The sequence below is a fragment of the Scomber scombrus genome, chromosome 6, assembly GCF_963691925.1.
Source record: "Scomber scombrus chromosome 6, fScoSco1.1, whole genome shotgun sequence".
Classification (NCBI taxonomy): Eukaryota; Metazoa; Chordata; class Actinopteri; order Scombriformes; family Scombridae; genus Scomber; species Scomber scombrus.
This window is the reverse complement of record NC_084975.1, coordinates 12,798,832-12,867,055: the sequence shown is the minus strand read 5'-3', so window position 1 is coordinate 12,867,055 and position 68,224 is coordinate 12,798,832. Positions and strand designations below refer to the sequence as shown.

The 68,224-nt window shown below is 40.0% G+C and overlaps 1 protein-coding gene across 5 annotated transcripts; it reads left to right on the top strand.

Moving 5' to 3' along the window:
• The first annotated feature begins 19,571 nt into the window (after window positions 1-19,571).
• Window positions 19,572-66,673, top strand: trim44 (tripartite motif containing 44). Of its 5 annotated transcripts, none has more exons than XM_062421391.1 (6): window positions 19,572-19,740; window positions 20,869-21,548; window positions 23,073-23,150; window positions 33,527-33,817; window positions 40,044-40,066; window positions 65,260-66,673. In XM_062421391.1, exons 2-6 carry the CDS (start codon window positions 20,910-20,912, stop codon window positions 65,342-65,344), a joined length of 1,116 nt encoding a protein of 371 aa, XP_062277375.1. In that variant the 5' UTR covers window positions 19,572-19,740; window positions 20,869-20,909; the 3' UTR covers window positions 65,345-66,673. The 5 variants fall into 5 exon arrangements, with proteins under 5 accessions (XP_062277375.1, XP_062277373.1, XP_062277372.1 ...); XM_062421389.1 differs by having other exon boundaries at window positions 19,573-19,740; window positions 20,890-21,548; XM_062421388.1 differs by lacking the exon at window positions 19,572-19,740 and adding an exon at window positions 19,878-20,235 and having other exon boundaries at window positions 20,890-21,548.
• The last annotated feature ends 1,551 nt before the right edge of the window (window positions 66,674-68,224 follow it).

Sequence of the window (68,224 nt, the reverse complement as noted above, 5' to 3'; positions counted from 1 at the left end):
TGTGTATTTGAAATTTGAGATTGAATAGTATAATAATATAATATTAAAAAGTTACAGAAAAAAGTAGAAAAACACAAGGTGAAGGTGTCTGTCTGTATGTGTGCTCATGTAAAACTTGGGACAGTGACAGAAGTCTCCTGTCTTAAACAAGAGACTTCCCTAAATTCTGGTGGCCAATGTCTTTAGCCAATAAACTGGCATTCTTGAGTGGGGAATTGGTTTTTGTGGGACTCTGTCACAGTAAATCATACACAGGGGACAGACTAATACATCTCTCCAGCTGTTGTCCATGCTTTCAGTGTTGCCAATGCTTGCAGATAAAAGAAAAGATGACATTCGACTTGTCCTTTTCCCACACAGAAGTCCTTAGTTTGTTTTTTCACTGTCATGACTACTAATGAGTCAGATCTTTGATGTAGTTTATGTTGACAGCAATACATCTGATAACACAGACAGCAAAGGAAATTCATATGACAATTTTGCTATATTACTCATTATATAATTTGATATTATTAGATGTGGAACAGTAATATAGCTTACAGTATGCAGACATAGTGATTTACATACAGTTTAATCCATTAAACTGTTTTTGAAACAAGAACTGTTTAACCTCAATTTGCATTCCCTCTATTTTCCCTTAATACGATTTGCTTCATGCCAGTCATAGCACACATAAAAATAAATCCTGATTAATTTCGCCACTTAATTCCATCCTATTTGTTATGCTTCATCCCTCAAGCTCTGTCTCCAAAATGTCAGACCATAGCCTGCAGAAAATCATAATATTTGTTTAATTTCATGTAAAACATTTTAAAACACAAAGAGAATATGTCAACTACTGCTATATTTCGGAAGGTAAAAGACCATTTTACAGGTAAACTGTATATTCTGTGATGCCATGAATGAAAAAATTGTATTGAATGTTTGCTTGCTCTCCACAAACAAACACTATTATACAAAAGACTTAACCCTGGATGCAAGTAAAAGAACCACATGAAAGGGTATTTACAGATTTAGCCATTGTACCACGTCTTAAAATTCTGTTTATTTATTTAATCTGGGATAACCCAGGCATGACATTAGCTGCCTTGTAAGGACCTTGTTGTGTTCCAGTGTTTTGAGTTGCTTTTCCCCTCCTTACTTCAACTGAAATGTTGCACAGCATTTGATTGACATGCTTGATGGGTTTTGATATTCCTCTGGGTGATGCCTGTTGATGCTTCAGCACAGCCATGGGACCTGTTTCAAGTACATACTGTTTCACTCATTTGCATCTGGGTTCATCTCTATGTAAATGTGAATTAGTATGCTTATGGAAATGACTGTTTTTCTTTTTTTTCTCTTTTCTTTTGCTGGAAAGAATAATTGATCGCATTCACAGGGAGATAATCTATCGTCTTGCTGTTGAATGCGTCTCTCTCATGGCCACTGCACCTGGTTGAGATTGTGGCCATAATTAAGATATTTCTATGCAAATGTTGAGAGGTTATGAATCAGCCCCAATGCCAGACAAAGAGTTGATTGGTCCAAATTAGCTGGCTGGACTTATGCCTGAGGGGAAGATTTTTCTAATTCTGAGAAGGAGTGTGGAGATGCTGCACTGCTTGACACATCTTTTATATTTAGCTTCCAAAGTAACATTTACAAAAGCTTACTAATACTCAACAACCAAGATATATATGTTGCTTTTTGAGTACTTCTTTGTCAATGCAGTTTGAGGTTTTGTGTTTTTTGTGTCTGTTTGTTGCAACAATGTCGTTATGGCTTTGTCTTCTCCATGCCCGAAGTACAGAGAGAATCGATACACAAAAGGGCAAGAGGATGTGTGATACTTGATGACAAAATACCTACAACCTGCTGAAACAGCACATTCCTTCCTGTTGGCTGACCACTAGCTCTCTGAATGTTAGTGTTGGCTGGAGGCTGTACTCGATCGTAGACCTGCGCTTGGTCCCTCGCAGTAGTCGTTTTGAATTATAGCATCCATTGGCTGTGCCGGTGCTCAGTAATTTGGTCATTTCTATGTAAATTGCGCTTTGTGCCACCATAGTAGGCTGTTGTACTGCACAAATGCTCCGGCTTGCCTCTTTCCATAATGGTACACTGTTACACTGAAATGATTAAAGCTAACTGGGAGAAAATGTCATGACAGTCAATCAGTTAAGTAGATAGGTCGACAGTAGTATAGGTAGAAGAGGGCACTCAAGCATGCAGCGATGAGAGCAAGGCATAACAGGCAGTCATTTTGGGTTGTGTCCAGGTGCTGGCTTCTCTCTTTAGGCGGGGGGGAACAGCTCACTGGAGACAAACATTAGGGGCTTATGGCTGACTCTGCAGTATCATAGTCATTTGAACAAGATTGGACATGCCTTAGTGAAGGTGAGGTGGAACTAACTTGTACACGGTACAGAAAAATGGGGCAATGTATAAAAACTGAGACAATTATATACATATAACTTCATGAAGCTTATATGATAGCTTATATGATATTATGGCTATTCTACCTCAGGGTTTTATAAATTTAGGCTGTACAAACCTTGGCAGCATTGCAAGCCAGACAATCTCAGTCCTCATAGTCCAAGACATTATTATTCCTCTGCCCTTGACAACAATATCACTTGAAGGCATTGCTACCTTGAATTATCCTTTAAACATCACATTTCCTGTGTATACAGACAAGCTGTTCTCAGATAAATCTCTTATTTTTAATTTAACACAAAAAGTATTCAGTCCTCTGCATGACCTGTGCAACAGTCTACAATAAAAAAAAAAACCTTCAGTAATGTTGCTTATTGCTTGCAACCCGATAAACTCAAAACCTCACAGGAACAGCCATGATTTTAACTATTTATGTAACATGGTTTTGTAGTAGTTAACATGTTATAAATAGAGAGCCGACAGACAGAATAGAGTTGAAATACTGTTGTATTTGACCACTTGTAGCGCTATGGAGCAAAGGTCGTTTAGTCTGTGCACAGGTATGATGATGAGCATCTGAGCAATGAAATACACATTCCTGGCGCTGATTTAATACTGCTCAACTAATCAACAGTTAGTGGGTAGTAATACACACCATGGATGCACAGCAACTAGGGATGGGAAAAGAGAACCGTTTCCAGTTTAGAACCGATTCCAAATTGTCCAATCCATCACGATCGTATGTCTCCGAGCTTATCAGTTCTTCTTATCGATGCCCAGGTGTGTGGTGTTGACAGAACAGAAAAGGCTGAATCTCTGATCTGTGTGGGCAGTGCAGCTTCAGGACTGTCTACAGTGTGAACATGTTATCTTCAGCCATCTTGTAGTTCATCCTCAAAAACGGCAGTGGTTTCAAGGATGTTTTCATTTAATGACTACATAATACAAGTTTATTGTGAACTTTCTACACCATCACTCAGAAACTAACGTTAGCAGCGAGCAGCAAAATCCAGCAGTAACAAACCATAGTGGCTGACCAACACACACCGCAGCATTGAACAACTTAAACCAACTCTGAGATGAAGAAAAATAACTTGGTGCTCAGTCTGTCTCACCTCAACAACCCTGAGTAGTGGACAGAGATGTCTTTCACAGAGCTAACGGTGAAGCAGAGAGGCTGCTCTCCACTGCTGGATATATAACGTATATATATATATATATATATATATATATATAACGTTAACGTTGATTAAAGCGAAGCACTCCGCCTACACATCCTCATTTTGTTATTCTCATAGAGGCAGGAGACTGTAAAATGCTTTCAAATTAATGACTTCATTAATTAATGCAGTTAACTTTTGGCTAAGGACCATTTATCTTATCTACAGTTATGTTCCCTATGTTGATCCGCATGTAAGGTCATTGATAAACAGTGAAGATAATAAAACAGTTGTTTTGTCTCTGAAAACCTGTGTACGACAGCTTTTTTCCACCCAAAAGATTAATCAGGAATTGATAAAGGAATCGATAGAAAATGGGACCGATAGCAGAGTTGATAATGGTATTGGTATCATTAAAATCTTAGCAATTCCCATCTTTAATGACACAGTGAAGCTGGTAAACAATGCATGGTTTTACATTCCAAAATTTGGCAATTCAGATGTTTCTTGATATATCTATGATCACTGGAAGAACATGGTATCATCTTTACCACTTCTACATGAATAAAATGGCTGATAACAACAGGGACTGTGAGAATCAGGAATTAGCCATGATATTTATAGCAGGAAAAAGAGGACAGAAACATAGAAAAGGGGTAATTAAAAAAACAGACATACTGTGTTTCCCTTGTCTCGCAATATAAATTTAATTATATGGTATTATGAACACTTTAAAGCTATTGCCTCCAAAGACATTCCTTTCCTTTCATACCTGTAACCTGACTCATCTCAAATAACAAGTCTGAGACAACCAGGCCTCCCACGCCAGCAGCCACAGCAATTATGCTTTGACATGGCTGCAGGGCGAGGCTTAGTGTCGAGCACTTCATGACACCCCTAACCAAAGGGGAAACAATACAGGGTGTAGTGGTTCACTTCCTTCCACATTGAGACGCGATTCAATCAGCAAACCTTTATGTTTTAACCTTATACTTTGCATAACACACATCCCTTTGGCACCAGAACTGAAATGTTGCATGTGTAAGGTTTCAATATCCTCTCAGTGTATGAAAGGGGAATTGATAGACAAGACGGGGTAACAGGAAATTCAGAGAGCCATATCATTTTGTGAATCAGCAAGGTTGAATTCAACAAAACAAAAAGCTTTGATATAGTGATGTGGCCCCTGCCTTTGTCTTAGTTTTATAAGGTCTCCTCTCTCTCTCTCTCTCTCTCTCTCTCTCTCTCTCTCTCTCTCTCTCTCTCTCTCTCTCTCTCTCTCTCTCTATCTTTTCTCTCATCCATTTCCCTTGATTCCCCTCGACTCTTTTCCATTCTATTTCTTCACATCTATTTGCCCTGTGCAAATATTGCCATTGTGAGATCCTGTGGGCATTGATTGATTGTGGGTGGGGGCTAATCATCCGGGCTAGTTACAAAGACATCTTCCACAAAATCAATGCCACTGAAAGAGAAACTAAATCTTTTTAGGGTCCCACAATCCTTTGTAATATAGCAATGTCTACCACAAGGGGAATATCTAGTATTTTGCTCTCATTTAGTCTCCTTTCATTTTTTTCCACTTCTTTTACTTCATTTTTTTTAACCAGCTCATTTAATACATATCATTTATCCTATAAAAAAGAATATCATCAGACACTTGGGGTTTGAAATATATCATTGAGATCAGCTACTGTGTATAAGTCAATTTTAATGGCAAAATGTATGGCCTCCCATCAGGAAATGGAAAAGTATAGAGATTGGCAGTGTGATGCACTAAGACAGAAAACAGACATCTCCAGCAAGGGCAAAGTGAGTGCGGAGCAGTGATTTATTCATGTGTGTGTGTTGATTTAAGTGATTCTCCTGTCATGTGAAAGCAACAAGCATGTCACCTTTATGGCTTCATTTGAAACCCTTAAAGGAGCAGTGTGTAGAATTAAGTAGCATCCAGTGGAACACACTTTGTAAAAATGGAATAAAATATTCATAAATATGATTAAATAAATGTATAATCATCTGGAAATAAGAATCTATGTGTTTTAGCTACCTTGAGGCCTTTGAATCTATATAAGGAGCTGGTTCTCAGCGTTTTTTTTTTTTTTTTAAAGTTTCATGGCCACCATACGTTCTCCTACATGCTTGAAGGTAGAGGTGCAATCAGTTGGTTGCAATCTGCAACCTCACCACTGGTTTCTACTGAATGTTACACACTGCACCTTTAACATACTAAGACAAAATATGATCAACAAATACACAGAAAAACACCAATTTGATAATTTGCATGAATAATTAAAGCCTGTTTTAAATTATTGCAAATTTAATATTTTTGGAATGTGGACTGTTGTTCCGACACAACAAGCAATTTGAAGATGTCACCTTGAGCTCGGGTAATTCAACTGTTCACTAAACCCTTCCATTGAACTGTGATTATGCAATCATAGTTTAGCAACCATAAGCACTACTAACCTTTGGATCTCTCAACGTATATATGAGACTGTAATATCAATGCTACTCTGCATCTAAATAATTTGGGGGATAGTTTCTTCTTTTTAGTCTACAAAATTAAACACAAGAGAAAACGTGTCAAGAATGGATTAAACAGTGTGTTAATCTGCCCAAACATAAGCTGCAATTCTTTGCATGTCTGGCTGACAAGCCAATAATATTAACCAAACATTACCTCCAATGGTATCGTTAACTAACTGCATTCATTTGTTTAGCTTTAATGTAAAAAGGCCAGTTCATGACTAGTACATTCGCTGTGTGGAATTTATTTTAGCGTTATCAACCAACTCATGGCTCTAACATTAGGTAAATTAGCTTGCTGCAGCTGATACAATCTGACAGCTGTGGTTGTCATTTGTGACAGTAAAAGGTTGTCAGTTAGAAATGAGAGGCTTACATTTGTCCACCTGAAATCAAGTATTTCATGTTCAATAGTTTCAGAAATTGCAAATTTGTAGGCATACAGTACAATAGGCCTTGGTGAACAGTCAATTGTGAATGGCGCATTCTAATTTTTTCTGACATTTTATAGTAGACTGCCCAATTACTCAAAAAAATAATCAACAGATTAATTCATGGTGGAAACAATAGTTGCAGCTCTACTCTTAACATACATGTGCACAACATATATTGTAGCAGGACACTGAAAGAGAGCCAAGGGCCAGACCCGGTACACGGATTCAAACAAACCTTTGTTCTCAGTGACAGACAAACAAATGGAGTTCACTGTAGTGATTCTGCCAGGACAAGGATGGGCAGATGTGTGACTTTGAGCGTGCAGGCTTAAAGAATGTGATCTTGCTGTGCAGGAACGACAGAGTCAGGCCAGGCCGTGACCTCGCCATGTTCTGCTTTTATAACCCTCAGCCTTTTACAAAACAGCCCTCTCTCTGCCATCTCCAAAATTCTCTGCAATTTCTTTCTATTTGAAGTTGCCACCAGGCAGACAAGCATGTTTTTCATGCTCATGTCCCATCTAGTAAAAACAATAGGTGAGTGGCTTGTATTCCATGCTTATTTCATGATACAAAGATATATTACCCACACCTAAGATAGTTGACCACCAGAACTAATCCATCAGCCTTGTTGGCTGTCAACATGTTGCCATTCATAGCAATAAGGATGCCTGAACACCCTCCCCTCCTTTCCTCTCCCTGCCTGTTCCCTCTTTACCCCTCCCAGGTGTTCCCATAACTCACCGGGCCTCAAATCCCATGCCGGCATTCCTGAACTTCAGAGGCACATCGGCAGATGAGAGTCTGGATTTATGGTTTGCTGATGGACGGTGGAGGGGGAGTGGAGCAGGGGTGGGAAGGTGATAGGGTCCACTTCAAAGAGGAGGAAGCTTTTGTTGTTGTTCTCTCCTACGCTCACTGGTTGTACACATATGCACAGCTCTCGTTCCCCCTCTGTTCTTCTGACAGCTGGAGCCCTCAATCATTGATTTGCAGCATAGCTTTGATTTCATTTTTTTAACCTACTGTATATGACTGGACATAGCTGGCAGTTTGCATCTTGCCATATTTAAAGTTCCTTTACTTTAACATATTGAAAGACACACAAAACTAGTACAGACAAGATTAAGCCTTTCATTTTTCAAGATATCAAAGGTGACCCCTTAAAGATTGCCTACAAGCTTTTTTTTATTGCACCTACATAAAATATCCCCTTCCTATTAAATGCCACCCCCTTCTGAGTTATTAGATTTGTTTGTGTGACTTTGCATATAACATCATAGGTCACAGATAAATGTATGAGTGTGCGGACATGTGCATCTATCGATATTTGTCTATGTGTGAGTGTGCATTTCCATGCGTGTGTAAGCGCACCCTCGGTTCCCATCCAGCTAGTGTTATATTGCAGAGGCCCACCTTGTGTGAGGTTGATGGATGTGTGGAGTGGTGTCGTTTCTCTGAGCCGGATGTGTAATGAACCCTGCTTTGCTCCTGTAGCATTTGGGCTGATTGATTACAAACAAAAGCCATTTAACATGCAGGGGTGCCGCCTCTTAACAATGCAACATAGCTTCACAGATGAGATTACACATACAGCATGAGAAAAGATGGCCTGCTTTTGTCCACAGTGTGCTGCTTGTTAAATTAAAGCTGTGCTGTTATCAAGCTTTCTTTCCACCCATATGGGGGTAACCACCCAAGACAAGGATAAAGAAGCATGATGATTCATATACAATTTTCACATCTTCTTATTGCTCGAAATTCACGACTCGCTTTTATGGAAGAGAACATATAGAACTGTACTTGTTGCTACAGCTTTAAATATACAAACCATCTCTCTTTTATTTCCTTTTCTCATTCCCCCCTCTATTCTATTTCAATCCTACTACAACACCCTCTAAGATTTTCCATCTTTGAGTTTCCCAACTCTGGACATTGTCGAGGTGGAAAGCTGATGTAACTTGTGGCTGTTATTCCCAGTAACCAGGGTGATCTGAAAGTTCCCCACTGCTTAATCAGACCACTGTTTGTTCACTCTCCCTTTTCTCATGCTGTGGCCTGCCAACTTAAACCAGACTGGCATTAATGAAAAGTAAAAACTGCATCTTTATCTTCTTTATCTGCAAGTTTTTGGAGGAACTTTGGAAACAGAAATTCCAGCATTTCTGCAGACACTTGACACCCTCACATTGTTTCTCATCTCTGCCCATTGCAGGGAGATTCTCTAACCTGCCTCATTTCAGTCACAGCAGGAGAGCAGCAAAAGCCTGATGCTAGATGTGTGTGCGTGTTGCGAGTGTCGTTCTGGCCCTAACGTGACACAGTGAGGGTATAAATAGAGCAGGCCCACAGATCACTGTGCCAGACAGAATGTGGCATCTGCTGTGCTGGGAGTGCAAAGTGTTTGAGAGCCTCTAAACTCCTCTCCATTTCTCTTCCCTCCCCTCTCCCTCTCTCATCTTTCTTCCTCCTCGATACTCCTGTTTGACGATTCCCTTCCTCCCTCTCTCCTTCTCTTTACCTTTGTCATCTTTCTCATTCCTCCTCCTACTATTCCCCTTTCTCCCTTTCTCTCTATTTCTTTCCTTCAGTCTCTCCTTCCCATCTGTGTCATTTTTTCTTTTGCCCCCCGCCCCCTCTCGCATACTGCCACACATCTGCTGCCATGTGTTGAGTGTTGTGGAGCAGTCCCATTTTCAATTTAGGCTACATAAGATCCTATTTCTAAACACACGGCTGGAACCAGAGAGGGGGGAAAGATAGACAGAAAAGAGGAAAGGTTGGCAAAAAAAAGCTCATAGGTGGCCCTGCAGTCGTTAACATCAAAGCACTGATTTCATATTTACCATTTCCTCTACTGCGATGCTACACATGTCCCATGTAAAAACAATTTAATCCCATGGGATTACATGGTGTACTTGCAAGGCAATCTTGAGTGGGACGGGCAACTCTGTGAGCACAGGAGATAAAAGCAAAGTAATTGTGATTCTCTGCAGGTTATTTCCCACCCAGCGCCGATTATCAATCCTACTGATTTAGTGATTTGTTTCCCCGCTCTCGGTAAAGCCATTACAAAGTAACAGTAACCTTTCTGCCCCAACTTTGTCACATGGTACAACATACTATAGGATATTATGCAAAAATACATATCTACAACACACAGCTCTTTTATATTGTGCACCCACATTCCCCCTATGTAAAAACAGCAACAAACAACAGCAGTAAGAGTGACTTTCTTCTGTCTTCATTGAATTTACTGCATTGATTCATCTACTGTACCATTTTTATTTTTTTTTACCCAGAAGCACACCACTTAATCTCATAATCTGCTCTCCCTGTGACTAGTGTTTTATTCCCTCAAAGACAGGGGAATAACAGTAAACAAAACACACACACACACGCACATACACACACACACACACAGGCACAGCTGCAGTGACCGGTGACATCCAAATGAATAAGAAGCTTAACTGTCATTAGAATTCCATTTTTAAAATGATTTATCCTTTTTTCTACATCCTTCCCCATTTTCTTTTTTATTCTATACCCTTCTCCTCAGCCGTCACTGCGCCCTGTGACAGGTAGTCTTCTATGTCTTTTTGCTGACTCAGCACTATGTCCACCCTCTGGCAGGCCAATAATTGTTTTAAGAGTTGATATTGGACACTGGCAGGCAGTGTGGAGACTTGCAGCAAGTGAGTGAGTTGGAGGGAGGGGCCGCCATCAGGAAGAAGGGGGACTGTCCAACCGTCAATCAGAGAACAGCGGCAGGTCATCTTTTCATCCTTTTGTTTGCTCCCAGGCAGTGTTCTCGTCTGTGAGACGAAATTCAATCTTCATCCTTTCACTCACTTTTTTCTTCCCCGATCCACATTACGCCGCTCTTTCCCCAAATCTATTCTCTGCTTAAATCCTTCTCTTCCATTTTTCTCTCTCTTATTCTGTCTCTCTCTCTCTCTCTCTCTCTCTCTCTCTCTCTTTCTTCTTCTTTCTCACTACTCTGTCAGTCACATCAGCAACACATACAAAAGACTCCTCCATTTTGTTGGCCTCCGGCATAGTTGTTTGAGTGAACATTGTGTGAATCTCTTTCTCCTTTAAATCTATAATTACGTCAGCAGTAGTGCCAGATGCCGTCTCACACCCTCACCCCCCCCTCCTCCTCCTCCCTCTGTTAGGGAAAGGAATTAGGTTTGTTGCCATCTTTTGACTGGCTGGTGCAGCGTTATCTTGAAATCAATGCTAGAGTCTGATAAAATGAGTTAGAATGTCAGCTTCAACATAAAAAGATAATGAGAGGTTGTGATGTGAAAGCATTTTCTTTAAACACCAGTTGTCAAGTCTCTTTGGGGAATGTGTTTTCTCTTTGTTTTCCAAACAGCAAGTGTGTGGAAACTCTTAAATCATCATCAGCACACTCAAAATGTTGAAAGCTTGATTGGTTTGGCAGCCAAAGAGAGTATTTCTTGCCTAGTTGGAACAGGCCAGTTTTAAACTATTCAAACGTGTCTCTTTATTTCTCTCACATGCTCTGCCTATCTCACTAAACACACTCACCTTAGAGCTCTCTCTCTCTCTCTTTGAGCGTTTCGTAAACCAGTACAATCAAGCCTGAGGCCCAAAGGACACCATCCGGGGATTTGGAAGGTTTGAAAGCTTTTGGCACGAGTATTCATCCTGAGAACTTTCCAGGACCACATCAGTGCCAGGATGCCATACGTCAGGGGGCACAGAGGAGCATTGTGACCCAGCGCCCACATTTAGGGGCCTGCAGAGAGGGGCCACAGAGGAAAACACTGAATGTCATTGTTATAATGCGGCAATGATCTGCTCTGTGTCCTCCACTATGATGTCATGGCAGACACTGGTCCAGCTGTGGCCAAGCATGCATGACTGTTAAAAAGGCCGTTAGTCTCAGCACTGTGTGTGAATGTTGATCGGAGTATTCTAGCATGCAAACTATATTTCATGGAAATAACACTTTGCACATGTGTTTTATTCACATTTACATTACTTTTTTTCAGTTTAGGATGCTGGTGACCTAATAAACGTGGTGTGCTCTCTACCCTGCAGAGTATGACTCAGTGGCAAGTACGGACTTGTTTGCCACTGATGAAGCACAGATGTAGCCGTAAAATGAGCATGTCGTGAGTTATGTCAAGACATGACAACCTTAGACAAGCCTCCCACTGTGTTTGACTCATTTTTTCTATCAGTTTTTGAACAACAGATTTTACCCAGATTATGACAAGGGCCTTTCGTGAACAGGGGACCTTTGTAAACTAAGGAGAAAAAAATGAAAAGTTCACTTAATTATGTTGTTCAGTAAACCTCTTGCTACTAACCAACTTTGCACAGCTTTATACTAATGACGAAAAATTTAGGTGCAAAATGTTTTTACCCCACCTCTGCATCATGGCATTTAGTTGATAGGCAGTTCATATTTGACAGTTCATATTTTAGGGATCGCTATGCACAGTTCTGTAAAAGCAATTTCATTGGCAAGTCAGAAGTGCACCACATCTCTGGTGTCAAGATCCACAATGCTTTCCCTGCTTACATTACAAGCACCTGTTGCTATTTTTGTGACAGTTGGTGGAGGCCAAATTGTACATCATTATGAACAGAAAGCCTGACCAGACATAATAACCAGCAGAATTGCAGTCCAGAAACTTAAAAAGAGACATCAATTGACTGTAGCAGTTTATTTGTGCTACCATATATTAATATTTAGATTGCTGCGCTGTATATTCACACTTGCGACTCCTTGACAAGAACACTTTCCTATTACATGCTGCTCTGTACTCACAGTCCATTCCCAAATTTTTTCTTTTGGGCATAAATCCAGCAGTAAGCTCAAGGATGGCCACTATTAAAAGATAAAAGCTACATTCCACACAAGTATTATCTTTTAGAGCTTTCGGACTAAATTCACCTCTCCCACTGATAACTGGAGAGGTCCAACCCTAATGTCAGCCCTTAGGACACATTTAACAATTGGGAGAGTAAAATTAAAACACCGGGAAAAAATAATGTAACAATGTTATGTAACATACCTCACTAGCAAGCACTCCAGTTGTTGTTCTATGATAACACTTCTAAAAATGATTTCAAGTAAACAGTCTAATAAAAAAGATTTGAGCTTTTTGCATTTATGCTGAGCACACAGGTGATGGTGGAAGTCTGTGAGGGTTTAGTATTTTGGGACATGGATATGTTTCACATTTTTACATTTTAGTATATTTCAAAGAAAAAATGAAAAATGAAATTATTAAATATGAATCAAAAAAGACACATGAGCTCTCTGGGCAGGGAAGAAAAAGTCCACATGTGGCCTGCAGAGGTGTAACACATTGCCATCACATCTGGAAACTGGATAGTATGTGGTGTTGCAGGATAAAGCTGGCTTTGCCAATTGTGTGAGCCAAGAGAAATCAAATATACTGTAAGATGTAGTCAGTTAATACTGTCCAGCATGATGTGAGATGAGTTATTTGACATGATTAGAAGAACTATATTTTTCTTTGCAAGACTGAAATAATAGAAAGCCAAGTTCTGTTTATCACTTTGATCCATATTGATGTTTGGTAGAAAGATTTTTTTCTTCTATTTATGTTATTGTGCGATTTAATCCCATATTAGAAGGGCTTTTCTTGTATAAATCATTAAAAAAAAGAAACTAATCCAGTCATTCATATGTTGTCTGCCTCTCTCCACCTCCATTGCTGAAGCTAAGCTATATGCTCAAAACAGATGAAAAATGTAATCCATCTATACTGCCTGAAATTCTTCTCCCATGTGTAACCAATGAATGAAAAGATTACTGATGTATGATACATTCCAATTTGCTTCAGGAATACACGTCTAAGCTTAATTGCTTCCACACATTGAACTGTGTTGTGAGAATTCAAAGTCATCATATTAGCTGAGCTGGATGTTTGATTCTGAACAACGTTATTACCGTCATCCCCTAACACCCTATTTCTGCAGCACTGAGCAAAAGTGGACCATGAACGCCGCAGGAAACTGCTGGTTGCACATCGTAGCCCTCCGACTAGTGGTGTAAGACAGTTACCCTGGTCACAGAGTGTGTGTAAGAGGCTGATAAGAGTAATGTTTGGATCAAACAGGAGAGGCAGGGTTGGGGGATGGTGAGGGGATATATGCCAAGGAAGATTGTGCTCCACTGGTTCATCTCATCTCCACTGCTATGTGATTTTGGTCTCACTTCATGCCTGCCCGACAATCTAATGTCATACTTCAGTGTAGAGCTGCAACTAAAGATTTGTATTATTATCAATTCATTATTTTCTTGATTAATTGATGAGTCATTTGGTAAATAAAATGTCAGGAGATGGCAAAAAATCATCACTGTGTCCCAAATCTCAAGGTGGCATCCTCAGATATCTTCTTCTATCCAGACCACTTCTCCAACCCATAGAAAATATTGACATTTGAGAAGCTAGAATGAGATATTTTTATTTTTTACCCAAAACAATAAATTGATTGCAATTAATTACAGAATAATTTGCATTGACTCTCTGTCAATTGACTAATCAGCTAACTATTGCACCTCTACTTCAATGTTTAGGGAAATCATTTCTGCTAGGAGTTTCACTTGATTGAGGCCTGGAAAAGGTTTTAATATGGCTAACTAATAATCAGTGTGCAAAACACACAACTTTCAGGTCCAGATGCTGGGTCCATAAAAAATTTGGACATTTTCTAAAAGTAAAATATGTGTTTTTAGAAGGTGAGCTTTTACAGTGTGGCAAGTCCTTAGAGGGCAAATATTAAGGTGACATAATAGACAAAATTAATACTTTCCCTTGTTGGTCATCTTCTAAAATATTTCAATAACCTGCTTAATGTTGTTATAATTCTGTGAGTTCATATTCAGATAGAATATTTTATTCAATAGGATCTGAAGACGCACTGGATGGGCAAATAGAGGGATCATTTGAGTGGAAGAACTCACTGAGTGATCACAATTAGTGAGTAGTAAGTATTTTGATTTTTAATGTAAACAAACCCAAAGAGTCAGAATTTAATAGTTTGGTTCAGATAATCCAGTGATTTACCCTAACTTCTGTTTTCTGTCCATTTTTCTTCTAGTAATCTAGTCCAAGTTAGAAGCTGGGCTTATAAAGACAGACGTGAGGGAGCACTCTTGTGGGATCATTGATTAAATGACTTATTGATGAAAGGCCGCTGCCCCAAAGCTAGGTATTGATTCTGTGTTTCTAGGGAATAGAGGAAAGAGCTATAAAGTGAATTTGTAACTCATAATGGCCTTATAGAGGTTAAAAGAAAAAGATTGTGAATAATGTGGTACCATCTGCAAAGAGTCGTATTGAGCCATAATATCATAGTTTAGTAATGCATTTATGCCTCATTATTTTTGTATTGTTATAAAAAACTTTGACTTTATCCACTTCTTAACCCCAGACCCATAATCCAATCTGCAGGCCCTCTGAGAAGCAAGAACCAGCAAAAATCCCAACCATTCAGAGGGGGAAAATGTGCAGTCACATTAAAGGTCTAAATTTCAATAATGCTAAATGTGTGAAAGCGCACACACACACACACTTCTAAGTGTACACTCATATTTCAGAACTTAACTCAGATTCACCTTACCGCCATCGTGGGAGGTGGTATTCTCCTCAGCCTCCAATCTCTCTCACTAAGTTCATGGGGGAGCTCTCAAAGTATGTTTTTCTCCTATTCGCTGAGAGAGAGAGAGAGAGAGAGAGAGAGAGAGAGAGAGAGAGAGAGAGAGAGAGAGAGAGAGAGGAGGGAGAGACAGAGAGAGATTAGTCTAGTTATCCCTTTGGCAGAAGACAGTAATGAGTTGGTGCTTTGTGTGATACATAGGATAAAGCATTCTGGATGTATTAATGAGAGAGTCCATTCAACGGAATGTGAAATAAAGGCTACAGTATAATAATTTTGAAATGTATGACTGTAGTTCTGAGACAGACATTGACAGTTTACAATATGTGTGAGAAAAGAAATACAAACAGGTGGAAAATTAAAGGACTCGACTAGAGGGATGAACACCACTCTTCCAAAAGATATTCTCTCATTTGTTGTTTTGATGATGGTGGGAGAGCAGTGTCTAACATGTCAGGCTAAAATCTCCCATAGGCGTTCAGTTGGGTGGAGATCTGGTGATTGTGAAGGCATTTTATTTGCATTATTTTCATTCTCATCAAACTGTTCAGTGACCCTTCGTGGCCTTTGGATGGGGACATTGTCATCCTGGAAGAGCTCCCATCAGGAAATAAATGTTTCATCACAGTATAAAGGTGATCACTCAGAACAACTTTGTATTGATTTGCAGTGATCCTTCCCTCTAAGGGGACAACTGGACCCAAACCCTGCCAGCAAAATGCCACCCACAGCATAACAGAGCCACCAGATCCCCTAACTGTTGGGGTCAAACATTCAGACCTGTACCAAATTTTCCTTCATCTGTAGGATCTTTAGGAATTTAAAGAAAATAGAAACTTTAAAAAAACATGTATGCATGTATGTAATCAGATCACAAACAACTGTACTCCTGTACATGTTACCCTGATAGTGCCTGATCACCCATTAACGTTTGCTGCATGATTAAAGAATCAGCTATGAGCCTGTAATCAAACAAGTGGGCTGAGATGCACAGTGGGACAAATTGCAATCCTGTGACCCTGAATAGAAATTAAAGAAGGGGAGAAGTGGGCAATTTAGATAATTTTGTGAAGTTTCCATTACATATTCATTTAATTATGGATGCAAACTTACTGAGTTTTTATTATATCTGCCTGGAAATCAAGCAAATGTATGCAGAAAAAATAACCTATTTTGATTAGCATTATATACAGTATGTAACACAGTTTTCTTGCAGATTTAAGTACTGTAGTGCTGTGGGTATTGTTCATTTATGTTATGTACATATTTATATTCTTGGGAGAATATTGTAATATCTTGATTTTACAGTATCTCTCTGTTCTTTATTTGCACTCTCCCTGCACAAATCGTTCTTCTATCACCTGTATCTCACTATTCATTGCCCCATATCTGTCTTGACATCTGTCCTTCTCCTACCATGCCCTACATACAGACACACACACAGAAAACAAACATTACCAGGAAACTGCTGCACCATATGGAGCCTATCTCACTCAGTAGGATTACTATTTTACCCATTTTTCTTAATTTTAGTGCATGTTCCCAATTTGAAGGGATTAGAGGTTTTATTCAGCAAAATTTAGTTATCCTACTTTGATGCGATGCAGTTCAGGAATCCACAAACAACCTTGCAACACAGCATGTTGATTCTGTTTTATGATTCACAGCTATGACAGGCTATGGGAGTTGTGGAAAAGTCAGGAGAATCCTGAGAATGACGCACAGGGCAAATGAGGAGACAGACTGAAATATTAACAGATAAAGTGTAAAAAGAGAGAGAGAGAGGTGAGAGAGAGAGAGAGAGAGAGAGAGAGAGAGAGAGAGAGAGAGAGAGAGAGAGAGAGAGAGAGAGAGAGAGAGAGAGAGAGAGAGAGAGAGAGAGAGAGAGAGAGATGGCGCTGTGTTAAAGGACATTGCATCTCAAGACAAACAACTGACCTCAAGCCAATAAAACAATGTTAAAACTGAGGCATTAGGTAAGTGTTTTCTGTCTACTCTGCTTGTCTGCCAAAGCTCCCCCCGTCACTCTTGGCTAGCATTTCTGAGAGCTTGATGTTTGTGTTGCCAGCTTCCATGCACAGGCTTTTCTGAGCTGTAGAAACACAATTTAGGTAAACATATTTAGCTCCTATTGCGTATCACATTTTGTTTCTCTGCAATCCCCGGGTAGAGAAGGAAAAAGTCAATGTTCCTATCAGTAGCCACATATTTTATTTATATTGGGTGCTTATTTAAATGAACTGCAAGTCAATGAGCCTTTTAATTGTTTTGAATTAAACGCAGTGTTCAAGATGATGCTGCCTTTCTCTGCACAGCAGAGTTTAATGCAGTGAAAGATTGTGACATAAGTCAGGTGACAGTTCAACTTCACACTTACAATGCAGTGTGGTACAACAGCATATGATGGTTAGATGTGAACTTGCTGTGATGTGTGTGGTAAAACAGTGTGTGTTCTCAATTACAACTACAACTCTAATCACAATCATACATCGGTTACAATAAAATGTGCTCTGGAAACAGTTTTAGTCAGTACATTAGTATGGCTTAAGCAAGTCTGATGCCAAGGCAAATTTGACTTTGCCAGTGAAATATGTTTTCATTGAGTCATCCTTTCCGTCTTATGATAAATATTGTCTTTTGGCAATCTTTCTATAATAGCAATTCTCTTCAAAACAGCTCATAAACTTTGGCAAAAGCGGCACCATCATCCATATCGAGTGGATGCTCAAGGCTTCCTTGGAATGTGGTTTATGGTTATTTATAGTGTGCCACTCAAATCAGAGTAACAGTCAACAATTATTTGCCAAATACTGCTGGTATGAAGCCCAGCTCAATAGCCTCTTTAGATCTCTCTACAGAGAACAGCTTGTTTTTCCTCATCTCTTTGTCTCCCTCTCCAGACCTCTAATCCTGTTCCATTGTCTCTCAGTGCTGGTTTATGGAGGGTAAGGACATGAACAGAAGTGGAAAGCAGAATTAGAAACGTAATTAGAAATTTCCATTAGTATCAGTGTTAAAATACACATTTTGTTTACTCTTCCAGCAGAAGCTTTCCTAACTTTCTTGTAATTTCTTAAGTCCAATGATATGCTCTAGTTTCAACACATTTTAAATTCTCATAAGGAAAATACGATTGCACTGTGTGATATAAGCACACGCTTTTGCTCACTCACTTTGCCTCATCCTCCATGGAAACCATCTCATTTTTACATATGAGGCCTTTGCACCCTATGATTATAATTACATTTAGAGATAAAAAATAAACAAGACTGATTTGGGGGAAAAAACACCTGACCATCTGACAACATCTTATTTTGAATGCCTGCCAATCAGAGCTTTTTAAAAAAGTCTTTTGGGAAAAGTCTCAAATCAAATTGAGCCCAATTAAGTCCAATTCACTGCTCTTAAGAAAATTCCTGTTCACAGCACCAATATCTCAGGTCTCTGAAAGCTGTTCATGCTTTTGAATTGCACTAAATTAGTTATATTAAAGCTGTTTAAAACATGTGCAATTGGTAAGATCAAGTTCCCTCAATATGTTGTATTTTGAATTTGTGCTACAAAAAGAAACAACAGGAGTGCACAGTTTTGCACATTTGATATCTGACACTTTAGCAGATATGACCAGGTGAATTCAGAATAAAATGCATTAGGTGAAACCATGAGTGTACATCTCTTACAACACAACACAAAGCAAGGTTTCAGGCACATTGTATGAATTTTCAGTGGAATATATTTACAATATTTACAGGTTTGAGGTCCATATGGCAAGTAACCATGGGGGGGTTTTGTATTTTGAAGAGAGAAAAAGACAGGAAGGAAAAGAGAGGTAGTAGACTAGGTACAATATGAAATACCATCGTTAAAAATATATATATTAAATCTACGTATCTGTCCACTGGACATAATATAATTGATGATGTCTGACACAACATGAAGAAACTGCAGTTTTTTTGGAAATGCCACAAGAAACATTATTATGTGGCATTCAGGTGGTGTCGGAATAATCGGAAAAATGAGTTAACTGGGGACATTCACGTGAACGCCCCCTCAAGTCGGAACAACGACTCGGAAAGTTGGCGAAAACGGGGAAACATTTGGTACACGACTTGCTGTCATAAGTCATATACGCAGAAAAATGAACGAACGAACGTAAATGTTTGGTTGATGGCGATACACTTTGAACTAGCTAATCACGTGTCGCATAGCATATACATTTAAGCTTAAACATGTCCACTTAGAGTGACCTACTAGTCATAACAGTTATTTATTAGCATTTACGCTGATAACAAGACAAGTTAAGCAATAGAATATTGATTTTCGGGTGCAGTAACAACTGTCTTGCTCATGGATGCTACGAACAACACATCTCCTTTTGTAGCGTCAATGTTGTTTCCACAATACGACATAAACGTTTATGAACACACCAAAATCGGGAGAACGACTTCCCAACTTGGAAAGGAGACCATCCGAGGAGCACTTGAACGCATCATTACCGTGAATAAATCACTCTGAGTAGTTGTAGGGTAAGTAAATAGTTACACAATTATAACACTGTGCCTCTGCAATTGAAAGCAAGTAGGCAATGACATAAGATTTAGTTAAACATTACGGCTGTTGAATCCCTTCCTTCCTCATGGCTCAGGTTTTTGACATCTACTCTGTCTTTGTTATTGTTGTCAAACGGGTTTTCTCTCTTCAACCTCTGCGTATCTGCGTCGCTTGTGTACACACACACACACACGGAAAACTACACGCAGGAAGTCGAGAAAAAAGCATACAACAGCAGATGAAAATAAGGAAGTAAATGCTGTCGGATCTTAGCTGGAGTCTCCTCTTCTCCTGTAAAGTGAAAGTGGATCAGTCGACAGCTCAGTAATCGATTCAAAAGCACCACGACTGTGCTAAGGAAGTTAGCCGTTAAGCTAATACCTCCACTGACTCCATATTATCTTAAATCACTGCCTAGACAGAAAACAAAAACAAAACAAAACAGAGGGGCAAGAGGAAGACAAAGACGAGTAAGTACACACTGCAGTCAGTTACACACTGTTAAGCCCCATAGGATGAGGAAGAAAATGTCTGTGTTTGTGAGTCAGATAGAGAGAAATAGCAGTACAGGGGTGGTAAAAGGGGATGAGAGGGAGTTTTCTCTGCATTACAGCACTTTTTTTCTAACTGGTTGTTTGTGTGTCAGCCGTGGGGAAAAAGTACAAAAACAAAGCTCTGTGCACAGGCATGCAGCGGCTCTCCCTTCCAGTCTTTCGGCTTCACTCCCGCAGAGTGGGCTGAAAGTAGGGCGGGAGGGTAAAAAGACATTGTGTGTCAGAGGGAGGTGAGAGAACATGCTGAGGGTACGGGTGTACACACACTCTCTGCTTGAGAGTCATTAAAACAAAGCGAGACTGTTCAGTGACTGCAGATGGGGTCTTTATCGCCCCTGCAGAATGATGCGTCTTTGTGTAATAGAGTTGCTCCAGATGTTGTTTGCTGTGGACTTTGGCGCCATCCATACATCATCAGTTGTGGGAATATTATATCAGAGGGTATTAGTCCTGAGGATCTTGGACTTTCCCCTGTGCAAACATGAGAACCTTTCACAGAAGGTCACATCTATTAATAACCTGTCCTCTACTTTGTGTGTCTCCTAATAGACGTACTCTTCTGGTCCCCAGAATTATTTTCAGCAGCCACCATGGACTACAAAGGGGAACCCCAGGAAGGAGGCATGGTGCTGAAACAGGAGGACCTGCCGCAGATGGATGGATCATGTGATGCGTGTGAGCCCGATGAAGCCCAACCGGCCACACAAGTGTGCCACACCTGCAGCTTCGCCTTCTGCCCTCTCCATGCTGACAAACACGCCAGCAGCACACATCACCCGCTTACACCATATAACCATGAGGGGACACAAGCTAATGGTATTGGCTCAAACAGAGATCCCAGAGTCCCAGCTGGAGCCGAGGATGAGAATGAGGTGGAGAGGGGAGCTGGAATTGGTGTGAACCAGGCCATAGCAGCACTTGCAGTGGCTGACGCAGATGAGAGCGGTGATGCCGAGGAAAGAGAGGGAGCCAAGAATGGTTTGCCACTGGAGGCTGAGTTGGGTGATGGAGCTGAGGGTGCAGAGGCAGGGGAGGAGGCTATGGCTGCTGGACAGGCTGGGAAGAGGGACACTGTGACAGTAGAGAGACTGCGCTGCAAGGAGCATGGACAGGAAGGCTCACTCTACTGTAAACCAGACGAGAAGATAATCTGCGTGGTGTGTGCCGTACAGGGTGAGCACCGTGGGCACGAAATTATCACTCTGCATGAGGCCTACGTCTGGCAGAAGGTGAATCACACACTCAGAACATGACAGGTTCATAGCATACAACTCACTCTGTGGTTCATTGTTTGTCCGATACTGTATTTACATACTCTACTATATCTACAGCTGGGTAATGTATAACATAATGTATTCACAGTGGTGCCTATCTGGTTTGCATTTCTAATTCACTATTAAGTAGTATGCCAATAGCTGTAGGCCCTCTAGTCTTTAAGTCAACTCACCAGGGCTCTGTAAGCACTCTGTAATATTTTAAATCTAACAGTGTCTCATGATCACCCACATAACATCATTAATAGATTGATTATATACAGCCATGTAAATAATTCCTATGAAAACTGTGAGTTGGAAATTAAATGTTATGAATATATCCCTCTGTCCATTTGGCTGCTGGCACAAATTATGGTTTTTGCTTCTGGCAATTTTAGTAGGTCCAGTGAGTCACCAGTTGTTCAGTGCAGCATTACATTTGGTCCATTAAGATGAGCTAATGTTGTGTTGGATTCTGAGAATAACACAATCCGTTCAGCAGGTTCAGCTCTGTAGAGCACAGTGTTTGTGATGATTGCAGTCCCATTTAAAGCCAGATGTTATCAGCACACTGAAAACACCCAGGCTGTGCTATAACACAGATGACCAATTAACAGGGATGTGACAAGATCAGAAACCAGGATTTAATTTTGGATTAGTATTTTGAACAGTCAAGAGTTTTATTTGTGAAGAGCAAGATGCTCATTTAAAGTCAATACATTTAGCTATAGTAGTGATGACCCTCAACATGTGCCGACTGTTGTAGAAACAGTGCGTTGTCCTTTGCCCTGAGGTTATACATCTGAACAACAAAAGTAGACAACATGGGGCTATACGCCATGACACACTTCACAGACTTACTCTTACATCAGGGCAGTATATGGATTGACGAGAGACAAAGGGGGTCACACACACACACACACACACACAGCCCACGGCCACATTACTTACTCTAAAACCAACTCTAGCTTTTATCCTACTTCCGTTGCCAGCTTATTAATGTGAATTAATCCTTTATCTCTGTGAGCAGTGATATGATTTCCTTTAGCACGTAGCATTTGTCTGATAGACAGAATTGTCAACTTGTTACAATTTAACTAGGTGGAGTGTGCGGATTTAAAGGTCTGGACTCAGAAAATGTCACATGTCAGTCTTCAAATGTCAACCTATGGCCTGTCCACAGTGTACCTTGCTTGTCCCTCATTGCAGTGATAATGTGTAAACATATTCTTAAAGTATCATAAAAATGTTTTGACATTATTAATGCTGAGATAATGGTTTGATCAAAAATATTGTAATATTTATACATTATATGTTTATAAATAAATAATAGTAAATAGTAGTAATATTTATACATCTGCCCTTGCCTTCATTGTATGGGCATATATACTAATAAGGGAGTTTTGTGCACCTCTGCCCAAATAATCTCGGTGTATGTGCTTTATTTTTATAATCTGATATACTCTCTGTTTACTGTTTGTTTGTCTGCTCCACCTGTAGAACAGGCAGGGTTATGATCTGCTGGGCTGTACACAACAGATGGCTGAGAAGATCAAGACCAAGTGGACCAACCCTGAGGTGAGTCCAAATTCCTGCATGTAGAACACTGAGTCGAAGCCAAAAGTGAGTCATAAGGGCAATTTTGGGAAGTCTCTAAAAGATTTGCTCTTGCACTATTCTCATTTAGTAATGAGCTCCAACAAACTCTTATCAAATGAAATGAGAATTTCACTGCAGTAATAAAAGGTGGATTTGACCTCCTTGCATGCACTGTCTTCATATTGCATTGCTATTCATTATAGTTGTACTGAATTTGCTGATGTTGTTTTTCTGAGACATATCTCAGTGAATCCTGATAGACAAAGCTGAACAAGTATAGTGAATACAATGGCTTTATAGAACACATAACATAAATATAGGTAGCTGTTATCGCTGTGCACTTACTCCAAATATAATTATTGTTTATGAACAGTTATAATCAAACTAGTTGCTTTAAGGTTTGTTGCTATGGATTCAAGGTTTGTCTGCAATTATGACATTTTTTTGAAATTGTTTGAATTTGAGTCATATCTGTGTAAATAATTAAGCCAGGCAATCTCAAATCAGCCTGACAAATTAACATTGCAGTGCTGCAGAATCCCATTCTGTATTTTAAATCAGTTTTATGTCAGTTAGCCCAGAATGCTTACAATTTCATTTGAAGACTTATTTGCCATGACTTTAATACCCTAGTTTATGCCTAGGTATTATTGCATGTTTTGAGTTGTGTAGGTTTTGTAAGGTTTAACAAAAACCCTTGGCTGAACCTGGTTTCAAATGATATAGAGCAAAAAAAGAGCCATTACTAATTTCTAATTCAGTTGTTAAAGCTGTAAGCACTGCAGCAGTATAGACACTGCAGAGGTTGAGACACAGAAGTCTACAGTGAGATGAAGAGGGATTAGAAGGAGATTATGTCATAAAGGCATTGGGTAGTAAACATGAGAGCCTATTTCAATCCATATATTTATCATACCGCCCCATTCACAAGATCACAAATCGTTCCTTTTTCTGCAGTTTAATTCTACTTCAGGCTTAAGAGTGATGGCATCATTGCGTGATTACTGAGTCGTATCGTTTTCAGGCTCCAGCTGATGTCACTTTTTTGACTCAGCACTTCTAAACTAAGTCAGAGGTTGTGTTTTCAAGGTGACTATGATTTAGGCATTATCATCATGTATAAAATGGAAAGCAATTCTAAGCACTGAATTCCCTCTAGCGAATTCCCTTGTTGACAAAAAAACCCTTGTATTCAATCCAGTTATTGTAAGGAGTTTCAAATATTTCTTGCACTTTGCATATAAATAAATGAGAAGGTGTTGAATAAACTTTTTTGTTTTAATACAGTCTTATACAGCACTAGTCAGATACACCGTTATCAATGACCATAAAGATGAATCAACACTAACATTTATAACATCAGTGTTTATTACATGATTGTTATATTTTTATTTCAACCTGTAAATGTATCAACACATTCCTCTATACTGATATCAGTGCGGTTGACCTCAGTTTTGTACTGATAGCAGTTGAGCCGTAGCATCTAATTAGTTTTGCCTTGTGCAAAAGCAGGGTCTATGGTAGTTAAGATCCTTTCAAGCAACGAGCAGTTGCCGCAGCAGCCTCTATTGTTTCTAATATAAATGTAATAACAGCAGCAAAGCGAGAGACAAGACTGCCACCCTCCTGACTGCACCCTCCAAATTGCTGCTGCCATCAGAGGTGTTGATGGTTCAGTGTTTTCAACTTGTCATCACAACTCACCGTGTGACCATGGCAACCATGGAAATTATAACGAGGAAACGGTATGGAAGCTAATGCTGTTGGTGCCTGAGTTCCAAGAATTATATACCTCACCAGCATCAGACATATCTGTAAAAATAAGTCTTGGAGAAACATCAGCGTGAAAGTTTGATTGGGCCAGTCGGGGCTAAAAGGCTAAATTTACTGTATGATGTTAGTTTCTATATTAATCATATAGCTAACACTTTCCTCTTTTTTAAGGTTCACCATGCTATATTTGGCTATGTCATAAGATTTCAGTACTGAGATAGTACCAACCTGTAGTGTATGGCCTGCCCATTCAAAATACCGACATTGCCCAGGTGGCAGGTGCTGCAGCAACCACTCACTATTTAAAAGCACCTTTACTGAGGAGTGACATTGCTTTGTTTGTGCCACTCAGATTGTCCCAGTCACTCATAGTTTGTGAAATAAGGGTCACAATCTGAAATGATGATCACAACCTTATTTCAAACCTTTTTGTTAACCTTCACCGGGTGCTCATTGCATCCTGTCACCTTTCTCTCGATATCAACCTAAACAAAAGCTGCTGAGGCTGAATATTCATGACTAGCCAACCTTGAAAACAGTGGCTATATTTCCATTACAGATGCCATAGTGGGGACATGTTCTGCCGGTGAAAATAAAACCTGACCACGGACTGTTACGAGTTGCACTGTGAGACATCTAACAGTAAACGGCAGGAGCACGGATGTACAGTTACAGTTGGTCTCAGCCATTATTTACCATTGACAGCAACTGCATCCCCTCTCTCAGCCACCCCTGCAGCCCCAGATATGCCTTATGCTCTGCCTATATATCTGTGTCTGAACCCATCACAGAGCAGAGGCTCTTAGCATTGCCCAGTACCTGCAGAGGTATGACCTAAGCATAGTGGCATAATGTAGAAGGTTAATTTGACTAGCTTGTGAGATGCAACATTTTAGTTGGCAGCTGGCACCCTGGCCGAGTTCATGTCTATTATCATACTGAAATATCAACACTGCCCTAAGGACTTCCTGGACATTAAGTCTTCTGCTATTACACCGAAGAGGGGCGGCGTGCTCGGTGAAAAACCACTTACCTGCTCACTCACAGTGCACTGTGTTAGAGACCATTACACTGTGTGGATTTGTCGGCGTGTCCTCTCTGCACTCTCAAATGTCAGCGTCTCTTATTATGCATGACAGGCAACCATCAGAGTGACTGCTCCTGGTGAGGAAGGTTCTGTGTGTGTGTGTGTGTGTGTGTGTGTGTGTGTGTGTGTGTGTGTGTGTGTGTGTGTGTGTGTGTGTGTGTGTGTGTGTGTGTGTGTGTGTGTGTGTGTGTGTGTGTTGTGTGTGTGTGTGTGTGTGTGTGTGTGTGTGTGTGCGCAATAAAGAGAGGGACTGAGGCAAAGACTCAAAAAGATATACAGAAGTTGGAGCAGGTTAAATTGTATGGTGTTGAGGTCCTTAAGGACTTGAGATGGGAAGAGATGTGAGAGGCTGTCAGTGAGGTGGTGAGGAGTGGATGCAAACATTTTAACCCTTAACTGGTGTTTGCTTATTAAATATACAGTAGCTTGTGTAATTATGTACTTTGCCCCAGGTGGGGGGATTTGAATCTCTCAAAACTCATATCTCCATCATCCACAGGGGAATGGAACATAATGCAAAAAAACAATGATGAGTCTTCATACATATTAATGAGCGACCACAGGCGTAACATTACATGAGGGGCCTGGATGACTGTCTGTCATTCATCAAGTCAGCTAGTGTTACCTATCATCAGAGAGAGCTGGAAACGATATGTGAATCATGTAATGGCTTAAGACCAGGACAGCAGGTAGTCAGCATATTTACCCCACTCATGTTTTATTTACTCACTTTCCGCCGCGCAGGGTGTCGTCCAGGCACTCATGCTGCCTGTGGAGCCGCTCTCTGCAGCGACAGAGAGAGGAGTCCGATATCTGGGAGCAGCAGCATGGCAACACCAGCCTAGGCACAAGTGTCGGTTTGTGTGTGTGTGTGTGTGTGTGTGTGTGTGTGTGTGGGCTGTGTGGGCTGTGCAGTGGCTACATCCATTTTCCCTGCCTCATAAAATCTACAAGAGCAGCAGACACATTAAAGCTGTCTTAGGGAGCTGAGGCTGAGGAACAGACGGGAGAGGCATGAAAAGACTTGGCTACTGTTGTTAGGTTTATCCATCCTGCTTTTTTTCTTGTCCTCCTCTACCTCATCCCTTTTCGTCTTCATCTCCTGTCCCATTCTCGCATTGCTCTTTAAGTCTGTCATTCCCGTTCTATCTTTGCTCACAGCATTTTAATTGAATTACTCTGTATCATTCCCCAGAAAGTTGTTTGGCTGACATTGCTTCACTCAAAACCAATAAAAAGGTGCTGGATATTGAAACCCTGCTGTTATAAAACCAAAGGCCTTCTGTCTCATTTTTCCTTTCCCAATTTTAACTTCTTGTACTTGCCCACTTTATATTACTTTTGAAGAGCTGGTGTTGTCCCAGATTAACTTTCTGTGTATTGCTGTGTTGCGTTGGAGACTAAATTGGAAAATCTAATTTCTCTAAGAGATAAAATAGAGCGTGAGCGAGAGAGACTAGTGTTCACTTGGAATAGGGCCACTATTGCTGAGGGCAAGGACAGTTCAAATCCATTTACTCCTAATGTTCTATTAATGCTTTTTAGGCCTTTTTAAAAAGCATCACGCAAAGCAGACCTCTAAATAAGCAGCTGGTGTGGCTCTGATTTGACAGTGAGTACATTGAAGAAAGTTATCCAATTGAACTCTTTGAGGTCCCAAAAGGTCCCCCTTCTCTCTTCTGTATCATTATCGCATTAATGAAGGTATGGAACATTCAAATTGGGGGAAATATTCAAATCCAAAAAAGTCATCATTTTGTCTGCACCATTATATCAACTAGTCTTAGGCATCATATTCTCCAGTTATTCAGAGTAACACAGTTGGTGTCTGCTTTGGGAGTTCACTAGAAATTAAGATGTGTTTTCCCACAAAAGAGGTTAAGATTAAAAGCTAAGATTACTTTGATATTTTGTGGTGAGGCATTTTCTGTTTACTTTAGTTTTGTTCCACCGAAGCGTGTCCTGATGTCTCACCAAAGCAATGCGACACATTATTTTTGTAGTTTTTTTCTACACTGATCTATTTTCCCTCCCAAGGGCTTTGGTTATTGTTCTCCGGCATTTTCATTAGCACTAATGAGTAGCACAACCTTTTTTGTAGCCAGTCACAAAGAACACTAGTGTGTGAAGTAAATTCTGTCTGAGTATCTTGCTATACTGTCATCATGTGAGGTGTTGGTGGAATGTCTAAGATGTTTTCCAGTTTTAGTAAACCACAGATCCTGGGTCTCTGTTTCTGAAGAAACATTTTCAGTCACAAGCAGCCTTCTTCCCCTGAATTTCAACGTTCAGTTCACCTTTCACAACACCCATAAACTGCACATAAAGTAATAAAAATCAAGGTGAACTTCAAATTGACCACTTTTGTAATAAGGCATGACTGGGTCTGGACTGACTTAGACCTTTTTAGTTTTTCATTTGCTTGCATTACCATCGAGCTACCTGAATTTCTCAGATAAGCAACATTCTAATACAATGCATGTTATAAAAACATGACTTGAAATGATTTTGGCTCTCTTAATCTTCTTACCTAATGTCCTAACTTTGCCTGAAAAAGAAATTTGCTTTCTTAATCTGCTAGCCTGATGTCCTACCTCTGCCTGCTCTATCTCTCTCACCCCCCCTCCTTACTCCATCTCTGCCCTTGTAAGCAGTGTGCTGCTGTCTCTCCTGAGGCCTCATTTTGTGGCCTCAGCTTGCAGCAATGCAAATGAAGATTATCACGCATGAATGCTTCTCTCCCTTGCTAGCAGGACAAATTCTCAGAGAAACTCTGTCACTGAGTAAAAGGTCTAAGGGCAGAGGGCTCCGGCTCAACAAACACAAAGGGCACTGATCTGGGTTCATGGCTCCCATCTGCCACTGAGGCCACGGGGACAAGGACCTTTATGGAGGTCCTGGAGATTAGGAGAGGTTGTGCAGGAATGTGTCAGATTGATGATAGATAAGATAGACTATAAGTTTTCTGTTAAAATGCTGTCTGCCACATTCATGTCGTAGCTTTTCTCACTTATTTATTCTCACTGCTTTCTTTTCTTTGCATTTATATTCTCTGAAACTTGTTGTGACCACAAAAGGACAAAATATGCAGATATATATTTCCTTTTAATGATTCAATTAATGTAGTGAATAATTTATTTGTAAACTGTAAACTCATACCACATACACACAAGTGTAATGTTTGCTGACATTGGTTACAAAATTACTTTTTATTGTTTATTAATTCTACTTTTCAGTAGTAAAATCATTTCTTGCTTCAGTAGCTGCAGTACAAAGTCTTGCTTTAAGTAATTGATAGACTAGCCATCTAAAAGAAATGGCTGAAATGTAATATTTCATCAGTATTCATGATGATAGATGAATGATTAAACTATGCCTGGCCTGGAATTAGCAATTGAAGAAATTACTTCTAGTGTTAGCTAAATAATTTAATGAATATTATTCTACAGATATATTCAATTTAGCTAATGGATATGCATTCACAAACTATAGGTTTTTTGGCAGAATTTTACAATATACCAGTTAAGTTTATAGATATGTTTGAAAGGATATTTTAGATTTAAAGGAGGCTAGACTTGAATATTGAATTTGTTGATATACTTAATCAGAGCAAAGGCAGAGCAAGACATTGAAGATCGTCTCAGCACGATATGAAGTAATGAAAGCCTTGTCATTTTAATGTATTTTTGAAAGGGAGCTATTATGCTCTTCCTTATTTTCAGTCCTAATGTTTCAATGTTGGATGTTCATTTTAAATATGGCCAAAGTGTCATATAATGAGGTAAACATGGAGAATTAATCTCTGCAAGCAAAAAGCACTGTCATCATGACTGGCTGTTTCTGCTTGTACTATTCCTCTCTGCATTATTTCCAATTGATCTGCTGAACAAAGAGCTGCAAATATGTCCATATCATTATGTATAGTATGGCAGCGAGCGGTTGTGCAGGGGCTCTTAGCTCTGTTTTGTGCTTTTTTTGTATGCGTTTCGTTGCGTTTGACGTGATCATCCTGGCAAGCTCTGCCAAGCAAAACTTGTGTATAGCCGTCGGGAGTTAATTACTATCGGTCTACAAAGCAGGCTACTTTCAACAGACGCACAACATACCAGCTGATATCTCCAGATCACCAATGGATTGTTGTCGGCTCCAACAAGCGCCATAGACGACGTCATAGGGAGAGAAAAAAGAAGTGTGGGTGCCGAGCAGGACTGCTAACCAGGTTGAGGAAGCAGCCACACAAAACTCTTCCTGAGCCTCTTTCTGGCCAATGTCAGATCCATCGCACACAAGTTGAATGAACTGGAGCTGCGGATAGCTACTGACAACTCTGTACCTGTGTGATGATTATGACTGAAACCTGGCTTCATCCTATGATGCCTGGAGGTGCCGTGCAGTTACCGGGACGCACTACCCACCGACAGGACTGAAAGAGAGACTCTGGTAAGAGCAAAGGAGGCAGTTTGTGCATATACATAAACAAGGACCGGTGATCACAGAGCTGAATTATAGACAGTCACTTCTCTCCATATCTTGAAGCTCTGACAGTTATCTGCCGCCTGTTCTACGGTTCAAGAGAGCTAACAGTAGTAACTGTCACTGCTGCTTACATACCTCCAGACTCTAACATTAGCCTAGTCCTCACCCACCTTCACAGTACCATAAGCAAACAGGAGAGGGCTCATCCTGACGGGGTATACATAATAGCTGGTGATTTCAATCAGGCAAGCTTAAAGTCTGTTCCTCCCAATTTCACCCAATATGTGAAATGTGCCACCAGCAAGAAGAATATAATAGGTATATTGCAACATCAAGCATGCATACAGCAGTGCCACAGCCACATGTAAGCCAGTCTGGCCATCTGTCACTGCATGTCATACCAGCCTATACCCCTGTCAGGAGGACATTCAAGCCCATCACAAAACACATCAACACTTGGCCTGAGGATGCCCTCTCAGCCACAGGAATGCTTCATGTGCCCCTCCACCTGCGCATGGATTAAGAACTTCCTTACCAAAAGACCACAATCAGTGAAGCTTGGCTCCAAGCTTTCCTCCACCCTCACACAGAACTGGGTCACCTAAAGGCTGTGTGCTGAGTCCACTCCTGTACACATTGTATACTTATGATTGTACCCCTCTCCCATCCCTCCAACACCCTCATCAAGTTTGCAGATGACACCACTGCGGCCCGGGCTCATCACTGATGGGGACAAGATTGACTACAGAAAGGAGATCAGCAGCGACTACATTTTCAGAGAATTCTCAGGAAAAATCATCTAGAACTGAAGCTGCTGGTGACCTTCTATCTCTCCTCGTTTGAGAGCGTACTCACATACTGCATTATGGCTCGGCTGCAGACAGGAAGGCTCTGCAGAGGGTCATAAACACAGAGGATTATTGGCTGCTCAGTTTCTTTTCATGGGCTTTAAGAACTCTAAACAAACAATAATCCTGTGCCATACTCTTGACCGCTGCTTTTATTCATTCTATTTAATTCTTATTTATTTTATTTCAGTGCAATACCCTCCGCATTATGCTATTATAGCTGCATCTCATCTTTTTATACTATGTCATCTTTTTTAGCTGTGTGTGTGTCATGTTTTTATCTGGTTGTCATGTTTTTATTTGTCTGGAGTGGCACCTGTAATCTCATTATATGTAAAATATAATGATAATAAAGCAGTAAAGTAGCTACTGTTGGGTTTGCATCAGCAGCAACTTAACACGACTCTTATACAGCTTTCCCTCTGGATGCATGGAGTTTGCCTCCAGGGGATTTTCTTCAGGCTTCCAGAAACCTGGCTTAGCTGGCTGCAAAAAGGGCCAGTGTAAGATAAATAAGGAGTTGTTTTAACTGAATCATGCAAAGCTCCTCTAGTGGAGTCCCAGAATAAAAAATAAAGAGTTGGAAATGAGTATAATAGATCCCCTTCAAGTGCTCACCGCTTGTGTTTAAAATTGAGTCTTCTGTAAGATTTATTCAGCATATATTGCAATCTTGTAGGATTTATTGTGTTTGAGCAGTTCCTGCTATTGCACTGTGTGATGAAATAGAAGAACTTCATTCCTAAGCAAGTGTTTAAGGACAAGTAATGAAACACTTGCTTGTGCATCACAATTGTATTCTTTTGTTTCTTATCCATCAGATATGAATTCAGGGCATTGATTTTGGTGAAGCAAAATGAGAAAATAACTCTTTGTGTTCCAATTAAATGTTAGCCAACACTGTGTCTGATTCAGAATGAATGACGTGCATGTTTTTCTCGACTCATACAAAGAAACTAAATTAAAAATGTTTCGTCTTGTGCTTGGTTTAATGGGCAATTTGGAGACTCTGATTGCCTGTGCAGAAATTGCAAATACATGATAAAACTTTGGACCCCTGGGGGTCGTGTCTCTGTCAACCTCGGTAAAGAAAAATGGTTCCTTGTTTCAGTGGAGAGAGCGGGAATGAGGGGCAATAAGATAAAATAGATAGAAATTTTAAAAAATAAGTTCTGCTCAAGGGGAGAGGAGAGACTCAGCAACGGATGCAAATAGATTTAAGCAATTATAACATATTCAGGAGCAGAGATCATGACAAGGGACTTTGGGTTTTACCTTCTGACAGCAGCTGTTTTGGAGGTGGGACCATCTCAGTGGGAAGGATTTTAGGGAGGCGTCTGTTTATTGAGATGTTTTAACGTAATGAATCATAGCTAAAGAGATCATCTGTAGGGAAACAGGGAAATGGATTAAAAAGGTATCTCATTGAGCAGTTCAGTTGCTTTGAAAGCCAAACAGATGGCTTGTTGTGATAGAAGGAGCCACTGAGGTCTATATCTACAGATGGGATGCATGGAGTTTGCCTCCAGGGGATCTTCTTCATGCTATCAATTAGCTACTGCATGAGAAAGCGGGCTCAGTAAATTAATATTCACATGTCGAAGTAAAAGATTTTGTTCTTTCTAGTCCAAGTTTATTTCCAACATATTCTTAGAAGTGCATTATCTTTGTAGTAAGATTACAGTCAGGAGACACTGCAAGCTGCAAAGATCTTTATTCCATGTCCGTACAATGGCAAAAGATATATATGAGCAATTTGATCATTTATGATTAATGAATGCTGCATATCTCTTTGTTATTGTGTAGTTTATTAAACTAACATGTTAAAGTATGCATAGTCAGTTGAGTGTCATAGGGAATTAAGGAAGCTTCCGGGATGTTCAATTTGTGGTTCTTCTGCAATTTTATTATCAACTAATCTCTATTTTTACTCATATTACTTACTTGGTACTTACTTGCATTTTTGTGTTCAATGTCTGTCCCTAGTTTTCAGTTTTATGAGTTAATCTCGGTGATTAATACCTACACTGAAGTATATCATTCAGGTTAATTTGAAATGATAGCTCAGTACCGCTTTCCATCTTGGTGACTGTTTGACTTCCTCCACTGAAAATGTCTCATCCATTCATTCTCCCTCTCTGTCTTTTTTACTTCATTTATACATATCTTAGATGTCTACAGAGGAGTTGGAGGAATACGTGAATGTCCAGTTTGATGAGCTCCGCAGATTGGTGCGTCTGGAGGAGAAGAGGACCCTTCACCTGGTAGACCTCAAAGAGGCGTTTCTGACAGCATCAGCTGCTGAGAAAATCGCAGAGATCACTGTCCAAACTGAGCGCTTGCAAGAAGAGATGGCCAACATTACACACCAGCTTTGCCTGCTGGAGCAGGTTGAGTCACAGGCGGTTGGTCCTGCGGCCGCTGCAGAGGTCCTTGCAGCTGGAGCAGCCCACAGAGTGCCGGTGAGAGGACAGTTCCCTCCTTCTTAAATATCTTTATGTTGCTTCTTTACTGCTTACACAATCAGCATGGTATGTTTCAGTCACTGCAGGAGAAAGGTTTATAATTTTACAGAATCCCACTGTGACTGACTTTGTGCATGCCGTCATTTATATAGTGTGATGTTTGTTTTAAGCTTGGAGGTTTTAGCCATACAGTTTCAGATCCATATCTTTACACAGTTTGCTTTACATACAGTCTCAAACACCTCCTAAGTCGGACATAGTTAAAATGTCAAATATTTGCTCAAGTATGTCCTTCTGGATGTAAGGTGATTCCTCTGAGAAAGAAGGGAATAGGATATTTCCATCTCAGTTACAGCCTCTGGAAAGCTATGTAAACCTTCACATTTTTACCTATGTGCATTTTTTGACCAATTATTATTGTATTCACTGGAATCTGAGGTTGAAAATGATTTGAAACTGAGCTGCAAGTCACTTAAATACTAGTCTTAACTAACTATACAAACTTGGCTACAGAAATGAAAGAAATACACATTTATTTCCCTCCTCTATGAAAATTGCTTCAGATCCAGAGGCCATTATTTTGAGTGAAGTTGAACACAATATTACATCACAAGGTCTGTTGACTGCACGTTGAAAGAAGTGATTGATTCATTTAAACTTTTAACACAGTGGTCTGGTGCTATAACTAAGGGCAGCCTTGTAAAAACAGGTGCTGTTGGTCTTGTCAATAAACAATTACAAACAATTGGCCAGCAAGCACAAAGGCAATGGCTGTGCCACCTGCTGCAAGGTCATTATGGTAAAATGAATATAGTAAACAGGTGCCACCGCACACAGCTTTCCAACTAAAGTAGAGACCGGTATATACATTACGTTCATGTAGAGAAATTGAATTTTCCTCTCATACTGATAGAGGTAGTATCAATAAATAAATCCTGAGTGTTGGCTGACGAAGCATAAGTGTAACTGTGTTTGTCCTCAGATTGGTACCTTATTCCCTCTCTTTCTACATATCAGCCCCTCAGTCACAGTTAGTTTCTCATGCCAAAGTGCTTTTCACACCAGTGTGCAGTTACAGTCTACAATTCATACATAACGTACTTGTACATTAACACAACCAAGCCATGTTAACACTTCACCCTCTCCCTCATCTCTCATTTAAAAAATGTAAAAGGAGGCTTGTACCGCTCTTAGGCCCCAAATTAAAACATCCCTTTGGTCTACTTGTCACTTGGTTTACTGAAGTCACCTCAGCACAGCCAGGCAAGGACTCTTGAGTGTTCCCTGGTGATGGTGTGCAGGGCTGGGGAGGCTGCAGTAATGGCTGTATCTGATGTGCAAATTGCTTTTCTAGCTTAAAAATGAATCCATGTTGGGCCAAGTTCATTAAGGGCCTAATTGAATGCTGATGGTTGCCCTGTTTGTTCTCGTCTGTTAGTTATTGCTGAGGTGAGTAATGTGCAGTGTTATTTGGAGATGTGCAGCCACAGGAGAGGGTTGTGTGGGTGTAGAGTGGCAACAATTCACTTATCCAAGCAAACATATATCTTATGTTGCTACAAACTATTCAAAGTGAGTCAGGTTTAGTTGTAAGGTATGTGTAAAACAGTGAGATTTGAGCTGAATCCATGGTCACCAAAACTATTATTGGAAGGAAGAGTAGCATCAAGTAAGTCACCAACTCTTGCAGTAATTTGTTTTGTGTGTAGCACCTCCCGGGTCCAGAGAAGAGCTGAATTATACATGAATTCTCCTGCCAACTCACTGCTCTATCACAGTGAATCTATCTGCCTTTTAGTGGTTGTATCTATCTACAGATGGTACATTGAGCTACAATCATTCACTTGCCTCTTTATGCAGTTCAGCTGAACTGCAGTAGTGTAGTCTGTATCTATGGCAACACAGCTGGAACTAAGAATTGTGTTTATAATTAATGAATCTACTGATAATTGTTCAGATTTTTTACTTAATTGTTAAATTGTCAGAAATGAGTATGAAATTGCCAGAGCTGACAGTGATATTTTGTCTTGCCACCAGTTAAAAAACATTTGAGCATTCACTGACTATGTATGAAAAGAAGGAAAGCAATCAAGACTCATTTTGAGAAGACTAATCGATTCGTCTTTTGTTTGAGCACCACAGCCAACTACCAACAATAGCTGCTGCAGTGCTAACAGTAGTCTATAGTCATGTAGGAAATGTATTGTGATGTGGTAAATTAGTGCTCAGGATATGAAAACCACGAATGAAATCATGATATAAGCCGATTTAACACAGCAAAAAACACAAATAGACTACACTGAACCAAAGCCATTTCCCCCATCAGCTTGGTTTGAGTGAAAATACATAATTGAATATCAAGTTCAAGTTCAATTTTATTATGATCCCAGAGGGCAGATGTTTGGCAGGCTGCGAGCAGCACAGCAAGAGACAGCACAAAGAACAATAAAACATTTAAAGAAGACATAATCAAACACACAGTAGGTTGTAGTCCAGGGTCAAGTAAAGTGCATTATAGTATGGTATTACTGTAGCGAGTGTCTTTAATAAGCTAATAGCTGATAGAACAAATGAGTACTTGTGTCTGTTTGTTTTATCGGTACCTTGAAACTGGTACCTGAGGGGAGAGTTTGGAACTGTGATTTGACCCGTTTTGCTGTTTTGGCATTTATTTCTCATCCTGCAAAGCAAAAAATCTAATCCTGTTTGCCAGAGAGCTACAGTTACAGCCTCCAGCACTTTTGGAAGTAAAGCCTTGATTCCAACTTTTTTAAAAGAGAGACTAGCAGCTTTGGAGCCAAGTCAGAAAAGTGATTGCTGCTTTGTAAGCATAGCGAGCTCACATACTGCAGCCATGTAACAGCAAGCCTGTGCAATGTAACGACTGAAATATACAATATTTCTCACGTGCTTATAATCCATCCAGAGTAAAAAAAACAAAACAACAAAAAACACACAATTGAGGTGAGTCTTCCTGCTTAAGGTCAAATATATATATATATTTTTTTATGCAGGCACAGGTGGACACACATACACACACGAGAAAAAAGAAGGTTAGGAAGGAAGAAAAAGGTATTCTGAAAATTGACCAATCAGTGGAAGCCAGAGGCAGAATATTTTAATAGATTTTGTCTCAGCTCAGCACATTTATTACCAACATTTTTAGTCTCCACATTTTCATTAAAAAAGTGCCGGTAGGTGCTGACTTGTACAGCCACATATTGTGTTTACTTAAACATTCAATGATGACTGTACAGTTATTAAAAAACACTGATATGGCACCAGGCCAAACTAGCAAAAGCACAAAAATGTGTCATCCAAAAATTCATGCAAATTCAGAGTAAGAATATCTACACCAAGTAACATAAACCATGAAACTTCTCTTATCACAGATGCATGGATCACATCCACTGTATATTCTTGTGAAACTCATGTGTTGCTTCAGTTATGGTAGGACACATTTTCACATGTGTGACAGAAGAGGTTTCTTTAGTCTGTAATTATGTTTAGAAAAAGCATAGGTGCAGGCTCATTGTTGTTTAAGCTATAAGTGACATCTTGCATGAAAACAAAGCAAAGATGCCTCATTAGCCAGGCATCGGGAGTCTGACCCTACCCTGACTCAGTTGTGACCCAGGTCATAATGAACTGCTCAGAGACTGATTTGCATCAACACATCCCAATAACTATACCCTCAAATAAGCTTGGTGTCGACACCGTTTTTTTTCCCCATGTAGTGTATTTTTTCATTCAGTTCTGCATCCCGTACAGCACATCATCATCTGTTACAAAGTAGTGAGCACTCATCTTATTCACTGTAAGGTGAATTATGATGAAGAGTAAGGCTTTTGTACACCACACACTGAGTAAACACTCTGTTTTTACTCATTTTATTAACTGAACTAATTAAGTGTCAAATGAGACATTAATCTTTATTTTATTGATTTATATTTAATCAGGATCAGGAAAGTATATAATATTAAAAACATATTTAACATCAGGTTCTTTGTAGGGTGAGTTAACAGTACATTTTTGAAATAAAACTCAGCTCTCATTTGAAAAGTTGAGGAAGAGATCATTTTATGAAGGGTTAAGGTTAAGGTTAGGGTTAGTTTTTTTTAAATTATGAGCTAAAGTGATGCAACCTAGCCTCAGGCTGCATCACTTTGGTTGTCTGTAGCTGTGAGTTGTTATTGAACTGCCTAAGGCCATGTGAGTAATATAGGAAATATCTGGAATTATTCAGCCCTGAAGGTATGTTCATTTTTTTTGTATACCATTGTAATGGTAACTGTGGCAATAACAATGGGAACAAAGCTCTGTAGCAGTCAGCTTCTTTTTAACAGCATACTTCAGTCGGTCTTGTGGGCAGTGAAAGTGAAAAAAACAAAAACAAACAAGACTAAATTAGACTAAATGAAAACAAAGCACACAACTGGGACCATAACAACATTACATTTTCAATGTCATAATACAAAAAAAATTCACAGAAAATAACAAAGAAATACAGAATGCATTACTAATGCAACACTTGGCTCCATCTTATCACCACTAATGACTAATAATATTAGTATAGTCATCAGGGCATCACAGACAGAACCTGTTAATGTGATAAGTTCACTGTCAATTATGGTCTCTTCAGGGGAATTGTTGATTTTAACAAAAAGATGAAAAAACCCTTTTATAACACTTTTGTTTGCAAATGTTTTGTTCTAAGATGTAGTAGTTACTTCTGAATAATTTGTAAGTCTTGATTAATGACAACACATTTATAGTCCATTTATTAAAGGGGGTAGACTAAAAAGTATCTATTAAGAATAGTTTTATCCAGCAGCAACAGTGGATTTACAATTTTAATTGAAATCCGACTTTGACTGGGGAGTTTTTATATCTATCTATCTATCTATCTATCTATCTATCTATCTATCTATCTATCTGTCTATCTGTCTATCTGTCTATCTATCTATCTATCTATCTATCTATCTATCTATCTATCTATCTATCTATCTATCTGTCTATCTGTCTATCTGTCTATCTATCTATCTATCTATCTATCTATCTATCTATCTATCTATCTATCTATCTATCTATCTATCTATTTCTTCTTCCCTTTGGGTGTTGTAAAACATGCCAGTCAGTCAACTAACCAAGAATTGGAGAAACAGAAATAAGGCAGCCTTATAGCAACCAATCAAGAGCTTCTATTGTGAATATCAGTTTTGAACCCCGATTTCACAAATTGACTTTTGAGTCTGTTGAAGTGTTTGACAAGTAAAACCAAGAAAAATCTCACTCAGTTCAAATATTTGAAATCTCAGTATTTGTCCAAATCATGAGCTACTCAAATTTAGAGCCAAATCTTAGTGAGGCAGACAGCCAGTCACTGCTCCACAGCCTCCACTCAACAGCTCTCCTCTCTTCTGCTGTGCTGCCAAGGAGACACTGCCTTCGATACGCTGTTACTTACACAGTGTCAAAATCCCTTTCTGGCGTGGCCATTTTAGTGCTGGTAGTCAAGGTCCAGTGCTACAGTACAATCAATGCTGGGCAGAATATTATAAGGTAACATAAAAAAGCCATCTTGTGCTCAAGGTCCTCTTGACTGAAAATAAACCAACTGAGATCAACAATGGTGTGCCAAGAAGTTTGACTGTACATGACGGCAACCTTAAGTGTGCTGCATACAAACTCTGGCTGTGTGTTTGGCATGCTAAATACTGAATATACAGATCTACAGTATGTGTGAATTTGAATTTTATAGGTAAGCCTTGTGAAATAATGCCTTTATCCTCCAGGAATTGACAGAATTTGAAATGTGACTCGATATTGCATATTGCATTTAGCTGCAAATGAATACTGCTGTTGCTTGCAGTGTTTCTGTCACATACTGGCAGTCAACAAATCATTTTGACTTTGAAAAATCTTTTAAGCCCCAGTTAAAAAGAAACAGAAAAGTCTGCATGTGAATAATGTTTGCAGCTCGCTCGGTGCTTTGTTCCAGACTGTACCTTTTAAAAGCTCATGAATATACATGAGCACAACTGGTGGATGAAAGAGAAAATTAATTGGTCAGATTTAGAGCCACACCAGCTGTGGACCAACTTGATGTAAATTATGTTGTTTACCTTTTATTTGTTATTTCCAACACCTGTGCTAAGATTTTAAATGTTTTATTCTTTCTCTCTCTCTTTTTCTCTCTCTCTTTCTTTCTCATTGTTTTCAGCACGACATTGAGGCCAGGCCAAGGTAAGACTGCCAGTGTGATTCATGTTCACCTTTTTATAGCGCTGACTAAGGACCCTTCAAACTCTTTTCATTCAGGTCCTTCTGCCATCAACTAGCATGAGACTGTCGAGGATTCATCTTGCATAATAACACACAAGTCTTGGTCCCTGTTACACTCCCACCTTTCATTGACTCTCTCAAACAACTCACATACTTACTACAGAGATGGGGACACCTATGCACATCAACCCTCCCAGTGCCTCAAAACCTATCCGGTCACATGCGAGTCACGTTGGTTCTCCAGCAAGGCAATTAGTAGCTCTTATCTGTGTGCGCCCACTGGAATCTGAAGAGGTGACAATCTGCCTGGTCCAATAAGAGGACCCTGTACAATGGCTGACAGGCCAGAGCTGTGTGTGTGTGTGCACGTTTTTATGCCCACATACTCTATATGCGCACCCTTGTGTCAAGGCAAGCTGTTGTGTGATTAGTGGAGTCAAGTCTCGCCTTCTGATACAGCATAGTATTTACATTTGTTCTATCTCCAAACTGATTATGTGTGCCTTCAGGCGTGTGTGAGGGAGAGTTAGAAACTGGTCCGGACAGATGCAGCCATATTATTTTCCAGCTGCTATTACAGTTTGTTTTGCCTAGAGTAACATCTTTCACCTTTATCTCTGTCTGTGTCAGACAATCTGAAATGGGTAGTCCTCCCCCAGTGTCACTTGTTGATCTGTTGACTCGAAAACCTCTCTGCGTCTTTCACCCGGAGAAGGAGCGCTCACCTGCTGTGCCTATACCTCCCCTGCTGGCTGTCTCTCTGGGCCTTCATCTCAAAGTACTGCTTTCCTCTACAGACACACATACACAGACTCAGACACCTTCATCAAATTCCAGTACATCTGTCCTTAGAGAAAAACCTTATTTTCTTTGAGATTTGATTTCAAATGAAGGCAGAATACCAAAATAGTCCTGTGTGCCACAAAAAGTACACTTTTGATTGACAACACGCTCGCTCTGCTTGTGCTTTCGAAGTCTAAGAAACAGAAATTGAATTTTTAATTTCACTTTGTACTTTTGACATTATGGCGCTGCCTGCTTCTGGGAAATGTACTGTATTTTCTCTCTGTAGTGTAATGTGCAAAGAAAGTCATGAGCACAGCGCCAACATGTAATATGTTATTGATTGGTCAGCCAGTTTTATGACCTGTAAGCTCTGGAGCAGATGGCAGTAAGCTTGGACCCAAGGGTGAGATGGAACTAATAGTTTGCCCTTGGTCAAGGTTAACCTTTACATCTCTACACACACACACACACACACACACACACACACACACACACACACACACACACACACACACACACACACACACACACACACACACACACACACATAGACACATACTCACGTTGATACAATTACTCTCAAACGTCTCCCATATTGCCCTAAAATGCAATGGGTGCAGAATCTTTTTTTTTGGTTAGCTGAAAATGCCTCACATTTCAGAAAGGAATACTCAGGGGAGGGAAGGTTTGGAAAGCTTCATGTGTGAGTTTGAAGGTAAAACAAAAGGTTGAACAGGAGAAAAAGGGATGACATGAAACTAGGGGAGGAAGAAAGAATGAACAGAAGGGGGAGATTCTGCAGGATCGAGCATGGAGTGGATGTTTAGGGTTATGTGCAATGGGATCCAGACAGCAAATTGATTATAGAGCAGAAACACTAATCCGCTGTCTGAGCCCCATATCGCTGCCGTAGACGGAACATCCCCACAGGACCGCAATCCTGCACCCACACGCATCTTTCCTGGACCCCCTCTTCACCTCACCACCCCCCACCTTATTACGTCTCCCCAGGCCTCTTAACATAGGTTCTCCATGCCTCCCAATATTTGTCCTCCTCTGAATATAAATCTTCCTTTACTCTCCTCAGCCCAACCACCTCTAAGCACTGCTGCCTCTAATGGGATGCATTTCACTTTCATTCCCCTGCTTTAAGCGCCACACCTCCCTTGCAGCCCCTGTCTCTGACTTTGCACATATGGTTATGCATGTGGTTGGCTTTTGTGTAAGTGTACAGTATTTGTAGTATGTGTATGTGTTCATCTGCATGTACAGTATGAACGCTCCTAATAGGCAAATCAGAATATTAATCATCTGAATCTAATCTAGCTGTTGCAACATCTTTGCACTTTCTATTGTACATGCATATAATAATGTGCCTAAATGCGTGAACTTTTTAGATATGTTAGTATCTTACGGCATATTATGACACGTAGTGTGCCTGCTATGAACATTGAATTTAAAGGTAAATAATTAAATGTCTAAATTAAATTTTAAATTACAATAATGATATTCTGTTTCTCTTTCTTACCATGAGCACATGCATACGTACTTTACCTTTCTCAAATCACTGACACACCATTCATTTGTTTCACATTTTGCAGTCTACACACACATCAGCACAAAGGAAGGATGGGGGAAAGGGACTTATTGCTGCAGTAATGCTTTCAATCCAGAAAGCCACTTCATGTTCTCTCCCGAGATACTGTGCATAAGAGGGAAACAGATGCAAAGATTTTGAGACAGTCAATAAGAGGAAAAGTACTCTAAGGATTCCACTCTCTAGACCTACATTTGCTGTTCTTTTGGGACTGGAAATGTATTTTTAGTAGAAGGTTTTTTTTTGTTTTTTTTGGTTTTTATGACTGAAAACTTTCAGATTGGAAGCTTTGACTGTCTAGCCTCTAAGAGGGAGTCATTGGAGCATCCTAGGATTTTAATGATAGGAGTATCAATCATTAATGGTTCACAGTATGCCATCACTCCCTGACTTGCAAAGGCAGCCAGTACAGAGCACCTCAGATTGTTTTCTTAGCGACATATTCCAAAAAACATCAGAAACTAATAGCAATTCTCCCCTGTCAAACAGCAATAGCAAGCCAGCACATGGAAATTTGCAATCACCCTATGTGGCAAAGTCCAATTTGCCAACAAGGAAGTGACAATGTGGCTAATATATCAACCCTGTCACAGAGAAATTATGTTTATAAATGGCAAATATGTTTTGGAGGCAATGTGCATACATTTTCTATTTACATAATGAGGAATAAGGATTTTTGTCAGATTCTGTCTGACAGAAGCTCATTCATTTTGCAACATTGTATGGCTGCTTGTACGTTTACCACACAACATCATATGTTTAGTTGTTAAATGTGGCTAATGTATCAGCCAAGATAGCTGGTTTGCTATATATTGATAAAAAATATTTAACTTTTACCATGTCGAAATATTAGCATTATGGAGAATTGGAGCCGTAGCAATTTGTCATGGGAACCTACTTTTATACCATAGCCCTAAACACAGGGGTTGTAATGAATGCATGGTATTGGTGGAATAGTCAGAAAATCAAAACCCGAGTGTTTTGGCTTTTTCTCTACCACTAGTAGGGGTGTTTAAATTCTTAATAAAAGTGCAGTTAAATAGTCAAGATTGACGTAGCCTCATATCCACCAATAAAAGCAGGAGAGGAAATTCTAAGTATTTTTGGAAACAGTGTCATCTTAAAGTTTTCTCTCTCTGGGAGGCAACTCGTTTTCTTTGCCTCCGACAATGAGCCTTCCCTTGTGCTTTCATATCCTGTCATTCTGACCGCATAAAGGATAGCAGTGAAGATGAGAGCCCTTAAAGAAGAGACATTTCAAAATAGAAAAAACTCCAACACTTGTTAGTTGTCATAGTTTAGCTGGGTCATGATATGACTTTATTTTCTATTGCAGATTTGAAAGGAAATGCACAAACACTTGCATCTAAGAGTAACAACTGACTTGAAGCAACTTTCTCCATCTGCTTTTCTTGCATCCATAAGCACACTGTGTCATCTTCACCTTTTGGAAAGCTATACTGAGAAGTATAGATTGTTATGTATACAGTGGTTTAGAAAGCTCTTTATAGCAGGCAATTCATACATTCCTTTGAAAACCTGCATGATATTTATTTTATTTGCAGCTACAAATTATTAAAACAGAAAAGGGATGAAATAAGAAATATATATGTTTGTAAAACCCCAGAGCTTACTGTCTAAAAACATGTCACCCAGAAGGAAGAAAAAGAAAGTGAATGATGGGTATAGAGTAGAATGATTGAAAAACTGCAAAATTCATACACATAACAGAAATGGGCAAAAGCAAGTATGATGCAAGGAAAGTGAAATCATCAGGTGACAGTAACTGTTTCTGGTTCTCTAAACAAATAACAAAAACACCATCAAATTCAGTAACTTCATCTGATGTGTTTTTGTCTTCAAGCTCAGAATCAGTTTAAACCGCTTAATGATCGGTAAATCTTTAAGAGGGGAAAAATAATCCATCTGAACCCAGAAAAGTTAAAGCTATGCGACATGTGGCAAATTTGCCTGGCAAGAGCGATGACGGCCTTCCGAGCATATAAATCACACGGTGTAATCACACTAAAATGGTAAAACCCGCTGGGGAGTGTAGCACTTCTAATTAAAATGCGAGGTCCCCCCATTCATTGCTCCAATCACTCACATCTCCACCGTATCTCAGGAGCTCCTGTCCTCTGTTTCGTTCATTTTATCACATATGCATGGCCCAGAACACACACACAGAGCTGGAAGCAGGATCTCTCTTTATTTCCTTCCCTTTTGACTTTTACAGTTTTTCTGTAACATGCACACACATACTGAAGGTTTACAATAGTAATTTATACCTGTGCGTGATGTGCTGTCTGCTTTCTTCACACTTAACACAACACAGTAATGATGTAGTGTTAATCAAATGTAACCACAATTGATCAGTTTATATTTATACATGCACATATGTTATTGTTAGTTCATTCAATTGGAACTTACTGTCAAAGAGTGCATCCCTGTCAGTTTTACCACCATAGTTTTGGTGAGTGTGAGAATGGTTCTCTGGTGGCTTCACACTAACACTGTACTGCTTAATTGAAAAGGAAATACATTTTTCTATGTTAACATTGTACTCTCAAGCTGCATCTCACATCGTTTCCTGATCCTCCAATTTCAAAATTTGTAATGTTCCACATCCAATAATCTGCCACTGTGATCTAACTGTATAAATGGGGGATTACACCACAATAATCTCAATACTGGAGATGGGAACCGACACTCAAATATCATGTCTCACAAATTGTCGTCTTTCTCTGTCTTTGTGACCCAACAGGTTTTGCTGCTCATAAGTTCTGGTCCCTATTTGTAGTGTTAAATTTGCTTATCGTTATTGTGCATCTGATCTGGATTTAGTGTTGTGCACACTTGTCGTGGGCGTCATGTACCCGTATATCCTCAATTCTGAATTTTTCCAAAACCCTTCTTGTAATCTGCCATTATTGTGTGCTCACTGACAGAGGAGGCAATTGCCAAATTGTCCACGATGTTGCACTGAGTGAAGGCTTTAGACTGCCCTCGATCATGGTCTACATTCACATGAACTCACAAACCAATGAAGAGCGGCCTGACAGGGAAGTGAAGTGCGTACTCTGGGACACAGCTTATCAGTCTGTCTGAGCTGCCTGCCCTTCACTGGGTCAAATAGATGGGCTGAGTGAAGCAGAGAGGTGTCAGGGGAGCGTGGCCAGAGGACACAGGACAGAGCTGAGAGAGGGAGCTGCATTTCCTCTAATGAAAAATTTACATCGACTGCTACAAAAAGAGCCACTACAGGCCCTCTTGCCCTTATGCCACTGTGTTTGTGTGCATGTGTGTGTGTGTTTGTGTCAACATGCCCTCATTTAATAATTTAAAATGTTTCAGCTGGATTCATCTGTATCTGTTTTCCTGTGCGTATGTGAGGCTCGGCTGCTTGTTACAACAACATTAATTCTCTCTCTCTCTCTTTCTCTCTCTCTCTCTCTCTCTCTCTCTCTCTCTCTCTCTCTCTCTCTCTCTCTCTCTCTCTCTCTCTCTCTCTCTCTCTCTCTCTCTCTCTCTCTCTCTCCCTCCCTCCCTCCCTCCCTCCCTCCCTCCCTCTGTCTTTTCCTCTCTTTCCCTCTCTCTCTGCATCATCTCTGTGTCTGTGTTCTTGTTTCTTCTCTCTCTTGGCCATCACCATTCCACAGGGGTGGATCTGAGGTCCCCAATGAATTCAAAGCACATATAAACCCAACTGACAAATAGAGAGACATGCATTTAGATGATAAGAGACTATAAGTATGCATAATTCATTCCACATGCACAGTGTTCCTTCAGTTTTTTAAGATGTCATTCATTCCTGTTTGGTGTGTGTGTGGATGTGTGTGTGTATATGTGTGTGTGTGTACACATTTTTACCTCATTGGGACCTTTTCTGGTGTAAACAACAGCCATGCCGGAACCAGTAGTCCTCATGGAAACCAAAGCCTGACCCTAATGAGGCAACAATAATTTATGCATTTATTGGTTATGGTTAATGTCAGGGTTAGGGTTAGGCAGTTCAAAATGAACAGAAGTCTTAACAACTATAGCTGGCCAAACTCTGTGTGTGTCCACATGTATGTGTGTCTCATAGATATTGTCAGCAGTAACATAACTCACATCAAATACAGTTTTCAGAGGAGTGTGTGCAGAAGTGTTAGAGGGAGAAAATAAGTAGAAAAAAGATGTTGTGTGTGCTTTTGTAAGCTTTGGCATTTGTGATGACTAATGGCAGTTTTGTTTTTCTTGAAACTTTTCCTGAATACAAATTTTCCTACAAAAAACCCTCCTCAGATTTAGAGTTGGAGTTGCTTTTTCACTGTCCATTTATTTTAATTTTTCATGTGGTAGCCTTCAGAATCCTTCCGAGCCTTCCAATGCAATAGGAAGGTTCAAAGAGCAAGTTGGGGTATAGAGACTGTCTAATTGAATACCTGTTAAAATGGAGAGTATTAATCATGACTGTATACCCCCTGTCAAAATGCAAAAGAGACCAGACAGGTATGAATGTATTTTTGTAAAACGGACATGACAGGTATAAATGTATTTTCAAAAGGGAACTGCTTTTGATATTGGATTTGACTGCAGTGGGGATTGCCACCTGATACGTTTGATATACTCCAGGATTTTGATTCTCACCACAGTTATAGTGGCACTGCTGCTGAATTCTGTAGTATTTTGGTTCCTATAGGCTTGGGCCAGGGACACAGTGTGTAGAGCTTTTGACCAGAGCTTTAGGAGTGCTTCTTGTATTGATCTGCCTTGTGGATAGATAGGAGAGCTGTGCCGAGTGTTTTTCTTTGTGATCCCAGGGAGCAAAGAGTCTGTGTTAAGTGTCTGCGATGCAGCCGAGGCTATAGTGCAGCAGAATTGGGTTATTGCCGTGTTTGTATTGATGCAATGAGCCCATAGTGGCCATGAATAATGGATTGTTAATCCATGTGTGTAAAATACATCTCTCTCCCACATACCTTTTTCTTGCCTTTTCCCTGGCTCGCGCACACATGTGTGTTTTTAGAAAGGTGTGTTTGTACTTACACTGGTTTTATATTGTGTGCACGCTCATGCGTTACGTGTGCTGAAGTCCTTTTCCTCAGAGATCAGTGTCAGCACAGTCACTTTATATCTCAAGAAGAGGAATGATTGTCAGTTTTGTTCTGCTGACATTGAAAAGCCGGTAAGAAAGACGGATTTAACAATTTAACAAGGAGCACCACAGGACTCTTTAAATATTCATATTTGTTGAACTTCGCCTTAAAGTATGAAAAAAGGCTAAATTTAACACAAAGTAGTGGGATTGAGAACCTTTTGCAATTCATATTTCACACATCAGGCTGATGTTCTTATCCGGAGGGACAAGTTAAAATAGAAGACACTTGTCTGTTAACATTATTCTAAGCAGCCTAGTAATACAGACATACAAGGAACAAAGTGGTGCTTGGAAAGAAAATGATAAAGACAAATGATAAAGGCAAAGTATTGTAGTGGTGCATGTAAGAAGACTAAAGTCAAGCACAGGTTTGGTGTATCTAGACTGAGGGGAGATGTGCATAAGGTGTTGCCTGTAGAGATGTATTTCCACTCCAACAAGGAAGATGTGGGATGACTGCTGAAGAGGAAGGGAGAAAAAAGGGGGAGGGGCAGGGGTGGAAAGGGGGAAAGTACAGTAAGCTTTCTGGGCAGGCTGGTAATACAGAAGGGAAAGGCATAAAAAATGAAAAAGAGCAAGGCAAATAATATTTCAGAAGGCTATAGTGCACAAGACAGCAACAATAGGTTAGTCTCTGACAGCAGACTTCACCAAGCTTCTTGGTATGAGCATTTTATCTCTTGTAGTGGTCCATATTTTGTTATATCTGCTTCAACAAATACCCTTCCTGATAACCTTGTGCTGTTGAACATCATACTGTGTCCCTTAGACTGAGATACCATACTTTTTTTTCTCTTTTTTTTCAGTAGTGCCGTTCCTTTACTGTCTCTGTGACTGTAAATTGAGGCAGAACACGTCAGATTTATGTCACATCGTAAAACGTGTTGATGTGTTATTATCTACTTTATTATTTATGAATACAGAGCAGCCTTTCTATGTGCTGCACTCTTTTCTTCCAGCCTGTCTTGTTAATTCTTACTCTGTGCACCTACTCATTAAGTTACCCACCCAGACTTCTCTAGCTGTCCCATCTAATAATCACATTGTTGTGGAATCTTCAGTGGCTTGTGTGTTTTGTCAAGAGGGATGGCTGTGAGGAAGTAGTATGAGAAATAAAAAATAAATCCAAATGTGTTAATTACAGCTCACTTTCTCCCCCTGAAAACAGATATTTCTCTGCGGAGTGCATGCCTGCTATTGTGTGTTTGGCATGAGTGTGTATTTGTAGTCTCAGGCAATTATTTGAAAAGAAGAAAGCGACGCGACAAGAAGAAGTGAGAGAAAAGTGATTGAGGAAGTGCAGTGAGGAAGAAAGTTGGCAGACAGCAGGAGCTCCGACAGTGCAGATGTTGCGATATTTCATCACCATAGCAAAACAGCCCTGCTGCAGCGGAGTTAAAATGACCGTCTGCTTCCAATTCTTATAGATTGAGTAACATTTTAAAGTCAGTCAAACACAATGCAATATTGGCTTTTTAGCCATCTGATTTTAAAACACCATTTATGTTGTATAATGTTGCAACATGATTGTAAAATAAGAGTAAATGCACGTCAATCAGCAATAAAAATCAATGTACATTCTAAGACTATGTCAATGTATGGTTGAAGAGATGTTTCTTACAGAAATTGAACAACAGGTACAACTCACTTTTTGCGATGGGAAGGTGACTGGAATACCTGGGTTTGACACCTTAGAGCTGATTGCACAACAAAATAAGCGCACAATAAGACAAACACACACTTTTTTCCTGAAAATATATAATTTATTTACCAAATCAAAAATGACTGTGGCAACTATTGATATTTGATATTAACTATCTGAGACATTTCACTCAAAACCACAAATGTCAACTTCATGGTGGCACTGGATGAAGCACAGGAGCTTACTATAATCATTATGATACATCGTAAATCACCATAAATGAGAAAGATTCATCCTCTGTGCTTGATGGTCATCCGGCAATCCATCCAATAGTTAACATATTTCACCATAAACCAAAAATGTCAACCTCATGATGGTGCTACAGGAAACGTTATGAGATCAATTAAGTCAGTTGGATTCATGCCTAGGTATCATGATTGTCTAAAAGAAAACATTTATGACAGTCCATCCAATATTTGTTGAAATATTTCAGCCTGGACCAAAGTGGTGGAATGACCAACATACAGACATTGTCATTAGCCTGGCTAAAAATAGTTATGACATTAGCAGGGATGGTGATTTTCCAATTGAGGCAGCTATATTCTTATTTGAACTGTCTATACAGTCGCTGCATTTTTAAGTAATTTTGAACATCTCCCCTGATCTGAACGTTTAACAGCTGGACTGTAATGTCAATCTTGTTAGCTCAAATCATCACCTTGGGAAACTGCCAGTTGCTAAATGGTCTGCTGGCTGAAGACAATCTACTGGCTCTTGTAAGTTTTGTCTGCATCAGAGAATAACATTATTTGCCCTGGTTGTGAGGCTGACATAACATACAGAACCTGGACAAGGCAATTAGAGTTTCCTTCTCTCCTGTCTTGTTTCATGTAAGGGAATAATACCCATTTACAAACAGAGAAAATAAGTTCTTTGGAAGCTCTTTGCATATTTTCTCTCTCCATTTCCTCAGTCTTTCTCTCACATACACACTCTTCCTCTCTCAGTGTTCTATGCACAAGGCAGATTGTCATACTGGATCCGTACAGACTTCGCATTGCACCCTATCATGCATGCAATGCTCGCACACAAGCAAGTAAAAGCGCTCAAAAAATGTCACACTGTGTATAAACATTCATTATTCATTCTAATACCACAAATAAACACGACACACACTCACACACACATACACACTTAGGGTAATTAGCAGAAAAATGGAGCGAACAAGGCAACTGTCTCTCCACACAGACAGGAAGATGCTTACATGAACAGGTGCCTCACACTGTCTCACCTGCTATGTCCCCTTTAACCACACACATGCACACGCACATTACAGTGTGTTAGCCTGGGGTTAGAATTACAGGTCTGATCTCAGCTTGGTAGAGATGTAGGAAGAGGACAGTGTCAGGCTGAACCACAGGGCAATGAATCAGTGCCTTATCACATTTCTGACCATAGGTATGAACTGTCAACACAGAGAGCACAAGCGCAAACACATACACAAACACACAATATTGGCAAACGTCTACCTTTCCGCATCTTGCGCATTTGGACACAGCAGCGTCACAGCATGTTTGACGGCTCAGCGGGCGGTTGTCAGGGCACTCTCTCTTTTCCAGTCCACAGTCCATCCCTCTGCTCAGTTATTCTGCCAGTGAGGGAGGGAGGAGTGTTGCGAAGGTTGCCATGTTTAATTCAGCAGCCCCCACGACAAGCCCTGTCACCGTGTAGATTTATAGTATTGGCTAGAGAGGAATGGGGAGATGGTTGGGATTTATAACTACCCCAGGATTCTAATGGGAGATTTAGCATGCACTTTACAAAATCACCTTAATCCAGCGATGTTCTGTAAAGGGAGGGATGTGAGGGAAAAATTAATTGCTTTTTCTGATGGAGGTCCCGTTTGCACTTTTGGGTTTCCCTGTTGAGCGAGATAATTTCCGTTTTTTTTGTTTTTTTTTTAACCATTAAATATCATTGCGTTTGATTTTTGTCAATTTTGCTCACATGTTTTTAAACTGAAATCACGTGTGATTGCAGATAAAAATGCAATTTCCGAGGATGTACAGGCATATCGTTTTTTTTGTTTTGTTTTGTTTTTTTTAACTATGAAATTGCTTCCAGTTTCCTGATGATGAAATATCCAATAGGGGCATGTCATCCTCTGGAGAAGGCAGTCTTTTTATGAGTGATGTTTTACAGGATGCATTAGTACACATAAAAGTTTATTAGTTAGGCAGCACTGGGGAGCTGTCAAGCCCCATTTCAGTATTTCACTATGTTGTAATCCTGCATCTAACTATGCCACTACAGCAGTAACAAAAATTCCAGTTCAGACTAATAAACACCAAACTAGTCTCTGTGCAGACTTGCATGTAAAGTCAGATACTTATATGTTTTCATTATATCATGAAATTCACATGTAGGACTTTTCTTTTACGTTGGTCTTGTTGTCAAGATCACAGCTGTTAATCTTTTTGTTTGTTGCAAGAGAAATACTTTTTTGCTACACCCTGAGGAAAGTCTGTTTATTCCATAGCGTGTTTAACATTCTGCAAAGGAAAAAATGGGGAGGGGCAGATGAGGCATATAAGACTTTTATCAAGTGAGATCAAAGTTGTGACAGTCTGGATCCCAGGTTTTCTGGGCTGTCAGTCTGGGTGTCCTTCACACTGAGGGCTTGGATGACAGGGATTGGATGTAGGGGAGGGGGAGTTTTCATATGACAGAAGGCTTTGCCTAATAGCCAGTCTGTTCTCCAGCTCTGTCTGTTTTTCTCTGTCTCATAAACGCACACTTTTTTTTCTCTCCCTCGCTCTCTTTTTTCCTCTGCTCCTCCTCCTCTTCTCTGGCCATATGTGCCTCTGACATCCCTCCATCGCCAATAGAGGAGAGAGGTGACAGAGGAGTCCGAATCATTGCTCCAAGTGCGCTGTAAACAGCCTTTTCATTTTAAAATCTCTCCAGAGTGATCCAGATTCTGGGACAGCTCGTCGAGGCACCTGGGCAGTTCACTGATTAAGGTGGCGCCGACATTCTGCTGTCAGAGAAGGGGCCGTTTGAAAGAGGCAACAGGGGGCAGCTCTGCCAGCCTGCCAAGTGTGTGGGCGCTGCTGTGACCAGTCAGTCTTCATAATGGCTGTCTGGCCCTGGGACAAAGCCAGCACAGTGGTCACATGACTGACTGTGCAGCTCAGGCTAGGAAGGACTTCAGTAACCCTGGATCAATGGTGTCTATGGCGACGACAAAGGGCAGAGAGAGACAGGGAGGGGTCGGCAGGGGCAGATGACTTGAGGAGAAGGAAGAGAAAAAAAGGAAAAGCAACTGAAAAACAGATATAGGACATGATGTAGATTTGGAAAAAGTTGACAGAATTCTGCCAATTTGATAAAGAAGAAAGTCCTAAGTAAAAGTGAGTTTGCGGGCAGCATAGGCACACACTATTCATTACCTGTAAGCTGATCCTGTGTCTCTTCAATGTGTTTTTTCTCCCTTTCTCCCTCTTGTGGGCCCAAGATTCAGACTTCAAAGGAATATTAGATACTACAAAAATTTCAATTTAAGCCAAAGACATAGTCTGCATGTATTTAAGGAAACACTCAGGAAAAGGAGGTTTTACTGCACTTGGCAAGTATCAGTTATCCCCTGACCTGAGACCTGTATAATTAAGCAAAATCATTAGACAGATATGTGTGTACAGTATGCCTAATACTAATAATTAGATCTGACAAAACAAGTGATCTGCTTTAATCAGAGAATATTTCTGATCAAGCTATGCACATTTAGACATTTAAGAGGCAGGGTTTGAAATTACATTTCCAATCAAATGCAACAGTAGAAACAGATGGCAAGACTAGCATTTCATAGAAAACATGGATTCATGGATTACTTTGTATGGAGACATGTCAGCTCAACAGCAAAAATACAGCTAAATAGGAAGCACTCCCTATAACCCAATAGGATACAATGTCACTTTGCTAAAGTGTATTTGAGAAGGAATTGAATTATTAAAAGTTGTATTTATGTTTTATTTAACTATCATAATGAGTATAAACAAAAGGGAACAAGAGAAGACAAAGAGAAATAGACTGAAAGTCCACAGCCACATAGCAGTGCCAGAGGAAAGGGCATGTTATATCCTAATTGAAAAGTGTTTGAGCATGATATTTTTCTTTGACCTGAAGCTTGTGCTAAAGGAATCATCTTTATTGTAAACCACTTGTGAGAGTAGTGATATTGTGTATGTGATATTCACATGCTTTCATGATGATGACAGTATCATGATAAAGATTCTATAACACACAATTGCATTGCAATATTACAGATTCCAGATAAAAATGGAGGAAAACATACCTCTGCAATGTAAGAGGTCATAAACTGTGTTTACTCAGTGTATTACAATTCTGTCTGACAGACTTGTTCAGGCAGCTGAATTGAATCACTGTGTCATTAAATTGTGTCGCTTCATGTCACTTTACTGTGTGTTTCATGTCAGCGTTCTGTGAGAATGGTGACTCGATTTATCCAGACAGTTGATGGATGAGTTTACACATTTTGACCCAAACAGCTGAACTTAACCATGGTGGTGATCAAAGGCTAAATATACAGTAAGACATGCTTTCAGAGTCCTAATTGGGATGTGGCCAGAAGACTTTCATGGTTTTTTGCCTTGACAGTTTGAGTTAAACTGAAAAAGGATGGCAGTAACAAAGGTGCAAGAAACAAGATTTTGGTTCCTTTTTTTTTTTTTTTTTCTTTCTTCTTTCTTTTCAGAAAACAATAAACTGATAAACCACACAACTAAGCATAATATAGATTGTAGGGAGTGAGTGCATAACTACAGTACAGTACTTCATATTTAAACATACTTGACCTTTTAAGAGGAACCAAGTTTCTAAATCATCTTAGATACCAACTCAAAAACAAAGAAAATGTGTGATGGAAAATATAGTACTACTGTCAATGTGTAATGTTGAAAGGCAGCTCATCGTTTATTTTTCCCATACTATTGCGAACAAAAAGAAGTTGTCCAATTCAACAAAAATATTCGCTCAGCAGCCTAAACCACTAGGCCTGCTATCTCTCTATCTTCAAATCCTTTTTGGACCTTGAATGAAAAGAAACAGCAAGCCGTGGTGGGAGGTTTATATTCATAATTACTGATACAGAATTAAATACTTCTGTCCAGAAGGACCTGACCATGGGGCAGTGCCACAGTATATGAATTAAAGTACCCACTTGTTCAAAACCATGCCAACAGAGATCAGAGGAGCATGGCGTCATTTTTTAAGTCTGGAGGGAATGATATAAGCTTCGTGTAAGTTTCTGAATCATATAACTCTAAATCTTACTGACTCATTACTAAAGAGTCCCTCCATATTCTTTCATACTCAGAGGTGATACATAGAGTTGAATGAAACACCTAAATCTTGTTCCCAATAAGACTGAAGCTTTCGTTTTCTTTCTTACCAAATGGTTCTGTCCTTTTTCTCCAGGTCCATTCAACTTATTAAACTGTCAGTTAACCTTTTAGCAGTTTGTCCAAGCCTGTCAGGAGACAGCATCCCATTACATCTGTCGCAACCTGTAAACTGAGCTCAGGTTGTCATCAGTTCCATTTTGAGCTGCTCCTCTCAAGGATCAGGCTATTTCTCTGTTGCAGTGAAACACCAAACAGTAGCTTTTCCTTTGTATCCAGAGAAAAGGAAGAATAGTTGAAAACAGTGAGCCATTTATCCTGTTTCATAACGACCCCTCGGGTCTCGTTATGAATCTGGGTTTTATTATGTTTTAAAAATGAATTGCTGCACATATTTGTAAGTATGGCAAATTAATAATACCATGAAATGACACAATATAACCCCCTTAAGAACAAATTTCTCATTAGCAGACAACATCCAACATGTCTGTCCTCTCTCCCCTTGCTCTTTGTTATACTATGGGGAACTATTTAGGTGATTCCATTATCTCCTCCTTGCTCTCCTCTAAGGGATCTCCTTAATGTCGTTCATCACCCTTTAATTTGTGACCAAGAGTATAATGGCTCTGGAAAATTGCAAGTCACAGTACTGTGCTACATAGGGGGAGTGATACCTATTCAAGGTAATTGTTGACTGTCATCCCTGTGCATCTCAGTGAAAAGGGGCTTTAAAGGAAGTATTTCACTGTATTTTCCACATGTGATGGTCCACACACAGCTACATACCTGAAGTGAATAACAACCTGGATGCCTGTTACGGTCAGTTTTAATTTCACATTCATGATAATGATCAGTTTTATTTTTGTGGGCTACATGGACAGGATTGCTGCAGTTCTCCTCAATTAATTCCTCAATTGCCCCCGCGGCCACATAAATTGTAAAATTACTAAATGAGCCAATGTAAGATTGAGTCTTTACAGTGGTTTAATGCCCTTATCTGAATGGACCGGCTTTAATTCCTCTGTAACGATGGGTACCTGTGTTGAGGTGAGCAAGAAATTAGTTCATGAAGGGATAACGGTTTTCTTCCAACCACCTCGCACCTGCTGCAGTGCCGACAAACCTGTGTGATTATTCTGATTGGCTGAGCATCAGCACAATATTTTATTCCGCATCGCTGACCTTTCCGCCTAACTGTTCACGGTCTGTGTGCAGGAAGAGGCGTCCTCATGATAATACATGCATCATGAAGAGAGTTGACTGCATGCAATTCTTGGCTGGAGTGGTACGTCCCACACTTCCTGATGCACATTCTGAAATAATCACATGCATGAACATGAGTTTGAATGGGGTCTACTTGAGGCGATACATCTGGTGGATGATGAGATGGATTTATCCTAGCCTCTACCATTTTGTTCTGATGAATAAGCTGCAGCGCACAAAAAGGGTCGTCGTAAACAGCCCCTAGCTCTGTCCCCTGTACCATGATGCATTGCCTGTTGTTGCGCCTTGTCTCTTCACTTCCTCCATGAACTGATTAAGCCTTTGGAACAGCATGGAAACACCACAGGGTGTTGCATTGTTTTTCAGGGGAAGACAGTCCCAGTGAACAGTAGGGATAGACCACTGAGTCTGAAAGAGGCAGACTGTCATTGTTTGCAGCAATTATTCAGTCACCTCAGAACACATGATGGTGTTTGGTCAGTCAGTTTGCTTCATTCTCTCTCACTGATCTTCAGGCATTTTGATACAGTCAATAATTCATTTCATGTAAAAGCGGGTATAAATTGTACGTGTCCGCATATTTGTGTTTTATCCCAAAATGAGATGTAACGACTGAGAAAGACTCATGTGTTTGATTCATAATTGATAAGATAAACGATAACACTTTTTTGCTTGATCAAGCAGTCAGTTTAGATATTAAGTTATCACCATATTTTCCTTCAGTGTATGCAGTTTGCTCTGGTCAGCCCGGATATCATGAACAGAGAGAGCTATATTTCTGGGGGAAAGAAACTGCTCAGCCCAATAAATCACTATGTAAACAAAGCCAATACTGCTGCGACTGTGGCTCAACAGGGGGTTGCTGCACAGATGCAGGCTATAAAGACATTTTACGGATTTATCATTTAAATGCCTAGGGGGTTTGACACCAACATAGATTATTCTCTCTATAATCTCTTGGAGGAAGAACTGTGTTGTGGTTGTTTTCTTTGTCTCAGGGCATTTTGCCAACGTGTGTGTGTGTGTGTGTGTGTGTGTGTGTGTGTGTGTGTGTGTGTGTGTGTGTGTGTGTGTGTGTGTGTGTGTGTGTGTGTGTGTGTGTGTTACTGAATCAGAGAAGTAGGTGGATGCATGTTCTGTATCACAGTTCATGTAATAATCTAATTAAAAGGCTTATGCATCACAACATATTCTTGTGCAGCAATTAATAAAACAGCCATCTGATACAAGTCCTGTGTGTCAGTGGTTCAAAAGCAAAACAGTGAAACAGCCGTGAAATTTAAGCTGTGAGTCCTCACCTGCACAGTTGGTAGCACCTGTGCCCACATAGCAGACTCTCACGACAGAGTCTTAATAGAGTCCGCGCTTCTCAATAACTGCTGTCACACTCCCTGACATTTAGTCTTACCAACATGACAGGACAGACAGTCTGTTAGCAGAGGAATGTATTTTACACAGGATATCTTAAAAATCCTAAATCAGGATAGGTTACAAGGAACAAAAAATGAACGAGGTCAAATTATTGTCAACGTCAACAGATAAAAAGAAGACATCTACACAAAAGATACATTATAAAAGAGAAGGAGGTTTTCAACTAAAACAAATGTATATAATAAACAAGCCTAGACAGGGTTGATAGAAATGGCTTCAAATATTTTACTGACCTCTCTAGCTTGACTTCTGTCTATGTACTAACTGTCAAAAGGTCTGAGGTATGCAGAAAATAACCAGTGAAGCGATAGAAGAGTCAAAGCAAAATGCTTTTGTTTCTTTTTAGCAGTTAAAACTTGAGTAGCTGTATTTTGAATAACATGGAGGGATGCACAATACTGTAAACATTATAAAGAATACAGAGCCACAGTATGAATGACTATTTCAAAGTTCAGCTAGCAAAGGACAGCAGTAATACATATTATATGCCTTTGTATTGTGCTGTTGAAAATATTTTTAGATAATGAAATAATGAGACACGATTGTTAATAATTAGAAAAGCAATAGTGTCATTTTCTGCTGTATTTATTTTGCATTGATCAACACTGACTTATCTCTTGAAGATAATACCAGTTTCTAACCAGTTTCAAGCTCTTTTAGAGATACTGACCCAACATCTAAGATTATCGTTATCAACTGTTTAAAATGTTTCACCAAATTCTGGGAGGAAAAAATGGATGATTCTTTTAGATCAATTGCTAAATTTTTTTATATGTATTATATTTTTTTTTAATTCTTTTTTTTTTGAAAGTTTCTATGATGTGCACAGTTTTAAAACCAAATTACCTCTCAAATAGGCATTTGTTTCCATAAAAATAATGAACTGAAAATGATGATTTTATAGAGGATTCAGTTATCATTACCCATTCAGTTTAATTAATTCCTGCCACCATCAGCTAAAATCTCTACTTTGGCTTTGTGTGGCAAAAATACAGGATTTGTATTTTTTATATTTTTAGGGTAATTAGCTTCAGGTGAACTGATTATATAAAGTACAACTTCTCTAACTTGACTGCATAGCAACAAGACTGATGAACATTTTCACTCTTTCCCTGCAGTGCTCTTGAACTACTGATCTGCATTAGAGCATGAGAACAAAAGTATCATAACGGATTGGGGTCTGAGTAACCTTTAATAGAAAATATGTATTCCCCCCTCTCGGCTTCCACACTCATGCATCACCTCTGTTTTTCTTGTATCTGAGCTTCAGCAACAAACTCATGATGTCACTTCCTGCCAGCGCTTTGTTCTATATATTTTTCATGTTCCTGAAGCTCTGATAAATTGGCTTTTCCTTCTTTAAGTCCGCCTCCACCTCTGTGTCAGTCCTTTGCCCTCCTTGTTTTTCTCTCACATTTCTCCTCATTAAGATACATCTATGTCTCAAATTCTAGCTGGCAGGATCATTGCAGTGCAAAAGTGTCGAGAAGATCACAGGGGTGCTCTTAATGAAAGGTGTGTGCAGGGGCTATTTCTAAATTATACGTCCCTAGACAGGCCTGTGAGATGAAAGGAAAGGAACATAAATCCATAGAGAGAAGAGGCGGAGTTGGCAGACATGATGGCAAGAGAGGGAGAAGGAACCCTTCTGGGACAATGGCCAATTAGATCCACCAGAGCATCAGCGCAGAAAAGTTAAATTACTCACAATAGCCTGCAGTATGTCTTTTCTTTTTATTGGATTGCCATCTACAAATCAGTTACTGTTTTTCAAACATTCACTTTCCCTGCCCTGCGTCATCAATGCTTTACCCTCCTTTCTTTGCCTCATTTTAACTCCTTTATTTGATCTATTTTTCTATATCATGGCCATCTCTTGTCACTGTTTGTAGTGTTAAATCAACCTGCAGAAGCTACAAGTTATTTTGCTAAGTAGTAGCAGAGTGCAGTGCTTCACTGGAGAGTAAGGGTAAGAGTCTGTCCTCTTGGGCTCTATCAATAAACATTAAGGTTCTTCTCTCATTAGACCAAACCTCATAGGCCCCCAGGGCTTGAGAAATGGGCCCTGCCATCTTATGTGATAGAGTATGCTCAGATGGCATCACCACTGTTTGGAAATGCAAATTGCAATATTTATTTTCCCCTGCAGATGATTGCCACTAGTTCTGTGTACACAGCCTTATTCTCATTCAACCTCTTTGCTTAATCAAGAAGAACCTCGCTCCCCTATCTTCAAACCCCAGTTCGCTCTTCAGCTCCTCCCCTTTCCTTCCCTCCATCATTTTACACACAGACACACACACAGACACACACACACACACACACACACACACACCTTAAATCCATTCAGCATATCCAAACTACTGCAGTATGATTATTCATATGGCAATGAGGCTGGATCAAGCTGGCAAGGCTGCCACGGCGTGATGGGAGTGTTTCCGGATGATGACTTAGGAGTCCTGCAGCTTCTCTGCCAAGAGCAGGGAATTCAAACTTAATCAGGGCAAGGACCCCTCCCTTCTCTATCTCACAGAGAGCTCCATGGGGTTGAGGCCAAAACAGGAATAGAATAAGAGAGACAAAAGTCAGAGTCTAGGCAGGCAAGATCATGCATGCTCTGTTTTCTTCTTGGGAGCTAAAGGTTTTCTCCTGTGAGTGATGGGTTCATTTTAGAGCTATTGGAGAAACTTCTCTGTTTCACTCAGACAGGGGACATTAGTAAGATTAGCTTTGGTCTACTCTATCAGTCCTATCTAAACTCTTATCTCTCCCCCCACCCCCAACCACACACACACACACACACAGTTTCAAATTTCCACACACTAAGGCTATTGTCCATCCATCACCCAAGGAGCACAGCCAGTGTGTTTCACTGGAGCCCAGACAGAAAGCTCTGCAGCAGGCCTCCCAGCCCCAGCTCACTGTCCGCAGGCCACGGTCACACCAAGCGGAGGAGGCAATGATCGGTGCTGATCAATAATACATCGACTGCATTAAAGCTCATGAATAAGTCATGGACGGAAAGAACCCAGTCGTCAGGAAGAAGTCGCCCATTCGCACAAACACACACACAGACACACACACACACAAACACAGCAAAGTGATATTTTACTTAGGCCAGGGAGGATGAACAGACAAAAAAAGAGAATAAAGCAAGGGCTTTAACTTGTAGGGAATTTATCACCCACCCGCTGACATTTCGTTGCATGTCAAAGCTCCACTCTCTCTTTTCTCTCTAACACCCCTCCCATTCACTGCTGCTCTCTCTCGCTCGCTGTCTCTCTCTCGCTCTCTCTCTCTCTCACTCTGTCAAGTAATGGCCTTTTTCCTGCGGGTGGAATAAATAAGTTATTACATCCATGTGTCCTAAGGCTTAGCAAGGACCATCTGAATATAAATAGTTCATTTGCCTCCATAGTGGAAGCCTCGCTTTGTGCCATATGAATATATTTGTAATTACTTTCTTTTTTTTCTCTTTCTTTTTTTTTTTTTTACGAAGAGCAGGGTGACTGTTTTGGTTGACTGGAGATGCAAGATGAAATTGCCTTACACAAATAAGTCTGCCAACGTTTTACCCCAAACGCCATCTCAGACAGGAGGGAGCTGCGTTTGTGAGCTCAGTGCAGATTTTTGTGCTGTGCTGACAACAAAAAGACTGAACAGCCTTCCCTCTGTGATCCTCTAGACAATTTGAATGCTGAGTAAAATCAGTGCAGCTAATGAAAATACACGTGTTAACGTTGCCAAGAATTAGAATGGGAACAGCACTTTTGAGTAATTAATCTCTTGTATTAAGAGAAATGGTATACCTCTGTAGTAACTAACCCTATATGCATGTATACACACTCTGTCCATCATCATTATTTCTTTTGGCTGTCAGTAAGTTGCCACTTAAGGCCAAGCTGTGTATGTGTGTGTCTGCATACCAGTTTTACACAAATAATCATATAACTGAACGTAGTATGAGTTATACCTACCTTGGTATTACCATAACCGATCAGGCAGTTAATGCACTAAATGAAAAAGCTCAAAGAGCTCTAATTGTCATTAAGAGAACATTTTATAATTTCCAGATTCCAATTAAAATCTGGCTTTAACTTTTTGATAGTGTCCTCCCACGTTGCGCTGTATGCTAGTGTAGTATGGGGTCCACTTAGTCATCATAACTACAAATGTTGGGACAAACATCCAACAGAATTCTGCAGACCGATTTTACACATGCAGAGAAAAACACCAACAAAGGCATGCAGAGCAGAATTGGGCAGATATCCACTGATAATTAACATTCAAAAGGGAGCACTCAAACTTTTTAATTTAAATTAAGCCCCCTAGACACCCTCCACTCCAAAGCCCTCCAAACCCAAGAGCTGAGCCCAGTAAAGAGTCCCCTATGTCAGTTGGTGCTGAGACTAACTGCCCCCTCTCAGACACACTCAGACCAGTCTCTCAGTCTGCTTTCCAAACACCAATCAGTGTAAACCAAATGATAACGCAATGTTAAGAAGCATATCTGGAACGTTGGAAGGAAGAAACTAAAAGCCAAAGTAGATTAAAATGTTATCTGGCCCTAAAAAAAAAGATTATGAATTGGCAGAATATCTCAGACTGTCAGAGATAAAAAGCAGAGACAGATCCTAATCAAGTATAGGCTCAGTGACCACTAACTGACAATCAAAAAAGGATGGTACAAATAATTACAGCAAACAGAAGAAAACAGAACATTGAGTCACTCTTGAGGCTGAAACAGAGATACACTTCCTCCTACAATCCAGTGAAATAAGAAACATTTCAAAGAGCTTAATGACCAAAAAATTCAAAATAGTCCTAAGAGAAGGAGAATGATCTAGACACACACAAATACACAAACACATACACTATATATATATACAGTACCAGTCAAAAGTTTGGACACATTCATTTGAATGAAAAAGTGTGTCCAAACTTTTGACCGATACTGTGTGTGTATACTGTATATAATTAATTTTAACATTGTGTTAATGTTTATATTATTGTTATTTTGTAGTGTCCAAATATTTTGACAAATTGTATTTTGATGCTTTGGCAACATTCTTCTTGAAAGATCATTGGATTGAATTGAACTGAATTGTGTTTTTAGTGTGACCACTGGGCATTTTTGAGGTAATATATTTAAGTCTGAAAGGTCAATAGCTCATCAAAATGTTTTACTGCTCTACATATAGCTGTACACACTTGCAATAGCATGACTTTATGTGTGCACACAGTTGTTTGATGAGATGCCCTGTTGTGAGTTTGTTCCGTTGTGATGTGCTCCTTGAGGAGATGCAGGAAGTGAAAAGAAGCAACTCTTTGTTTCTGCCAACAGAAGTATGTCAAACAGGAATACACAGGCAGCAGCACTCAGAAAGATATTGCAGTCTATTAACAGACGCAGACATTTTTTTCCTCAAAGATTACACAGCATAGGCTAGAAAACGGAGGCGGTGGAGGTGGGGCAGTGTTTCAGATAGTGCTGGAGAGGAGATTCGGCGTCAGAGAGGCAGAGATGGATACAAACTGTGCCCTTGACTGAGAGACAGGAGATAGAGACCACATAATATCACTAGATAACCGACACAAAACCAACAGGTTTATCTAGCATTTATTAATTTTCTGCTTGAATGAAAACTGTAACATTCTATGCAGGCAAGTCTCAATTCTGTCTCCTGAAGCATATTCAGTTCTTATGACTACCGTGTGGATATTGCATGAGAGATTACTGAATTATAAACATGGTTTTGCTCTTATTTTTTTGCAAGTACTGTACAGTGTTTGTTTCAGACAGTGTTTGAATTGTGTAACTGTTTTTTATCTGCAAACCCTGTAAAGATGGTTAAAGCATGCATGGTAAGATTTAGGCTCACAGTTTAAGTAAAGGATAATACCCAACAAGTTGTATGTTCCAAGGTTGTAATGGATGATACAGGGGTTAAGAATTGAGGGTACGACTTGTCGGGTATTATCCCTTATCTGCAACTTATCAATGAATCATTGCATCTTTAGTCTTGAGATTCAAAGTTCAGTAGTTCTGAAAGTTTTTGAGCAAAATTATTAATAACAAGGTTACATGATGGACTTGGAGTTTTATTTTCAGTTTATTTTATTATGTAGCAATAAATGGCTACTGAAAGACATGCTAGCAATATGGCTCTAGCTGAAATATCTCAACAACTATGCATAAAGATAAAGTTTTATACAGATGTTCATGGTCCCCAGAGGTTGTGTCCCAATAACTCATATAATCTACTGACTTCTCTTTAAAGCCACCATTAGATTCACATTTGTGGTTTTGAGTGAAATATTTTGTATTAGATGTGACTGGCATAAAGTTTGATGCAGAGACTCATGTCCCCTTCAGGAGGACATGAAGGTAACTGTAATGATTCCTTCCTTCAGCACCATCATCAGGTCAAAAGTTTGACTTGTCCAGTACTTTCAATTATGATCAAATACCTGCAAAATTAACAACATTCCTGTGTTTCTGTTTAGTGGTAATCAGCAAATACTACTGAGGTGTATCAGCGTCGATCTCAAAGCACCCGTGGGGTTTTAGTGTCTGCAGACTCACAGAGCTGCTAGCATGTCTTTAGGCTGTTCAGTCTTAGTTACAGTTTTAGAGGCATCACTTTTAGATCACAATGATTCCTTTTGTCTTTCATTTCTTGCTCTGAGCACAACACGTTTTACTAAAACTTCGATGCTGAGATGTAATATTTTTTGATGAAACATCTAGATCACTATTTCATCCTTTTCTTACTGCTTTTTGATGCTTTCCATACAGTTACATGTTCTGTGTTTGTATGTTTTGCTACTACTCATCATGCTTGTGGGGGAAATGCTTTATTCATTTGGTCCACTGTGTTGTGTAACCATTTTTATGAGATAATATAATAATAATATTGCTTAATACAATACAGTTAAGCTTTTTCTTTATTGGTTGTCATGAACTACTCTCCCTCCCAATGTAATAACAAGAACAAAGCATCTGCGCTATGGTTACATACTCATGTAACTGCTTAATTGAAAGTTGATCTGCTTGTCTGATTTTTGCATCCAGATAACAGCTGTATTTTGTAACAATTACCTCGACCTGGAGGAGTTGGTTATCTTAGTTTTAAGCCCAAAAAAAAGCGTACAGTCAGCCGAGCTGCAATTGCAGTTAACTTGACCTTCTACTACAGCTTGTGCATCAGTATGACATGAAAGATTTGAATGGAATAATCTATTTTTTTGTTGATTCTTGCTCTGATAAACAACAGGAAATTCCCAAATATAAATGCAAACTAACTGTTGAAGGTCATAGGAAACATCTCAACGGTGGAATTAAATGGCATAGCGCTTAAGTGAGTTGAATCTCATTGAATTAAATAGCAGCACCACATCATAAGTGTGTGTTTAGAAAAGATGCTGACATATAGTCTTTTTAAAATGGCTGTGCTAGATGTAGGCAGGAAGTCATAATAAAACAGATGAAGGGCAGAATGGGATAAGTTACAGAGGAGAGTGTCTTCTCTGGGACTAGCAGTGCTCTATCACCCTTACGACATTGTCCAATTAGAGCATATGATTAGTGTAGACTGTCTCCAGTGAAATTGAATCTATCAGCCAGGCTTGGATTGCTACAGGTCCCTGCAATTTAGCTATCACTTTGTCTCTGTCACTACAGAGCTGCTAATATAAAACTGACAGAATGGATGATTTCTACTTAAGGCGTAGCTTGATTGAAGCTGATTACATTTCACAAAGGTTTATTATATTTCCATAATATGTGTGTGCATGGTGGTGGGTGTGTGGTTGGGATGTGAGTATGTGTGGCTGCATTTAGGTGTCAATTAGAGTTGGAAGACCTGATAAATCATCTGATTTATTCCTGTTTCTGCTGTTTTCTTCCAGGCTGCCAGAGCCGAGGGCAGACCCCATGGACCCACGGGACTTTGGAGACAATGATTCTGGACCATCCATGGACCACGCCCCCTGATACTAAACTCTTACCACATCCACCTGTCCTTCAGTTCTGCTTCAGCCAGCTGTCAACCCTGTTGAGCTGTCAGGCTGGCCCTCTCTGTCAGCCGTCGTCCTCTCAACCCTCCTCCCCCCTCCCTCCCCCGCTGCCCGCTGGCAGTGAGCTGACCTTGAGGAGGACTGCTGTGACAAATATGGATGGCCACATCTTTTCTGCTCTCAAACTTTTTAATCCCTCACTAGCTACTAACTTTCTTTAATTGAAGCACACAAGTTATGTGCAATCAATTACGATCAGGCTCAATTTCCACAGCCAGTCAGATCCTTGGCTTACTGGTGAGCGCGGCTGACTCAGAGAGGAGCCCGGGTAGGCAGCTGAGCAGAGCATCTGTTAAGCCCAACAGATGTCAGAAACGGGAAATTTTGTGACACAGTGTGCTTCACTCTTCATTTATTCGCAATATCATTTTGGTTCTGTCATTTTGACAAACACTCTGGACACTCTCAGACACAGAAAGGGAACATTTGTCATATGCCCCAATGCCTTATGTTATCGAGAGAATATATCGTTAAGGTTTTTCTGGGTATTACATTTTGATTGTGAAAAAAGGAGACCTGATTCTCTATAATATTGTGTCTTGTGCTTTCCATCATCCCATTACCTTCACCCCTCCTTTCCCTACAATCCTCACTTTCTGCCCTACCAGCTGATTTTTTATTGTAAATTTGCGTGCACTTTCTCGTGCGTGAGCACTCTTCAAATCTATTATCAGAAGCAGGGAGCATTTTGACACCCATTGATTGGTGAATGTTGCTGAGTCTCTGTTAGGTGAAAATCGAACCGTAATTTGACTGTGCAAAATAGCTCTCCCACAGTATCAGCTCTCTATGTACTGTAATGTAAAGGCTCATTACTCCTGGCCAATCTGCGGCATATGACGGATTACAGCTCAGACAAGCATATGCACTTTCTACCTTGACCCGCTCAGCCATAGCTTTCGTTCATGATGTACTGCTGCAAGTCTGTTTGTACCAGCAGTTTGTTTAAATGTGATTGATTCTGTTGCCTTTAATTCAAAATTGAAAGTGGTGTCACCCATAATACGTGGGGCCTGTATGACAACAACATAAGTTTGCTGCTGTAGCATTGCACTAAGGATGCACTGAGACTTGTATACCCACCCAAGGGAATTTTTGATGTGTCAACAGACTATTGAAATAACTCCAACAGCTCATTCTTTATTCTTGTGTAACAACCGACAGGAAGTCAGGCTGTCTGATGATTCTTTATTGTTATTTGTCTATTTTTGTCTTAAATCTATAAATAAACAGCCTGTTTCTTAGAGTGGATGTTGCAGATGTCACGTTTTCACTTTGAGAACAATTCTTACATTACATGTCTCTTGCAAAACACCACAAACACCTGAAAACTCAGACATCAGTCAACCATGACACTATTATCAGAAAACCTGACCAGCACATGACGGTGGATGGAGACAGGAAGAGAGATGAAGTATTGTAAAGAGAATACAGGGAAAGGGAGAATTTCTAGTTTTCCCTTCATCAAAATTCAAAGCAACAACCCATCCAGATAGGACTGGGAATAGGAGATTTGGGAACAAAAGGCAAGGGAGGGGGGTGATGGAGCAGGAGAGCTCTTTAGGTTCTCTCCTTCTCTACAGATGCATTTAAATGCAGACTGGTTCATGCCTACAGGCCCAGACAAACCCCAGCCCAGTTTCATCAACTGGCAGCCACATTCAGAAAGCCTTTGTCTCACCGCTGCTCATTTTTCTTTCTCGCTTTCCCTCTCTTGCCTTCTCAGTATCAAACCATGCGGCTTACAGGGCTTCACACCTGTTTTCTACCTGAGATGCTTCATCAAGCCAAGAGTGCTCTCTCAGCATGTCTGAGCTCTCTGTATTGAGATATTGACTCAGAGAAACTCATTTAGCCGGTGGTCACTGCTATCTGGGCGGTAACGTGTCTGGGTTTGCATTCTCTTGTGAGTTTCACTTTACAGAAATAATGGGGCTTAATGATTTACCACATGAGGCATTGATCCTCAGCATTCACTAAGCCACTGTTGACTGACCAAGCATCAGAGCACTCAAACCCTTTTAGGGTTTTTTCTTTCTTACGTGTGTTTTAGTGTGGCTGGGGCTAAACGGATTTAAGTTAGTGTGCGGATGGGGAGCCAGACACAGACTATCCCATGCTATCAAAGGGAGGTGGGTTTCGATGAGTAATCATTATTTCATTATCTGTATCGTCTCTCAATAAGTCCAACCTGATCAAAGAAATAATAACAAACCAGAGGGGGCAGAATGTGCCTGTTGTCTTGGGAGTAAATGGAGGGGAGAAGATTGTCTGATCTTATTTAGCCAGGGATACCACAAGGTTACATTTTTCCCACACCCAATTACACTTGCTCTTCCAGGTTCACTTCACTGAGCATGTTCACACGGAGATGCAAAGACGCACACACAAATAAACATAAGCATAGCCATGAGACCCATTTACTGATGGGCAAAAAGAGAATATTTGTGTATTCATATTGACATGAATTAATTGCTTCATGGGTTGTGAGATTGAATTAGCTACGTGACATGCTTGCTAGTGGTGATGCAGCTTTGATTGCCGTCTTCAATAGAGCCTATTCCTCTCTGCCGTCATTTAATAGACAGTTGGAGTCTGTGGTTTCACCGTAATGGAACAGCTTCACCACCCACCAACCCACTATGACATGCCTTAATGATTCTGTTTATTAGCGTGTTAGAGCTAGAAGAGAAATAGGACATTTTTCTCTAATAACAGACCACACATTGCCCTGAGGTGTGTGTGTGTGTGTGTGTGTGTGTGTGTGTGTGTGTGTGTGTGTGTGTGTGTGTGTGTG

Excerpts from the sequence above, each read along its gene's own strand:
- trim44 (XM_062421391.1), top strand. The coding sequence starts at position 20,910 with ATGGACTACAAAGGGGAACCCCAGGAAGGAGGCATGGTGCTGAAACAG. Across the intron at positions 21,549-23,072 it reads AGGCCTACGTCTGGCAGAAG|AACAGGCAGGGTTATGATCT; the intron begins GTGAATCACACA and ends CTCCACCTGTAG. Across the intron at positions 33,818-40,043 it reads GAGCAGCCCACAGAGTGCCG|CACGACATTGAGGCCAGGCC; the intron begins GTGAGAGGACAG and ends CATTGTTTTCAG.